This window comes from Pezoporus occidentalis, unplaced genomic scaffold (assembly GCF_034315485.1).
Source record: "Pezoporus occidentalis ecotype Australia unplaced genomic scaffold, CSIRO_AGI_Poc_V1 ctg88, whole genome shotgun sequence".
Lineage (NCBI taxonomy): Eukaryota > Metazoa > Chordata > Aves > Psittaciformes > Psittacidae > Pezoporus > Pezoporus occidentalis.
The window spans coordinates 1,211,873-1,272,749 of record NW_026916242.1 but is presented as its reverse complement, the minus strand read 5'-3'; the positions used below and the strand labels follow the sequence as shown (position 1 = coordinate 1,272,749).

The window sequence follows — 60,877 nt, the reverse complement described above, 5'->3', positions numbered from 1 at the left end:
CCATTGCATTCTTGTAGTAAGAGATTGTTATTTTTTTCTTTGGGTATAATATTAATATCTTTAAAGTTCACAAACTCTTCTTAACTAAAATTTGTAAAGGAATCTTTTTTATGTAATCGTTAAATAGAAAATACTTGAAACTATGTAAGAAAAGACCTTATCAGTGGTCACTGTTAATGAATAAATGTTTAGGAGTTAGTCTGGACATATAAAATGCTCTGCAAGGGTTATTGTTGTCATTAATACATTATTTTACCTTTTTAATTCAGATGAAGAAGAATGTAGGAACAATAAGAAAGCATTCAGTAATGAGCTTGGTGCTGAAGTTGAGCCAAATACTACTAAAAATCAAAATAATGATGATCAAATATCAAATGATGATGAAGAAAGCAGCAATGAACAAAGTGCAAATGAAAAGGGAAAACTTACTGCACCAATAGAACCGCTGGGAGAAGTAAATTTTCCTTTACTAAAATAACAAATCAACAGCATAACTAAGTGTTATGGACTCAGATAAGCTGGGGCACCAATTCTGCAGTGAATACTTCTTAATTCTTGTCAAGATTTGTCAGCAGTATTAATTACCCTTTCATTCCCAGACCTAGGTTTGTGTGTGAGTTTGGTTTACAGTGAAAAATACTTGTTGGTGAAAATTTTGCTTTTTGTCAGTTATTGCCATAATTTCTCAGCAGCAACTCCTGATGATAAATATGTTTATATACTTCGCCGTTTGCCAAGCAGTGCAGCTTTGGAGGCCTCAGACACATGGTTGTTTGGGTTAGAATCGTTCTTCTCTTTCCTGCCTGCTTGCCGTCAGTTAATTGCACAGCTGGCTTTAGAATTACATTCTTGGATCTCTGTTTCTGTTGTTGCCTCTAAGTGACCTCAGCTGATTTCTCCTGGCTCCCTGTTCATTAGATGGTCCTGTATGCACTGTTCTTCAGGATGGGGAAGGGAATTTTCGTTTCCACTCATTTAATTGTTTTTTGTAGAAAATGCAATAGAGAAGAAAGGTTGATAAGGGGAGGCAGGATGGCAAAACACAAAATACTGGGCACTTTGCTATAACAAGAACAGTGAATTTTGTATGATACTGTGAAAAATTAAAATTGCACAGCCACTATCTGACTGAATCTTGGGTGTTTCATTAGGGCAGTTTTCACCTCAAAATTATTCTTCCATGTGAAATTTTTGTATTCGATTGGTTTGGTTCACTTTATGGTACATGTGTGCATGTGGCATGTAGAATAATATTTAAGCATTTTCATGTCTTATTATTTTTGGGTTTCTTTCAGGTTTAACATGGTGTCTGAATTTTCTGTGTTTGTTGTTCTTATTTATGATGTAATGATGATATCAAGTAAGATCTTTATTATTTTATTACTCTTGAAAGTCATTTGTCTCCTTTCCACCTTAATTCTGGAATTAAAGTTTTACCTGAAATTATTAATACCATTTGCTGAGAATTTTTTTATTTTTTTTTCCTTTTTTTATTGCAGACACTCAAAATTATGATACTACATAAAGGACAGGTTATAACAGTAAGCTTGATATTCTTCAGATTATGAATATCCATTTCTGGTGTGTGTATATATAAAGCTTTTCATTGATATAATTGCACTTTCATGAATGATAAGTGGCAGACTTATTTCTGTTTTTTTTTTCTGTTTGTCATCATATACATGTTCATAATATGTTATGTTGTCAGCTTGCAGTTCTGACATAAGAGCCAAAAAATACTGATTCCACTTCTTGAAGAAAATATTTTGATGGGCAAGTCTAAGAATCTCAACTACAATATTTATTGTAGAGGCATTCTTGCCTTTCACAGATAAACACTGAGAATTATTGTACCAATAGGAACCTGCCTTTGTGTTTAAAGAGCCAGCAATTGAGAAAATACCTATATGTGGATTATTAACTTCTTAAATAGGCTGCCTTGGTCTATAAAATATCAGAGTAAACAGTCTCTAGTTGTTAATGTTCAGTTGCAAGTATTTATTCTACAGTGTATTAAGGAAGGAAGAAGACAGTCAGAAATCTTCTTGCAAATTTAGAAAACAGTCTTCTAAACTCAGAACAACTAGATTGGATCAAAGGAGCTTCCATCATTGGTCTCAATATAGTATCAACTACCCTAGTCCAAAGCATCAATAAAGACCTTAAGCTAATCTGGGTCACCCTGCACTTAAGTGGAAGAAGAATGCTCAAGAAAACTTTCAGCACTTGGGCAGGGAACTTTCAGCAGAGAATATGTAAAAATTAGTAAAGAAAGTTGGTTTTTAAACTACTCCAGATAGATGCACAAAAAGATGTCCGATGATGCTCTGGGTTGCTACCTGTGATCATGGCAATGTTACCTGTGCCAAAATGTAAGCCATGTTTATCATGAAATGGGTATGAGGCTGAAGGATGTTAACCTCAAGAAGTGCCTATGAATTCTGTAATATGAGAAGGAAAGAATTATAAAGATCAGTTTAACCTATCTTTGGATACTCCCAAGCTAGGTTTAGATGTACTTTGTCTCTTGTATATTAATTTTTAATAATCAAGACTTCCTAGTCCTGTATCAATTAGGCTGCAAAGATACCTAGGGCAGGAAGTAGAGAAAGGGGGACTCTTCCATTCTCTTGCTGCTGTGTGGCTACAGGAAACAGGAACAACAAAGAAGCTTAACAGTGGCTTAATCCATCTGAACATACTCCAATAAACGAGTGATTTTCTGGTGACCAGCTGTGCTAGTTTTACAGCTATGTTGAGCCAATTCCAAGTGCAAAGTGGTCACAGCACATTTCAGGATACCGGCTGACTTCATAGTTTTAACTGCAGTTTGCCACACACAGGGCTTTCTTCTTTTGCAAGAAAGCATTAATAAGTATTTAATGATTTAATTGAAAATAAGTGAAACTAATTGCCCCACTTGCTTCTTTTTAACTTTTTAATATAAAAGACTGTGCAGCAATGAATGATCTTGTGTATTTTTATGGCAGAAGTGCAGAAATTTACCAGTTGAGTTGGTGAAGATGATGAAGAAACAAGTGATGAAGAAACAAGTGAAAGCAGCTAAAGCAACATAAAAAGTAGGAGCTACACAAATAGCAATGATAAACGAAATGAAGTTCTGATGATTCTGAGAAAAATGAGTTTGGAGATTCTACACAATTTCAGTTGATGGTTTTGATTCTCCAACGGAAATGTTGAAGTATACTGTCTAATTATAATTTTTCTTACAAATTTCAATAGTCTTTACTAACATTAATATCAGGTCTTAGAAATTTTGTAGTCTTTGTAGTATTTTCAAATTTATACCTTCAAATGACCTTGTTCTGTAACTTGATGACAAGTGCGATCACGATGTATGCACAAGTAATTGATAAAGCATTTTCCCACTGGAGCAGTAAGTCACACGGAAACTGCAATATAGATTGTCAGTTGAGCAAAACATAGTATTGTAGGACCTACATTCCTTTGTACTACCTTAACAGGCAAAAGAATCTTCTAACATGATTATATGAAACGCCCTATTCTGCAAAATGATGATACAGTTTTGGGTGACCAAAATGTTGTCTTAAAGTTAAAACACTGCTTGCTGAAAATTGTTGTGATTTTTATAGCCTTGACATTAATGAAATAGCTGTTAAGAATATTTCAACAGAAAAGCCTTACGCGAAGCCTTTGTAAAAATGTATATCTTCAGTGAAAGTCTTGTCTAGATTTGGAGATGAACTATATAGCGCTTTTGGGTAAGTGCAGCTGTAAAATTGATCAGAAAATCTACAAAATTGATAAGATTGTGACTTGTACCAATTTAGCATTCATTTATTGTTAACATTTATAAAAGCTACAGACTGAGATGGCATGAACTACAGTAGTGATGGTAGCTGTTACTGTGATGTGAAACATTCATAAGCAACTGGTGATGTTTGAAGTCATACTCCTAGCAAGTTTGGTCTACATAAAGAGATTATAGGATTGAGACTGCTGAGTAAAGTTACTGCAGATATTCAGCTGTTTCTCTGGCCACAGCTAGGCTACAGAAAGAACAAAAGTTCGGTTTCTAGAAATGGATAAAAGGTAAGCAATCCAGCTGCTTTCCAGACAGAAGCAGAGCACCTCTCTTCTCACTTAAATTGAAAGGAATGAAAATGATCAGCCTCTTTGAGGTTTTGATTCCTGAATGACTAATATTCATTTTAGTGTCCACATCATTCAGCTCCTGCTACTTGGGGGTTTTAATTTGGAGATTTTTTTTTCCTAAGAGAAAGTGATTTGCTCCAGACCAAAATTAATTCATATTCATGCTTTTAAAAATGATGGGGAAAAATCATGGACTGGGAGTCATTCTTCCTACTTTATAAATATGCTGATTTTTCTGGACTGGCATTAAAACTTTAAAACTATTCAGATATGCTCTTGAGAGCAGAGTTCCCTTTTAGCAGAGTATATCAAGAATAGATCGGATATATAAACTCAAGATGGTTTGCATTTTGTGCTAATATCTTCTGCCATTATTAATGCAGACATCTATGTGGGATGTCTGCCACATGTATTACCTCAAATCAGTTGGTATCCACATGGTGAGGACTCAGTGAACCATGTTACGATGCTGAAAGAAATAGATAAGTTAAATGTTTTTAAAAGTTTCTATATAAATTGGCTGGCATGACTGTAAAAAGATATGCATCTAGCTCAACTGAGAGTGCAACTCTCTTGTTTTAAAATGATGAATAAGAATTTAAACCTGAAGTTATATGGGGATGGAGAATTGTACTGAGTGTAATCACATTCAGTAAAGTCAACTAATGAAAGCCAAACATAGCTAACAGGCTGTTCTGGGGTACACAGGAGTAAACATACTTTATGAAACACACAAGGACATTAAAGTTTAGTACTGCTGTTCAGTATAGAAATTCTAAGGCCTGTTATTAATGTTTAAGACTATATAGTAGCAGTTTCATGCTGTAATTTTAAGAGTGTATCTTCCTTTTACCTCAGTGTAAGAAAAAAATGTGTACCAATGATGTGTCTAGGTGTTATTGAATAAATGTTTTGCATGTTCTTTTTCATATGAAAAATAAATGCTCAAGGAATAATTATGCTATCTAAGTTTATAAGTCTTGCAAAAATAATCGGTTACTATTCTCATGCCTAGATAGATATGCCTATATAAGAAAACTAGTGGTTTCTTATTACCTTTAGCTGCTGTGGTATTTCTATTTGTATTATTTTTCTTTCAGTAATTAACGATGACAATCTCTTTGTGTAAATATGAGAGAGAAGGTGATTATTGAATACTTCTGACTCTTAAGAGGGCTTAGCTTTGCAGTGTCTGTTTCTTTGTTTAACCCCAGCAGCTTAAAGGACATGAAACCACATTTCTGAGGGGATTCAATTTGCTCGAAGAAACCTTCCTGTGTTGCAGACGTGCCTTTGCAGTTCTCCGGTACTGCATCTTTGTACAAGGTACAATGTCTCTATCTCGGTGGCATCTAAGGCCATTCTTGGAGTCGCTGTCATTACTGGCATATTCTTGTTCTTCATGTTTCTTGTAGAGAATTACTGCAAAGTGAAAGAGAAGTGTAATTGTGTAACATTCTGTTACTGAGGAACTGGACAGAAAAGTATAAGCAAAGACAAATGGGCTAATATGGAGGGTCTCCAAAGGGCTCCAAAGTTTTACTGAAATTAATTCAGAATTAGGAACCTGTAGGGAGGATCAACCTAGTGACTGATAATCATAGACACTATTTTGAGAAACTAAAACTGAACATGCAGAGCATAGTGAAAGGATTTTTACCTCTTTTGCTGGAAGCACTGAATGCTTTTGATGATGCTTTTCAGGGCTTCTCAGGCCTTTCTGGGAAGTAAACTTCAAAAAACCAACCAAAAAAAAACAACCAACTAAAACCCCAGATTGTCTTTACCCATGTTTTTAGGGAATTTAAGTATTTAATTAAATACCTTGGATCTAATTTCTTATGTCTAATGACACAAGTTATATTTATAACTGTAAAAAATGAAGCTAATTTTTACTCTGCTGAATGTGTTTGACCTCATTATTAAGCATTGTTTCTTGATCTCTTGGTTGAAGTTGGTCAAATAGTGACCACTTTGGTAGTCATCTTTCACTCACCTAGACTAAATGCTGTGTTTCTTGATGAAGAACCCAATCACTTGCAAACAAATACGGCAACTTTTTATATGTTAAAAACCAGTAACCAAAATGCAGTCACACCAGTCTTGCTTACTGCAGACTGCAGTCTGTTGCAGCATTTAATTATAATAGCCCACCTCTAGTACACAGTGGACACATTAATATCTGAAGGTATTTAGGGCTAATTTGTACCAATGTACAAGCCACATTCCAGGTCTAACATTTCATATACTAGAGAGTACTCTTTCACACCCTAGAAGAGATACATATTGGTCTTTTTGTGGTCTTCATATCCCTAAAGCCTTTGTACAGCATTTTCTTTGAACAAAGAGGCCAGAGGAAACTACTAACTAGTAACTAGTACACTACTAACTAGTAGACTACTAACTACTAAATATTAACTAGTAGACTAACTAACAGACCTCTCTAACTTTAAGCTTTTCCGTATGGCATGATAAGCATGAGCCTGGAAATCCTTCAGGTTCAGAATTTTTGCTGGCTCACCTTTTCTTCAGTGTAGTTTAGTTTAGACTTCTTTTTAAAGAGATTATTACTTTCTGAGAAGTTGTCTGGTAGAAGAACACTAAGGACTGAAGTCCCAGGTTGCTGGTCTCACTGCAGCTGGAGAGGAGTGCAAGTAGCCTTGTTACCTGTTCTGTAGAGAGCAGGAATGTCAGAAACCAGAGCACTAGCCACTGTACTCTCTTGAATCCCTTCCCAGGCATTTCCTTTAAACCCTTGTAAACATTAAATATCCCTTAAGATTGTGAAGAAAGAGGTTATGCTTGATTCATTGCTCGGAGCAGTGCTGATCTTCATCTGATGTGCATAGGCTTTAAAAAACTTTGTTGTAGCTGAACATGTATTGTTGAAAGATAGCATGGCTTAGTTGTGTCTTGTTCTAGTCCTGAGTTGCTAACACTACCCTAGATGACAGTGGCTCTGCATTTTCTGTGGTCTTCTTCTAGTGCAGCTATCAAAATGCCAGCAAAAGGAATCAAAAGCATTAGGTAAATATGGGCTTAGAGAGAATTTTTGGAGGGCCAAAGTAGAGGACAGGAATTTATTACAAAAATAGACCTGAATATGTGTCTATAACGTGACAACTCTAATCTGATTTTCTGCTTGGGAACTGAAGTCCTCAGATTGAATCACCTGTCTTCTTGATCTGGCTTTTCCTTAAAATTGCCCCTCAATGCTCTAAGAATATTCCATACATATTGAAGAGAGAGGTGTGTGTAATACCTGTTGGCTTTGCTTAAAGCTCGTGCACTCCTCTAGTACCTCAAAATAGGAATCTGTGAGAGTGCGAATGAAACCCACTCAGATTGAAGAATATGAACTACTCAGTCAAACAGAGGGAAAAGTTCTTCCCTGCCCACCTGCTTTATATGGTGGACAAACTCCGTATCTAACTTTTCAGAGTAGAGTGTGCCAATTGTCCAATTTTGTAGCTGTTCGTACTGTCCTGTTTGTGTTTCTGTGCCTATGTTTGCACCTTGTTATAAAATGTAGGTATTGGTTTTCTGCTTAAACAACTTTAATTTCAATCAGGTCCATTTAACTTTCATTTTCGAAAAAGTTTTTTTTTTTATTTTATTTCTGTAATATTGTAGGTTAAAAGACACCAGAGGGTGAGAGTTTCAAATATTGTGCTGCAGCTGGCCTACTATTTTCACGAGTACTGATAACTATTCAGAGTGAACAGACAAACTCATCAATGCAAAACATGACTTATCCACCACAGAGAAAAAGGGGAAAAGGAAAAAGAAACCCCCTAGTTCACAACTGTAATGATCCTGAAAACTTTTGAGACTAAGGAAAGCCCATACATGAGAATTAGTTATGAATTGACAAGTGTTTTTTTTAAGTAGCAGAAAAGCCCACGTTTCTTGTTTCCTGAGGATTATTTATGAAATATGCTTAATTTTAATAAATTGTGTATTAAATAACCCCCAAGTCCAAATTCACTCTGAGATTGGAGAGCCAAGCTGCCTTACCTCCTGAAACAGCATTACCGATATTACTAAGTGTGTTCTCGTTGTAAACTGATGCCCTCCTATGGGATAGAAAGATATAATTCAGTGAGACATGTAGCAATTATAGCTACACATCACTAGGGAACAATCCAGGCATTAGCTGTCTTGGCTTTACAGAGTTACTGGGGGAGGCAGGCAATAAATTTTATTTCAAACACAGGGTAAATGATTGCGATTCCCTAAAACTGGTAGAGAGCTGACTTACTGGGTGTACTGTCACTTTTGCTCTATTTTCATGTTACCATCACAGTTCCCTAACTTTAGCAATTTTGTCTGATCCATCCTGGGGTTTATTTTGTGATGGTTTGGAAGTAAGGGGGTTCTCTGCTTATTTCCATGTATGTCTGGGGGTATTGAGAGTTCGGATTTGCTGCTGCTGTTGTTTCAGGATGTGGGTTGTTCTTCGGGGTGTTTTTCAGATGAAGCAGATCAAAACAGGCAGCAGCACGTGCCAGCATGGATCAGGAAGGGGACATCCTGAAACAAGAAGCCACAAAGTATGTAAAACAATGTGCTTCACATTATACTTCTCTAAATGCCCTTCATCATGTTGGTGCTGAGTGTTCTAACTGGCAGCTCATCTTGAGCTGTCTTTGATGTTCAAGTGATGGACATGATCCTTAAATATGGGATAGGTGGGTACACCAGTGACTGACTGATCATAAAACCCAAAGTAAACATATCGTTCACCTTCAATACATTTTTATCAAGCACCATAAACCAGCAAAAGTTATCAACAGAATAGGAGTATAAGTCTGTAATCACCAAATTTCCATCTGTAGAATTTTCTGAGCAGGGACAAATAAGGAGAGCAATAGTTTTTTATTTTTTCTTGGCAAGTTCATTTGGATGGGTTACATATATACAGTGATTTATATCTGTGTTTTTAGCGCTGCAGGTGACATCCAGGAAGGTTGTGAAATACTTATTTTTTAACAGTTTTCCAATTTTTCCTTTGTCAAGAGTTAAGGAAAGTTACCATTTACATTATTCAGTTCTGTCAAAGGTACAGGTCAATGGGATGATTGTGTACCAGAAATGGTGGAAGAAGAAAGAGATATCTGATGCAATGAATACATTTTGTAAGAATGTACTGTATTACATATTATTATAACAGTGTGATTAAAAAAATGGTAATCGCATCCTACAAAGATAAAAATACAAGGCCACAGTTTTAGGAACATCCCAGGTGTTCAGTGTATGTACTCTTGTATATAGTTTTAAGGAAAGAGTATACATGATCCCAACTAGTTAAAATACACTCCAAACAAAATGGCAGTTAAAAGGCAACAGAAAGAGAACATTCATGGAGGGGAAGACCACGATCGTTGTAACAACCAAAAGGCCAGTTTACTGCTCTGCCTGTAGATAAATGCATATATAATATGTGTATAGTTCAGAACATGAAGAAACAAGAGACAGTGTGTCACAGCACCTTTCCCCTCTTTGCTTTTCTGTGGGCATGGGATTGCACTGTGAACTCCTTACAGTTAGGCAAGGGATGCTGCTGTCTCTTAAAAGACTGTATGCATCTCCTGACTCTTCAAACCACAGGCTTCAATACAACTAATAGACAATTTTCCTCTGCTCAGCAGCCATATTTTAATAAGCCACAGTTATAAACACTGTATAATCATAAACTGGTCTTTCCTGCTAAAGATATTTAATGCATCATTTTCATTCCTGTGCCCACCCAGGGTACTCAAGATTCATATTTTAGCATATCCGATTAGTGGATGGAGGTGAACTTTTGGCATATCTTTTGATACTCCATGGTCTGGCCTTTTTTAAAATGAATTCTAATTGACGCACTGGTTATAAGCTTCACTGACAGGTGTTATCTGTCTGAGCCCTGCTGCCTTACTGGTACTGGGGTTCAGTGGTTTTCCTGGTGTGTTTTACAATACATGGAAAGAGAAACCAGCAAAGAGGGGCTGAGCAGAGCTGGAGGAAAAGCTTTGAACAATCTCATGAAACTGGTACTTCTGAGTGGCCCTGCCTGGGCCTGTACATCTGGCAAAGGTGTTTCAAAGCTCTTAGTTGTCGTGTGGCAAGTACGGAATAAAGCCTCCAGAGCTGGAGTGGTTTGGGTTTAGGTTGGATTTTTAAGGAGGTCCGTTGCAAATGAGAGTTACCAGGCGTTTCCTTCCGTGGTAATGAGCGAGGGGAGACTCTGATCAGCAGAGACCCCAAGCTGCCGCCGCCGAGAGGGCTCTATGCAGGCCGGCTTTGATGAGCGTCTGCGCTTGAGAGACAGCACCATCTAGAGGGCACCTGGGCCGGCCGGCGGAGCCGGGACAGGCTCTCTGGGGCTCGGTTTCGGCATATTCCTGCCCGCCCGGTAGCGAGGGGGTTGCAAGCACACAGACACACACCACCCCGCCTGGGGCCGGCCTGGGCCGCTGCCCTCACCGCGCCTCCCGGGGCCGTGCCGGGCCGCCCGCGCCGGGGCGGGGTGGGGGGGCGGGCGCTGTCCTCGGTACTGAACGGAGCGGCGAGGCCCAGGTGCGGAGTGCGAGAGGTGCCACACCACCGCGGGCATCGCCGTGCCACAGCGACTCTTCGTTCTATCGTGCCGCTGAAAGCGCCCTGGTCTTCAGTGTCTGGTGTCTTCCCTAGTGGGCCTTCGCTTCTCTGAGTGTAAATGCTGATGTTAAATAATGTCTGTTTACTCGAGACACGCGCGCTTTTGGAAGAGCAGAAGGAAAGGAGTGAGCATACAGGCTGTGTGCCTGATAGATGGCTTAGGAGTTCTTTGCGTGATCTTTTGTTGACTCCTTGTGCTGCAACCCTGCCACGATTTCCTATAAATGTTTGTTTCCGTTTATAAAGAATATCAGCTACAGTTATTTCTCATGCTGTGAACTGAGCAAACATTTTGCTGAATTAGTTGAAACCACCTTTAAAACAATAGCCGGGAATAGATGGATAAAGGACATGTCAGCTGGTGCTGTGAATACCTTTAGAGCTGTTTAAAAGCTGGCTTTTGTGCTGTTGTTGTTTTCATTACATGCCCAGTTCCTAGACAGGTGTGCTCTGCAAAGCATTTGTCTTGGCTACTTAGTGCTGTCAGTTGGCTGGTCTCCTTTCCAAAAGGGGTTTTTCTTCGAGTCCTTCAAGAAGGACACATCCCTGCTGCTCATTGCACTGCCCAGCACCCCCAACATGGGATGAAACTCTCCTGCTCCATCAGGTTTTTTCTCCTCCTCCCATCTCACTGCAGATTCCTCCCAGCCCCTTGCATGCCATCTTTGTGAGAAGGGTTTGATCTAGTCATCTGCGTAGCTACCACAACATGCTGAAATGTAGCATCACTGTTGCCACTTCAATGTTGGCAAAGCATTTCCGGGGAGTGGGATGGAGAAACACAGATCTGGAGTTGTCGGGGGTACAAAACAAAACGTCTTAATGTTTCTCGGTTTCTCGTAGCAAGAGGGTGTCTTGTATAAAATGGTAAGCTAAGGGCCTCACCGAGGGCAGGCCTCGGAAACCCAGGTGTTCCCTGCAGCCGTGCCCGGGCCTATGCCACCCTCTGGCGGACACCGGGGCGAGGGCGCTGCTGTCAGCCGGCGGGGGGGGGACAAGCGGGGGTGAGCTGTCCGAGAGAACCGGCGGGGTGACCGGCAGGGCACATAGAGCCCTCGGCACCGGGGAGGGGGAGTTGCTAAGCTGCCGTTGTCACGGACCCCTCCTGGCTCATCTGTGGCTGAGGGGAGCCGCACGGGGCCGCAAGGACGGTCGGGGAGGTGGTTCGGCCCCTCTGCCGGTACGCTGAGGTGCGCGGTGCTCTGCCGCCTGTTAACAGCCGGTGACCCCGGGTCACGCGAACGCTAGCGAGGAAGAGCCCCCAGCGCCGGCCGCACAAGGGACTCGGCGGGGGACTTGCCGGCAGAAGCCCCTGCCCGGGGTGCCCGGGTGGCCTCCCCGCCGCCTCTGGGCAGCCCCACCGTCGCGGAGCGAAGCAGACGGGGTGCGGTGGGTCGTCCCTCCCCGCCCCAGCCGGTCCCCTGCCCTGGTGCGGAGCGGGGCGGAGGGGGTGGCGGCAGCTCTGTGACTCATGCCTGCGTCGCAGCAGATCAACCGGCGATTCACGCTTTTAAAAAAGCAAATCCGAGCACTTCTGGAAAAAAAGGTCATCTCGCATTAAATTCCGCGGCACGATTGGTATTCCGACGTCGTGTCTGGCTGAGTTTATAAGCAGCGGGTCGCTCTCAGGCTGGAGTCATCCTGCCTGCCTGGGCTCCCACAGTACCAGTGTCAGCTCGCGCCCTCGGTAAGTCTCCTCTAAACAGCATCCTATTTTTTCAGACCTTTGGGAACCTCTTTGAGAATCTGGAGCTTTTTTTCTTTTTCCTAAAATCGGTTTTGGTTGCTGTCATACCTACAGAGGGATAACGGGTATTTTAAGACAGCCAGAGCCTTAGACGTTGTGTTAACCTGTTACTTCACTTCCAGGCATTGTCTAGAGAATCTCTTCTGCTTTGTGGTTTTATTACAAAAGTGAAATACCTCTTTTCCATTGGAATCACTGATCCGTTGCGTTTACACGCGGGCGTAAATCCGCCCAGCAATGGAAATGAATCCCTAGCTACCGACTTGGAAAAAGCTAACAAAGGAAGCGTTCGTTCGTTACCGCAACCTTCATTTTCTGTACAAGGGGAATAAACCAAATCGCAGGTAGCTGCGAGGACAAAGAGGCGAGCGGGGCGCTGACCCGTCAAATTTCTATCAGTGACCCTGTATTGGTTATTGGAATGCGGTGTCGGCCAGGGAAGATCTGAACATCTGGCTAGGAGCGAGGACTGGTCCAGCACCCTCCTTCCCCAGACAGACATGCCTCCTCCTGCCATTTATGCCGCTGAAAGCAGCGCGAACGAGCGCTGTTTAGTGCTGAAGCTTGGGCTTGTCCCCGTTTGCTGAAACATGCGTGTGCAAATACACATTTGTGTGATGCCTGCTGTTGGACCTGGGCAAAACACGCATTTGTGGTGGCAGAGGTGTATCTGACAGTATTCCCTGAATGTTTAGCCAGGCGTGTGTCTGGGGCTCGGATGGTAACACACAGAAACGGGCTCCGTTTGGGACTGTAGGTCGTTTGGGCAGGTGATTTCGAAGCCCGCTTTGCACATTGGTCTCCGTCTGACGCGAGTCAGATAATTGCTTTGCTCGGCGGCTAGCGATATAATTGCGATAGACTTCATGCTCTGCTAAATCCGTCATTCAGGCTGGGGTGTGTGGGGGGAGCGCCTCGGCATCCAGAGGAGAGACGGGTTGGCTCTTGAGGCTGTCGAGGCATTTCTCCTTCCCGTCCCACCCCCGCCCGGGACCTGCGCGGCTGAGGCTGGGTTGCAGACCACCGCCCGCCTGCCCCCGGACGGGACTCCGGTGTGGTTCTGCGGGCGATCAGACTTCTAAACCTCCCTTTTCCTCCTTCCAGCAAATCCCATCCCTCGAAGGAATATCCGAGGAAACCTGGGCTCCGGGGACTGGTTCTTTACTGAAGGGATGGCTTCCTCCGCTCCCTCGTCCTCCAACGACGCTCCGGACCCCGCCCCGACTAACTTACGACCCACAAGTAGGTTTAAATATTTTCCTCGTTTAAAGTGTTTTGGAGGTTTCCTCCACCTAGGCTGGGAAAGACCAATTTCGAAACAAAACGATAAATCCGCGAAGCCCCTTTCTGTGCCCTTCAGCAAGGTGCGGAAAGTGTTCTACACAAAGAAACCATCTTCCTGGTGGGAGAGGGAGAGGTTGGTGTGGCGGATAACACGCTGGAAGGAAAAGCCCACCTCTACGGCCAGCTCTGCCTTTATCTTACAGACACATTTGAGAGATCTAAACTGTAAAATGAACCCCCCAGATGGCAAATCAGGATGTTGTAAGGGAGGTTGTGGAGAAAAGAATGAGTTAAAGGGCGAAGTGGCTTAAAGCGGCTGTTCCCCCCCTTATATTTTATAAATGCTAATGCTGCAGCTTCCTTTCAGCCTACGCTGAAGCCTGTAATCAAGCGAAATTTGGATGCTAATTGTAGCTTTTCAAAGCCTTTTGTTCCTAATTGCTTCGAATTCGCCTTGAGTTATTGAGGTGTGAGTGGGAAGCAGAGGCTGCTGCAGGTGGATAGAGAATCGGTTTATAGCCCCGCCAGGCAATTCAGACCGTCGCCTACTGAAAATAAAGAAAAAAAGAAGCTCGACGCTATAAAGCCTCGGAGACAAAGAGCGGGCAGCAGTATGAGAGGTTGTCAGGCACAGCAAAGCGGGGAATAGCTTTTACCCTGAAAGGGCTATGAGGCATGAGCATAGGGGCCGTTATGGTCATTATTCTGCAGCTGGAAGGAGCGAAGGAGGGGGCGAAAGGCAGCACAGGTCTTGTTCCGGGCGGGGTGTCGGGCACCGCTGCCGTCGGCTTGAGGTGTCACACACAGAAATCGAATTAAATGCAACGCGTCTAAACAGGAGATCGCAGCTGGGAGCAGCTCCCCACCCCACCCTGCCCTGCCCTGCCCTACCTACCCGCCCTGGCTCCCCGCCTCTGGGGGAGCAGCGCCCAGCCGAGAGGGCTCATCCGCCCGGCCTGCCCGTTCCTCCCCCCCACCCCCGCCGGGGACTCGGCAGCCGCCCGCCCCGGCTGCCCGGCCCCTGCCCAGCCCCTCTGTGTCGTCCCCTTTCACGCCCTGGCGCTCCCTCGGCTCCTGGACCCCGTCAGCGACACCACACACACGCCCCGGCAGCCCTCTCTGCTCCGCTGCGGCCACCGCCGACCCCACGGCTGCCCCTGCCAACCCCGCTGCTGCCCCAGGGCTGCAGGCGAGGGCCCGAAGAGGTTTGGTTGTGCCTTGTGCCGTGACCGACGCTCCTCCATCTCATCCCCGACCTTCGCCACCCACTTCTCCCAGTCTGGGCTGGGGCCGACCGGGACGTGACTGCCACACCGGCGCTGCCCCCTCCCAGGAGCCTCTCGGCGGCTTTTCCACGGCCATGCAGGGCCCACGGGAGAAGGGCTGCTGGCCCCGGGGCAGCCACACCGATGCCCGGGCCGGATCGCGGAGCATAGAGCTCTCCGGAGGAGGGGCCCGGCCGGGAGCATCCCTGGAGCTGCCGTCGACGGCTCGTCAGTCCGTCCGAGGTTTAGTCATGCAAGTCCGATCATGTAGTCAAATACTATTTTTCACCCAATTAATTCCTGAACTCTTTAGTGACCCCATTTCACGCCACTTTATTTTAAGCTGCCAGTTCCCTGGAGCCCCGCCAGTAAATTATTAGATGCTCAGGTCCCGGGTGCCTTTCCCTCTCGTTTCGGCGGGCCAGCCTGTCACCTCGCTGTCAGCTGAGCCTCAGCTGCCCCGCGTCCGGCACGCTCCGGCGCCGCCAAGCTTGGAAGCAGCCGTTCCTCACGGAGGGGCGGGGGCGGACGCCCCAGCGGAACGATTCTGTCTTCTCTTCCAGCTTACGACTCATGGTGCGGTGTGGCTCATGGGTGCACCAGGAAGATCGGGCTGAAGATATGCGGTAAGTCCGCCCGTGCCTCGCCGTACGGAACCCACCCCGCCGTGCTTCGCGCAGGGGCCCGCGGTCCTCCCTCCTCGGGTCGGGGCAGCGCCGGTGACCGGGCTCGAGCGCCCCCTGCCGGCCGCACGGAGGCCCGGGCCCCGCCGCTGGCACCGGCCGCCGTTCCCCTCTTTGGATTTGCTTTGGCCGAGGGCTTCCTTGTCCGCCACAGGAGGTTTGGCTGCGGACCCCGCCACCCCTCCTCTGTGTGTGTATGTGCAGGAGCCAGCCTGGGGCGGGGGAAGGGCAGGGCCCGTCGGGGAGGCTGGCGGCGAGGAACAAGCCGGGGGTTTGGCTGCCCCTCGCTGTCTGAAATTTTTCAGCCTTATCTGACTGGAAAATACGGATCTCCTGGGGGAAAAAGATTGAGAGCCTTATTAAAGAGCAATTCGTCAGCTTGCTGTGCTGGTAAGATAGCGCTGGCAGCCAGTCAGCGCGCAGACACTGAAATGCAGGAAGGAAAACAAATGCACAATCAGATCGCAACGTTATAGCAAGAGATTCATTTGCAGATAACAAGCTGTCTTCAGATTTCTCAGTAGCGCCTTCACTTTCAGAGACAGTCAAATCTTCAGTTTGTGACGGGCAGAATTGTTCCGCGTAGCCCTTGCCCCTTATGAATAGCGATTATTTCCCATTCTCTTTTGGGGGGTGGGAAATTAGTCCGTGGGAGAAACGGGCCTTTTTTCGAAGCCAAGATATATTTAAACCTCTTGCCCTACGTGCCTGAGTCGAAGCTCATTCGCTAAACATTTTGTTACCTGGAAGTTTGGACTGGAAAAGAACCAGGCTGGGAATGTTTAGCCCTGTGTCTATTAGCGATTTCATTGGTACCCGCAGGCGACATTAACGAGTAGTGGCTAAGTTCTATAAATAGCTCCTGATCCGGGTTTAATGGACCGTTTCACTACCAGCCTAGTCAGTGGCTGTAGCGATGGGCTTTTTCATCATCGTTTTAATTTAGCCCGGCAAGCAGAACTGATAAAGTAACGCACCGTTAGGCTTGTTCCGTGTTGCTAGACTACCAGGGTTATGGAGGGACAGAGCGGTTTCGCCCGGTGGACTCAAATACACTGCAAATGAAATATCCCACCATTTTGGATCTGAGTGTAGTAGAAGCAGTGTGATGGAGTTCAAAACAAGCAGGGCTGCTGTGGGTTTGGCTCTGGTTTCCCTTGCTGGCTGTTGTGGTTTTTTTTTCCCCCGCTGTTTTGCGCGAAGAGTACGCACATTAGTGATTGTGTATTGAGAATGATCACATTCGGTCGCGACCACTGGATTCGCTCGTCTGAGCCCTCCCACTTGAATCTGTAACACCTTCACAGAGAGGGAAGGTTGCCTTTGGTAAATAGATGAGACAAGCATTAAGGTTGCCAGGAACCCTAATTAAACATGCTAAACCAGTTGACGTTTGACTATTACAGATATCCCCTCGTCCTTATCTTTCATAAGGCATCATTCAGGACCTTAAATATGGCTCAGCCACAAAACTATAGTAAATCAGGCGCCTCGGAATTGTTCTTGCTGTGTGTATCACACAGAAATCGATTCATTTTAAACTAAATAAGGGTTGAGCTCAGCGACAAGGCAGGTCTTGAACAATGAGTCCGTTCTTCCACCTGTGTTGTATATTAGGGGGTTGACGTTTTCGGTAATTACATATCCAAGGTGTAAATTCTTCTCGAACTGACAGATTTGATTAGCTTTTTTACTTTCTGGTTGAAGGCCACTGTCTAGAAAGAACCCAGCCGCTGCCACACCCCCACGCTGCTCGTCTCTGCACATCCGCTTAAAAGGAAACATATTTTAAAGGGGTTTAATGAACTGTCACAGCACGCGAAGTACGGCCAGGTTTCCCCCTGTGCCTGGAGTTGCTCGCTACACCTTTCACTCCCACCCCAACAACTATTGCTGCTCTTTGGACCAATCCTGCTGGCATGTGTTCGGCGGCAGTGGAAATACTGGAAGTAGTAAAACTGCTCAGGTGCGTCTTCAGCTGCTCGGCCCGGGCAGCTGATGGTTCCCGGCTGAAGCGAGCAACGCAGGAAGAGGGATTTCAAAAGCAGCCATGTAGCTTAGAAACTCGGCTCCTCTGCGGAGTCAGTCGGATTTACGACGCTGAGGGCACCGGGGTCTCCTGCAGCTGCCACCGACGTGCACCGGCGCCGGGCGGGCCCATTCCTGCCGCGGAAGCTGGCTCGGCGCCCCCGCAGAGTTGCGAGGCTGAACTGAAGTCACGCCGGATTTGTGGTCACGCTGAAGACCGAGAAACCTCCTCACCAGCCTGTTTCAGTCGGCTTTTAAAAACTCGGCCTCTTAAAGCGGATCGCTAAGAATTCCTCTCTTTGGAGCTCCTGCGGGAGATGGAGGCTTCCGGGAAAGGCTGCGCTCCCCGCTGCTACAGGACAAGCAGCGCGGTTGCTGTTTCAGGAGCTGCTACTTGGTAGATCTCTCCTACACTGACCTTACTTTTCACGTGGGATACGGATGAAGGCGATTGCCGCGGCAGTCGGGGATCCCATCCCAAGAGGGCGGACTGCAGCGCTGCCCCACAGCCGGGCGCGGGTCTGCGCTGGGAAGCGGCCTCTATCTCAGGGGAAAAGCCAGGAACAGGAAGGTCCTCGCCGGGCTCCGCATGTACCGGAGCCTCCAGGTCCCTGAGGTACTGATGTGGCCGAGGGACCTGGGGGAGCACATATTATCCATGGTCGAGCAAGCCGGTGCCGGACGGCAGCAAGTTCCTCCTTCAGGGCTCTGGAGACGCCCCACTGTCGGGCGCGCACATCCGCGGTCTGATGGGTCCCGTGTGAAGCCGCTCCGAGCCCCAGCTGATCCCGCCGACGTCTGTACATAATAATGGGGCCGGGAGACCCCGAGGGAAGAACCGCCGCTAAGTCTTTTGGGCGAGGGATGAGCTCAGTGGCCCAGCGTGCTGCCACCGCTGCCTCCTTGGTGTGGCTCTGGTTAGGCCAGACCCTTCAGCGAAGCCCCGGCCTTTCTGAGGCCGAACCGGAGGCAGCTGCAGCAGTTCTCTGTTACCGAGGAGCTACACGCTCCTTTTCCACCGAAGCCTCCGAAGGATGCTTGTCTGCGCGCCGAGAAGGGCAGCGGTTGCGCGGCGGGGAGCTCTCCTGTGCTTGTGGTGGTCTCTTCTATAATTCTTCACGCTGAGCATCGCCTGCTGGAGCCTAAAAGACAAATGGAAAAAGCCAATTGAAGCCACAGGAGCTGGGGCAAGAGGATCCTGCCGGAATTCAGTCTAGACCGAACCTGCTTCCCTAGCACCCGGTCCTCCTAGCTGTTGGAGCTAGTGGTCACTTCAAGGGCCGTTAAAGCAGTAACAAACGTAATCGATCCTAGACACCTGCTCAACACGCAAGAAGAGAGTTTTTATTGTAAGTCGTATTCCTAAATGCATCGTAAAAAGAAACTAATCAGTAGATCAATACTTAAAGGCAAAATGTGGAACGTTCACTGAAAGATTGGGCTTGACAAACCTGCCTGTGAATTGCCCTCCCGGAGACGCATTTGGACTCCCTTTTGAGTAGGGACATGGGCCCAGCAGCTCAGTGTCCGGCTGCGGAGGTCCGCAGCCCCGGGTCGCTGTCGGGGCTCCGGAAGGTTGGAGCGTTTGGTTGGGAATCAGAGTGTGCTGGAGAGAAACAGCATCGCGGGAAGAGGGTGAACGGAGTTACGGCGTTGGTTTCCTTCCTCGTGAAGTTCTCTGGCAAATGTCCCCAGCGGCGACGAGCGTTGCTTTCAGTTGCTACTTGTTTTATAAGGAAAAAGGAGGCTGGCGCTGCCGTTCTGTCTCCTCCACACGTTCAGGCACGCTCGCTGCAGCCCGGGAAGTCAAAATCCGATGCCTTCGTTCATAAAGAAAAGCCCGACGCTATGCATTCTTTAATGGGCATGGGTTTAATGGGTCATATGCTGAAAACGAAATGTTCTCCCTGCCTTGTTAAAAGTGGTCTGGTCTCGTTACTCTCCACAAGCCTTGCGTGGCGCCCACCGCCCTATTTCTGGGGGTGAAGGGATTTATTTTTGCCGCTGCACATACAACAGCAGTTGTGATCGCCTCCTGGGCGCCAGGGCTGCGTCTCCGGTGAGAGTGGAGCTCCTGGCCCCTCGGGCGTGATCGGTCTTTGTACCACAGCATCTTTCCAGGTGGAAAATCCGTGTCTCCTGGGCACGTGCCGGTAGGTACGGATAGCGGGGAAGTGGTGTTGGTGAGTGCCGCACAGAGCTCTGGCGCTCTCAGGGCGGCTGCTCCGGAATGGCTGTTCCTTCTCCTGCCTTTTGTGCGTGAGTGCACGATGAGAACTGAAAGTGTCCCTGATTTTAATCATACATCATTGCCCCTGTTAGGTCCATAAACTTCGCCTGCAGGCTGAAATAGCATTGACTCATCCTGAACTCTCTTCCAGTGGCTGGTTACTGAAGTGGAATCTGTCTGATCGACTTAATAAGAATTTACCACTGCACTAAATGACGAAAATGGTTTTTTTTGCATGGCTGCGTTTTTGCAGTTGATGGCATTTTGAGCTCTCCCTCCTTGAGGCAAATAATCCCCATAAATACTCTTATTCCTGACCTCGTTAGTCAGATTCAGAGCCAACACCGCTTAGAAACGTTGTCTAGCGAGCTTTGGGTATTTCCAGACATGTTAGGAAGTGAGAAAACTCTGACCTGTGCACCTTGCAATAACAATGTAGGGTTCCTGCAAAGGACCAACAGCCTGGAAGACAAGAGCCGGATCGTCAGCTCTCTGAAGGAAAGGCAGTCCTCCAAGAGCCTTCTGGCGTGTGAGAAGGAATCCAGGTTCCGGCGCACCGAGACAGACTTCTCCAATTTGTATGCCAGAGGTAAACACTCCTCACAGTTTCTGCTTGCTCCAGCTCAGGCACGTCCCTTAGCAGTCTGTCCTCACCTCCCTTGGAAGCGTAGCCAGGTGCAGCCCGTGATTTAGCCTGGCTGTTTTTGAATGAGGCTCTGGGCGCCTGTTTGCTGACAGCCGCCCTGGAGATGTGTAAACGTTTCTTGAAATGCAGTTTCCCGTTATTGGAGCTGATCTCTCGCAGCTCAGCTCCAGCTGTTCCTCTGGGGTCATTCCAGATCTAGCCTCCGGGAGGAGAGTCGTTTAATATTGTGCTTCCTCCTCAGTAAAATAGCAGGGAAGCCGACTGTGATTGCTGGAACTGGACCAGGAGGGTGGGGAAGTGAAACGGATCCCTTCGCGGGTGGCGGGGGGAAGCGGTGCAGGAGAAGGGCAGTTGGGGTTTGGGTGCTTTTGCCCCCCTCACAGAGGTAGCATTGCAGGGCATACTCTTGCCAGGGTGCTTCGGAGGTGCACCGGCTCTTCCCGTAGGCAGCCTGGGCTCACCCTTCCCCACCGCGGACAGGGGCAGCACGCCGGGACAGCGGCGTGTTTCTTTTCACCGGGGAAGGAGCGGGGCAAAGCGCCCGCCCCGCTACAGCCCGCGTAGGGGCCGCGGCTGCCACCCAGGTCCTGGAAATCCTGCAGGGGGCAGAGGCAGTTTCATCTCCAGCTCTCGCTCCCAAAGCAGGCGCTGACAGCTGGTTTATCCCGTAGATTTGCTGCCCTCCAAGAATGGCGAGGAACAGACCATGCAGTTCCTGCTGGAGGTTGTGGACATCCTCCTCAACTACGTGAGGAAGACATTTGATAGATCCACCAAAGTGCTGGACTTCCACCACCCGCACCAGCTCCTGGAGGGCATGGAGGGCTTCAATTTAGAGCTGTCGGACAACCCGGAGTCCCTGGAGCAGATCCTGGTGGACTGCCGGGACACGCTGAAATACGGAGTGAGGACAGGTAGGTTTTCTCACGCTGGACAGCCTCTCCAGGGGCTTTTCTCTGGCCCACAGTAAAGGGAGCCCGCATTCTCTCCATGCCTTCGACTCTGCCTCCTTGGAGGCTCAGGCCCAGGGCTGTCTGCAGGCGCTTGAAAAGGTCTCTGCTCAGAAACTGAAGTTACTGATACTCCATCCATCCCCGGTGACCAGGGCTCAGTGCTGTTTGCAGAGCCCAGAAACAAGTTTTTAAGATGTAATCTCTTTCACTTGATGAAATGCGAGCTGTCTGTATCTCTGGGGAGCAATATCATTAGGTAAATGAGGGCATAAATGACACTGAATTTGCAGTTATGTTCACGAGACATTTAATGAAAAATAGACTGGAATGTTAGGAATCATCAATAAAAGGAACCCTGTGGATTTCAGCCCATTAGCCAGGAGCCCCCCAAGTCCAGGTGTTTCTGAATCAGATAGAAATGCCCCTTTATAATCTTTCGCTGGGTGAGCCGGGCTCTAGAGCAAAGTCTGTGCTCTTTCAGGTTCTTGGGCCTGAAATGTTTAATCATATATTAGCAAAAAGCTCGGCTGGCAAAAAGCCCTAACCAAGCATGTCGGGAATTGGAGCGGTAACGGAGTGGAGGCTGTGTCTGCCCTCCTCAGTCCTGCTCCAGCGCCTGAGGGCTGCTGAGCTCTGCCCGGCGAGCTGCCCTCTTCGGCGCTGCTCGGCTCGGCAAGTGCTGCTTGGGAGCTGTAGCGGTAGGCTTTTGTTTGCCCGCCTCTGGCCAGGCAGTTGTGGCTTATCCCGATATCTGTTCCCTGGAACTTTCTTGGGGCTGGCCGGACCCATCCCCCGGAGCTGAGGTACAGGTGTCCGGTCTCTCATAAGCTCTGTTCAAAGCAGCCCCTGGTGCAGCTTTAAAGGAGAGCTGCCCGGGCCGTGTGATGGCCCAGGACACACACCCTGGCTTCCCGGGCTCACGTTCTCTGTCCGGGCTAATCTCCCCCTGAAGCCAGCGGACCTGAGTCTGCTGCCCAGCCTCAAGAGACGGCAGGCTCGTTGACGGCTTTGGGGGTGTCAGCGAAATGTCAACTTCCCAAACTGCGTGTCATGGTGAGGGAGGGAAGTGGTATCTGTGGGACCAGCCCTGAACTGCTTGGCTCCCGGGATAAGAGCAGCCTGGCCGCTTCCCCCCGTCCTCCCCATGTCCCACAGTTTCCTTGGCAACATCCCGTTCAGGTTGCGCCGGGACGTGGCAGCGCCGGCAGGCTCACGCTTCCAAAAGTCCCTTCTGACATCGCTGGGAGCAGAATTGCATTTATTTCTTTATGTCAAATGATGCTGATGTTCCCCATGATGAGCCAGATGCGACGTGACAGGGTCCCTCCGGGCGTCGAGCGCTGACCCCGCGCTCGGACTGGGCTGTCCCCAGCATGTCATCTGCATGTCGTTTCCCAAGAGAGCTGAGGCGAGGGCTAAATCATGACAGTTTCCTCCTCCCCTCTAAGGCTCAGCAGGGGACCGGCTCCTCCGCACCCCTCCTGTACCAGGCAGCCTCTGTACCAGCTCTGAGACTTCCCATTTCTCCCTATTCAGATGCAAATGATCCCAGCCCCCGCAAACTGTCACTTCCAAATACACCCTCCGCTTGTCTCCCTCTGACAGCTCGATTTCCCGGTCGGGACGGGCGGCTCTGGAGTTGGGCTAGCCCTTGCACGGGTTCTGAAGGTGTTCACGGGCTCAGTCGGCTCCTGGGTGCTGTCTTTTAATTTAAACGCTAATGATTCCATACAGGAGCTCCTGCCCAAGTGGCTTTTCAAGTTCGGAACAAGACCGTTAACTGTCTCCCCGTAAGCAGGACTTGTTTTGAAAACCTCGCTACGAGTGTGTCACAACTGCAAAGCTATCGTTTGTGTCAGAATGGTTGGACGCTTTAACTCTGAAACCTGACATTTACCGGTGGAGTTGCTCTAAGTTGCTCTCAATTCTGTTTGCAGGTCATCCTCGCTTTTTCAATCAGCTCTCCACAGGGCTGGACATCATTGGCCTGGCCGGGGAGTGGCTGACATCGACTGCTAATACGAACATGTAAGCAGTATCTTCTTGTCAGCGTCTTTGAGCTGTGCTCGCTGGGGCTGCCAGCTAGCATGGTAGATGTGCATTGTCACAGACCTGTGTGATTTTCTTCTGTAAGTGACAGTTGCTGCGTCTTCAATAAAAGCATCTCCTATTTTTCTTAATGTGGCAGCAATGCAGTGAAAACTGTTCAATAAAGGTGAGCGGTTTCACATTTCTGATCAACAGAAATGCAAATATCCCAGAACACATGGTAAGTTAAATATAATGATTCTAATATAATCACATGAAATGATTTTTCTTCTATTGGACCAATCTTCTTTATTCTTTCCTGATTTCTTGTTAAAGCTTTGTCTCTAGACTAGAGTAATTCTGCAGCTTCTGGGTGTCTTCAAAAGGATTTAAAATGTACCATTGAAAATTGATTTGATGATAATGAAGGAACTAGTCTAAGATTTATTAAAATTGTATATAAATAGATAAATGGAAGTATTAAAAAGTTAAATTTTACATCTAGAACATAATAATGAGGCCTAGAACAACCTGGTCTAGTCAAAGGTATCCCTGCTCATGGCAGGGGTGTTTGGAACTAGATGATCTCTAAGAGCCCTTCCAAGCCAAACCATTATATGATTTTATGAGTCTCAGAAACTTTCCCTAATTTTTCTTGACCTCAAAATGAATGAAAGCTAGATGTAAATGTAATGTATTATGCTGATTTTTTGCAGAGTGTAATTAAAAAAAAAACCCACACCACCAAACACAAAAAAACCTAGCCAGTTTTTATTTATATATTTAATTATATTTGTACATGCTAAAAAATATGATCAGAGTCCAAATACTTGGTCAGGTAACAGATTGCTCTGTTTTAGTCCTGTATTGGATGTGTTTTAACTCTAAAGCTGTCTCTGTATTGTTTGTTGCTAATTGGCTGAACACAGGAAAAGTATCTGCAGATGGGGAGGACAATAATATTGTCACTGGCCCATCCATAAGTATAAGGTTCATTAAATATAGTTGATTACTAGCAGCTCTGTGTAGATGATAAGCTGTGCTTGTTTTGTGACAATAGCAATATAAAAAAAATACAGAAGGTCCTCCAGCCAAAACTAGCTTGCTCTTCATAATCCTCTTCTCAGTTAGTTCTCTGGTCACTAAAAATTGGTATGGGATATTCAGATTTAAAAGTTGATTGGGAAGAAACCCCGGCAATATATATTGTAATTGTAAAACAAGTTTTGCAAAGTGCTTTAAAGTGTGAAAACAAATCTGATTATATTTCTAAAAGAAAACTGATTATATATTGTCCCTCCATGACTAAAACATACTTCAGGGCATGTCACTTTTTGCAAGCCCCTTTTTTTTTGACTTAGTCATCCTAGCTTAGTTATCCTTTTGTAATCAATTGTACAAATCCAATAGTACATAATGGAACTCAGCTACATGGCAGACTGTGGTTGTATTATGAAATATTGACATCATTATTAAGAAAATTGAACGCACTTCTGAAGAGTAACTTCTCTTTTTAAAATGAGGTCACTTTTTCCGGTTTGGTTTAAAAAGTGAACTGATAAATAGCTAGTGTTGTAAAGCTGGTTTCTGATACATTTATACTTATCTTGCATGTATCTTAAAAATGCTTCTCTAGAGTATGAAAATCAAGTATCTGTTTGCTTGTATGAGGTATAGCCAATGCAATATAATCATAGAATCGTTGACTAGTTAGGGTTGGAAGGAACCTTAAGGTCATCTAGTTCCAACCACCCCTACCATGTGCTGGGACACCTCACACTAGACCTTGCCGCTCAAGGCTCTGTCCAACCTGGCCTTGAACACTGCCAGGGATGAAGCATTTATCACTTCTTTGGGCAACCTCTTCCAGTGCCTCACCACCCTAACAGTAAACAATTTTTCCTTATATCCAATCTAACTTCCCCTGTTTAAGTTTTAACCCGTTACCCCTTGTCCTACCACTACAGTCCCTTAATGAAAAGACCTTCCCCAGCATCCTTATAGGCCCCCTTCAGATACTGGAAGGCTGCTGAAGTCTCCACGCAGCCTCTTTTACCTCTTAATGCATCCTCTCTTTTTTTTTTCAGCAAACCAAGGTCAACACGATATGATTTTAAATAACACAGTAATTGCAAGTAAGATTAAAGCAAGATGTCGTAAAATATGATTCTAAGAACTGACAGAGAAGGTTATTAAAAATAGCCAAATCATCTCTGTGAGCTCTGGGAAACATATTATTTGTTTTGACCACTGTTCCAGCACAGAAAAGCAAGTTCTGACCTTTACCTAGAAACTGTTGTACCCTTTTTCATTTAACACAAGTAAGTAACATTAACACTGGATTATGGTAGGGAATATTATCCATTTGCCTTTTTTTCTTTCTACCCATAAGCATTACTTAAAACATTAATGAACAATTAAAAATATATGTTTTGAGTACTCAAAACACCTGTACTCTGTTTTTTAATTGCATTAGGGAATGTTACTTAAATGTCACTGTGAAGATAATACATTAAATAAAACATAATAAGCTTCCCCCATTGACTTGGAAATAATGTATCAATGTGCTATTTATAGCTCAATCACTAATCAGAAGCCCTTCAGGGTGGAAATTTCCTAAGTTGCTGTTATTCACCCAGCTCTAGGGATCTGTAGTCCAGGGCATTTGCTCACCATGCAGCAGTCAGCTGAGTTAGAAAGCAATATTATGTGGAAGTTCTCTATGCCCACTGTTAGCTGAGCTGAGAACATTATGTTGGTGTTTTCAGTATAAAGCATTTGTGCTTATTAAGATGTAACATAAGAAAATGATGTAAAATACTTTATGTTTATTCGCAGAATGCTTTTTGCATACTGACAAACAGGAGAACAGGTAGCTAGTATGATTTGGCCAGGTAAAATTGTTTGGCCTTTACATTAGAGCAGAATTAAGATAGCAGTGCCCGCTACCAGAAGATCTGTTCATTTATTCTTTTAGTAAAGAGCTGAAACTCACAACTGTTTTAGTTAACTCATAATAATACCTGAAAAGGTTGTAACAGTACAAAAAATCTAGTCCTCATTTTTTGTCAGAATAGGTTCTAAAGTCAGACAGTTTCTTCCAAGCCAAGCACATTTTCTGTGTTTAACTGATTCTTTCAAAATCATTTAAGTTTAAAGCAAATATGTCAAATTGAACTTTAGCAAGATGTGATTTTAAAAATCATAGTGGCAATCTAATATAGCTGCATTGGCCTTATTTATAATCATCTGCAGTCTTCTTTTGTTTCTTTTTCAGTGTTTGGAGACTCAGAAAATAATTGCATAATAAAACAAATAATGCTATTTCACTTGGTTGTGGGTATATTCAAAATTCCCTGTGAATTCTTCATATTTTATATACAAAAAACTTATTTAATATTACATGTTTTTTTTGTACAAGCCTTGAAGTCTTCTGGGAAGTAAGTAAAAATCAGTATGCAAGGTCTCAGGGCAAAAATCAAAATGTGTTTAAACTGGTGGAAAAATATCCCCTTGACTTAAATATGTCTTGTATTAGGCTGCAGTGATCCAGACACCACCGAATTCCTGTTGAATTCACCTGGTCATTCTGCCTAAATTAAGACTGGAATCTGTCCCAGTCTTGGGACCATTGTTTGCAGACACCAACTAGTTTATTGGCAGCCCTAAATTCCAGACCAGTTGTTCAGCTGCCTGTGTCAGACAGTTCTAATGGTAATACAAGTAAATAAGAGACATTTTGGCTTCTGAAAATAGCAGTTGCAACAATTAAATTGCAAATGCAGTTTAAACTTAAAGGAATATTTTAAGAATAGTGGAGGATTTTCTCTGATGGACTAAGGACATGTAAGGGTTGAATTAAAAATTAATATTCTAACTAACCAGTGTAGCTGTAAATAAAATACAAGCTTTTCAGACACATGTTCCCTTCTTCATATCACTTCTTCTTGAAGTTTGTCAGACCTATCTGTAAAATATCATTTTAACATTGGAGAGACAACACGTGTGTTTTGGGCAAAATTGTTCAAGTGGAGGACATCAATCAGATCCAGAGTGTCAGGGTGTCATGTTCTTACAGATTCCTTTGGAAATCACAGGTTGCTTGCTGAGTTTCTCCCTGCTTCCTTTCCTCCCCTCCCCTCCTTTTTTACTTTTTTTTTCCCTTGGTATACACAGCAAGCAGAGTTTGTTTACAACAGCAGCAATTTATCCATGTACCTTGAGGACCAAAAATGGTTGTATGGTTGTCACTTTCCATCCATGCATCTCTCTGTGACATCAGGGCATACCAGACCACGCAATGGTTTTGCCCTCATTAAGTGGATACAATAGTTGACTGCTGACTTGTTTTTAGTAATTGGTAATTAGAAAATCATCATTTATAATTACTCTCGACAGTTATCGATCACATGGTATTGTAGAAATAAGTTGTCCTTGGAGATAGTCAACAGAATAAATCCACATAATTAATTGTATTTAGACTTTGAAGCCCTAGTTCAATACTTCTAATTACAGTTGTGTTTAGCTCAGCAAAGTTCACTGTTTTCATAAGAATTTGGCAGTATATTATTCCACAAGTGTGGAATTGGCACTTTGAGAAACAAATGTTTTACAGTACAATCTTGTACAACAATCAGCAGCGCTATGATGGTGATTGCTATACCAGAACATCAATTTATAAGAAAACTTATAGGAATCTGAAGAATTTTCAAAAAGAATCATAGACTAGGAATTTATTGTGGTTTTTAGAATCTCTATTTAATTCTGTTTGGTTGGGTTTTTTTTTCTTTATCTGTGCAGGTTCACCTATGAAATTGCCCCTGTTTTTGTCCTCATGGAACAAATAACACTTCGAAAGATGAGAGAGATTATTGGATGGTCAAACAAAGATGGCGATGGAATATTCTCACCTGGTGAGTTTTTGTTCTCTGTTTTGGTCATTCAACTAAAACTTCAGAAGTTAAAATAAGCATAAGCAGTTTCTGAATGCTCATGATATCTGTAACACAAAAGAATGTGTCATATGTTTAGACGTAGGAATACTTTGTTTAAACATCCCACAGGAAAGTTGGGGAAAAAAACATCTTTGAGTATGGCTATGTAACATGGCTGGTCAACATTTTAACACTTGACTACAAGCTCTGGTATATAGTTAAGCATTTAAACACCCTTTATTTTGGACTGATTTTCTGGAGGTGCTGAGCAACCATGATTCCTGCTGGTCAATAGCTCTTGGGAATCATGTGCTGACTTCTTTGGTTAGTGAGGATTTGAGCTTACAGTCAGAAAAATATTCTGACTGCCTGTGACATGGTATCTGGGACATCATCTGACTGAATTCACAAGTGTGATTCTAATATGAAGAACCAAGATAAAGTGTCTTACCATGAAGGTGGTACAAAGGCAGTCAGCAGCAACAGAAAAGCCTGGTAAACCATGTGGAAGTCCTGGGCCCATGTGTAGACAGTGTGGGTGCCCATCACAGCTTCAGATTTCTGGATATGGTGTAGGAGGGACACCATCCTATTTCAGAGGAAGAAGGACAGTTCCACATCCTTTTGGAACAGCCCACATAAAATCCAGGAATGCACACTTGCTTGGTCTTCAGTCCCATCTGCTAAAAACGTACAGATGTTTCTCAGTGTTTTTGTGGATGAAGAAATATTAGAGGAAGAAATTATCCTAGACTTTCTGGATGAGATTCATCTTACCAAATCTTGAGGTCTGTATTGTGGAACTGAGCTAATTTTCCTGGGCAATTTTTAGCAGTGAAGCAAATGAAATAGATGCTTTCCCTCAGTTCAGATTCTTCAAAAGTCATTGTCAAATTCAGATTAGCTGAATCATAGCCTGAAAAGCATCAAAGCGTCGCTTTCCCTTAACCAACTGTAAGGAAAGCTTGGCTGTAGAAATACAATTTTGAGGCATCTACTTTATATTTACAGTGAGATAGCATAAATCCATCCAGTATGCAACATTTCTTCATTCTCAGACAATTTGATAAGTTCCTGTTATTCCTGCTAGCAAGTTGTCATGCAAAAGCAGCACAACGAAAGCTAAACTTTCTAGGAATGTGTTGCAAAATGTTAGTAGTAAAAAGAGATCATGAATAGGAAATTCTGACTCTCAGTGTGACTTTCTAGAGACAGATGACCATGCATTTCATAGATTTATTTTTTCATAGTTCACTACCAATTTCACTGCATAATGCAAATGAGACTTGTATGTCTTTGGTCTAATACGCATTTTTTCTCATTATCACTACTTTATTATTCATTCACGTATTTACTCACAGGAGGCGCAATCTCCAACATGTACAGTATAATGGCCGCACGCTACAAGTATTTCCCTGAAGTTAAAACCAAAGGCATGGCTGCAGTCCCTAAACTCGTTCTCTTTACCTCAGAACACGTGAGTTTCATACACTGCTAATTCTTAATTTATTGCTGTATGTTGTGAAGATACTTCATCATTAAACAACCACTCTATTAAATGTGTGTATGTTTTGCTGCAGAGTCACTACTCAATAAAGAAAGCCGGAGCTGCACTTGGATTTGGAACGGACAATGTGATTTTGATAAAATGCAATGAAAGGTAGGATGAATGCTAAGGTTTTGATACATTAAATGTGTTCATCTGTTAAATTTGTTGTAGTGGGCTTAAGAACTGATTCAGTACAGTATGCCAAGTCGCTAATGGCCTGTTGAGAAAACACTATAAAATTATTTCAACTGTAGCTAGTATTTCTATATGCAGTCTTTAATTCTCTTTATCTTTCTCTTTCTGTAATCATTACAGAGGCAAAATAATACCAGCTGATTTGGAAGCAAAAATTTTGGAAGCAAAACAAAAGGTCTGTGGCTTTAAAATCCAGTGCTTACATGCTTGGCTTAGTAAAAGTACTTCTTCCTTTGAAGGTTCAAGGTTAACATTAAAAGCGAAAATTATAATGATATAAATATTATAGTAATATTTTTAGCTGCTTAATTATACATCACATATTGATTAGGGAACTATCTGTATGTCTTGCTAAGGTTTCCATTTGCTGTTTAAAACCAACATATTTTAAACTCTTGAGCCACATCTGTATTTCTGACTTCTAGAAATAACTTTGTATGGAAACATATTAAAAAAAGTATGAAAACTAACAAAACTAAACATGAAACTAAACCTACTTTTACCCAAACTTTAAAGTTTAGCCAAAATCATGAAAGACTCTATTGAAGTCCTAAAAATGCCCATAGATTTCAAGTATGAGGTTGCAGGGTTAGTAAAATATAGCCAGTAAGTTTATTTTTATTGAGACATTATTGTTAATTCCTTAATTGATGCAATGTAAAATCCTTTAATTTTGTGTAAACCCACCAAAGTTAGAGCAGTCAAGGTTACTATTATTTTATTTCTTAACTTCTTTACATTTGGGCACTCTATGAAATTGCAGTTCACGTTTATTTAATCTAATTCAAAATTGTCTCACATGGATCAGATAGTTCCGCATTTATTGCTTTTGGTTTGGACTGCTTTGTTTTGATTTGTTCTGTTTATTAGATAAAGGCTAAAGGAATAATTTCAAGCCTTCAAATCACAACTTGCATATCACAATTAATTTTCCTTTTTATGACTGTAAAATCTCAACTTTTCTTGACTGTTCCTGGTCTTCTACTGAAATGTTTGAATCTTTTTACTGAAGGAAATTAGACAAAATAATATTCTTTACCTTCTGACTGGTTAATTTTGTGATGTTACAGTACAATAAACCCAGAGATTTTTTCTACCACATATACAACTTGTTAGTTTCTACTGTTGCTTATATTTAACTTTCACATGGGAAGAAAAGCACTTTTAGGCTGGAAAATGGGATACAAGTGTTTCACATTTTTTCCTGAAAGAGGCTGAATTTTGTATTTAATGTTTTCATTTTTATTGTAGGGATACGTTCCCCTTTTTGTAAATGCAACTGCAGGCACAACAGTATATGGAGCCTTTGATCCAATACAAGAGATTGCAGATATATGTGAAAAATATAACCTCTGGCTCCACGTAGATGTAAGTAACTAAATGAAGTGCTATTCAGGCAAAAGAGGATTTTTATTTACATATGTTTTGTCCTGAATTAAAGTTTATTTTTATTTATTACTAGATCCTGGGTAAATTAAAATATGGCAGGGGGGTTGGAACTAGATGATTTTAAGGTCCTTTCCAACCCTAACTATTCTGTGATTCTATGATTCTGTGTTAGGCTTTTCCAAAACAATAAGTCTTCTCTTGTTTCTCTCTCTTCCAGGCTGCCTGGGGAGGTGGACTCTTAATGTCCCGAAAGCATCGTCATAAATTAAATGGAATAGAAAGGTACTACATGATGCTTATTTGTAATACTATTATTAAAGTACTTTCATAAGATAAATGTCACCTCACAAATTCATCAAAAGATGAATTTGCTGCATTAAGTTTAAACACCAAATTAGACAAAAGCAAGACAGACGGGGAAGGTTCACACTAGGAAGACTGAAACAATGCTACAGAAGAAAACAGTGATGTACAGAGGAGTGAAAGGTAAGTTTTCAGCAGATTTGAAGGAGGACAAGGATATCGCTTGGCAAAAAGGAAGGGAGGTTGTTCTATGAATAGCTTTGAAAGGGCCATAAGTCTAGGATTAGACGAAGGAGAATTTGAGGAAAAAGTGTGAGAGCTAGACAGTGTCTGAAATGTAGGGAAGGTGTTTGAGTGTGAATACATGTGATAGGAACACATGACATGGTGGGAATTGGTAGAGATTCTCCCCTGAAAGATGTTTGCAGTTGTTTCCAGAAAATAACATCTATGTTCTGTTTGAAAATGTAAATGAAAGTTTATATATATGTATATATATGCTTGCTTTTGTATTGCTTGTATATATACACACACACAAAATCATACATGTGTGTACAACAAAGAGAGTAACACATGATAGAGGCTGAACTAGCAGCAATTTTTAGGCAAATTACAGTACCTATGAGGCTGGAAAGGACTATGATAGCACCGAACTGGTACAGTTCTACTGTGCCAGTCAGAGGACTGAGGGAACTTACAGGGAGGCCACGAAGTCACAGATACTCACTGTGTTGCAGGGCACAGGGCCGTATGAATTGGTGCCAGGTAGGGATTCCACAAAACAAGCAGGAAGCTCTTGTAGAGGCCAGAGTGAAATCTGCAGAAAAGAGTGCATGTTTGCCCCCAGGCAAGTAACCCAGGTTACCAAGATGCCCACTGAGACCAGAAGTCAGCCTAAATAATTAATTGAACCAAATTTAAAAAGGCAAAGCATTTGTATTGGAAGTGAAAGCAGAGTGTGAGTGTGACCCTCCTCCCTTGCCCCAGGCCTTACAATTCAGGCTTAGAAGTCCCATGTGTAGTCTTTGGCACAGTTGTTCCCATATCCAATGATGACAAGGCTGTAGACTGTAGAAGTGTTTATAACCCCATGGGTGTGTTTCTCTAGATTTCCTCTGAAACCACTCTATCGTAAAAGACTGCCTGTCTGAATAACAATCAGACAAGCAATGAAGAACCAGAAGCATAAGATCTTTCCTATCATTGCAGGTGCCAGCTTCCAGGGAAGCAAAAAAAAAAGATTTGAAACAAGCTCTGCTCATGTACTCTCACAGTAACACCAAACTGTTTCCTCAAGTCAACTGTACTGAACGTGGGCATGTGTAAAGGTGTAAAATGAAAACAGTGAGCATTGCTTTTCCTTAGGGAAAACAAACTTTCCTAGTGATGGTCATCTCATGTAGTAAGTGAAAAACAAGCACAAGGTGAACAATAATGTACACAAGGAATGGTAGGAAAACCATGCAGACCCTTCTGTTGCAGGGGCAGCATTGTGGCAGGCGTACTCTGAATCATACAAACCTCTGCCAGTTCAATTTGTTAGTCACTCGTGTTATGGCAACATGTCTAATATGAGGTCAGCATGGCAATTTCCTTAAGGTACACAGCTTTGGTGGCAGCAGTTAGGCACACCTCTTTTGACCTGAGGTCAATTCAGGGGTGCTGATTAAGACCATCATCTTAAGCAAATACAAAAAGCAGCAGGCCATGAAGTGTGGTATTATTTCCTTCCTAGGCAGCTGTATAGATCTTCAAACATGGAAAGGGACCCACCTGTACTGCATAATTGCCTGTCACAGGGCTCAGCTGGGTCTACTGCCTACACTCAGGCCAGACTTGGTCTGCCCAGAGACGCGGGTGTCTGTACAAGCAGACTGCCACAGTGCAGAGTGGGGATGGTCTGTGGTAGATAGCCTCTGGCTGGCTGCGCAGAGCAGAGAATGACCTTTTCGTGTTAAAATAAACCTAATGCTCCTTGCCAAAACGACTTGAATTGTCTTTGTTTGGAACCCTGAAAGTGAAATAAATGCACAAAACTGAAAACATAGTGCTCTCAAAAGGAAATGAGCTTTTACATAAATTCCTGTTTCTTCACTACTATATTTGACCTATTAGTTAAGTTTCCAAAGCGATAATTGCTTCCTAAGTCTGAGCTATGTATCTGCTGCATTGCCCTGCCTAAGCAGGAGATTTTAGAGGGGTGGTGAACTCACCACGTATAGCACACACTGTGCTGTTCTTTTGGCTGAGGGGTGCTGCAGCCTATCCTAGTGCAGATAGAGGTTGGAATCATAGCTGGAATGTATGGAATTAGTGGTCCTTGAACAGGAGTGGAGGAGTCATTGTGTTGCTCAAAAGAGAGAAACTGTAGTTGTGTCTGTGTCTTCTGAGAGCAGGGTGTAGAAGAGGCAGAAGTATCTTTGAATTTTCTTTCAACCACATTGTAAGAACACATGCATAGTCTATGAAATATGATTATACACTTTCCTTTTCTGGAACACACAGTGAATCAAAAGGGCATTTGGTAATTAATTACTTAGGCTGAAGAAGTCAATGAATGTGCAATGTTGGCACATTTATTTTAGCATCATCATTAAACTGTCTAGGACATTATGTTAAAAATACAGAATCTCATCTGTTTGGTTAGTAAATTAAGTGATCTTATGCATCTACTGTGTTTAGAAAGATTTAAGCTTTACATACCGAATGGTAGGATCGTGATGTAAAGTTTTACAGCCTCTTAACAGACCATGGGCTTGACAAGCTAGTACAGAAAAGGCCTCTTGTGGCTTTAACTGGGAAAGTGAATAGGCATGAGAAGTGTCTTTTCCTTTGCTTTCTACTTTTCCAGCAGCTGTTCAGTAAAGAGCTGTGTTCTCCAAAAATTCAAATTATTTCCTTAATTTTCTGACACGACCCTCCCCCACTCAGTACCTTAAATTGTTATAACCTGTCAAACTGGTTTTGTTAATTTTATTAGTGCTATTTCTAGAAGTGGAGTCTTCAGGGAATGAAGTCTAATCAGTCTGACACTAATTAACTGGTATTAGTAATAATATAAACTAATCAGAAGTCTGACATTTCAGCAGTAATGCATGAAAAGATCCTTTCCTGGACAGTACAGCTGGGAAGTGAGACACCTGAGACAGTAACAATCTCCATAGTGAAACCATCATGGTCAAAACTCCATATATTTCCAGCTGAAAGCAGAAAACAAAGATTGCTTCAGGTTCAGTTTCTGTTTTCCAGACCTATCTGAATGTGAAATTTTTTTGCAGAGCCAACTCAGTTACTTGGAATCCACACAAGATGATGGGAGTGTTGTTACAATGTTCTGCCATTCTTGTCCGGGAGAAGGTCTGCCTTATATTTAATAATTAAGCAGTTAAAAATAAAATTAAAAAGTAAATATCAAGCCCTACTTTTTAAGAGGGTTGTGAAAAATCCATTGAATTTCAAAACTTATTTTGGAAGGAGTAATTGTGTGGATTTGCATTGTTTAGGAATTTTTTTTTTCAGTTTTGATTTGGTGGGTGTTTTTTTTGGGGGGGTGTTTTTTTTTTAAGCTCTATTAGATCTTTAGTTGTTGATTTATTTTGCATATTCTAATAGCAACACTAGAGCGGTGCTACTATACTTCATCTGATCATCTGCTCTGTTGTTTCTATGATATACTGAGCATAGACCCTTGGTCTTAGTAATTAGTCACAGTCTAAACTGCTTGAATAAAAAACAATTGTTTTTCTCTTAGTTTTTTGAGAGTTTCTCAATTCAAGTCTTAATTCTTTTAAGCAATATGTATTTTCCTTAGATGATAAAAAAAATTCATGTCATCTGTAGATAAGACTAATTCTAGTGTCTACTAATTTCTGTCATGTCAATTGCTACTAGAAGAGGCTAGACAAAGTGGTCCCTGTGCATAGGGATGAAGCAGTTGTGAGTTCCAGCCCTAGGTCTGCCATTGCTCTTCAGGATGACCCATCTCTAAACTGAAGGCGTTTATTTGCCTTTATAAAACACTTTGACATCTATTGGAGATAAACACTAGCCGTTATTTAGTGCCATGCATGCTTATTGTGCTCAATGTTGCAGGATTTTGGCAAAATATTTTATTCTCTGTATGAGAACTTTGATAGGTGTTTTTATATTTATTAGATAAACCAGTGTCTTTGAGCTTCCAAGAATGACTAACAGAGTATAGAGGAGATGCAAACCATTTTAGAACTGTCCCATGTTTAAGACTTCTGTGTAACATAGAGGAATTTGTTCCTTTGTGTTTCCTTCAGAGATGTTTACCAATAATCCATAGGTTTCTATTGGTCTGTGGACCATGCTTATTTGTAAGCAAAAAATGTCTGGTTTAGGTCATTTGTATTTATATTTATCACTAATTTTGAGTGTCGTAAAGCTGGGCAATATATAAAGTTGAAGCCTTCACTTTCTTTTTTTTTTTTAAATAATTTTCTGTACCTGTCTGCTGCACAAGAGACCATAGCTTTATTCCAGTGTGCAATTTAACTCATCAAAAATTGAAGTCTTAAAAACACATAGCCTTACAAAGTGAAGTGGACAAAGCATCAAAAGCTAAGAATCCGTATTAATCTGAGAATGTTTTTCCAGGTGTGGGTGTGTGGGTATGTAAAACCAGATGACTACTCAGGGACAATTCTTCTGTATATATTCAAAATGCAGTTATCATATATCATTAATGATTACACTTTCTTATGCACATACACCATCTAAGTCATTTGTTTTAAGTACATGTTTTTCATTATAGGGTATACTTCAAGGCTGCAATCAAATGTGTGCAGGCTATCTCTTCCAGCCGGACAAACAGTATGATGTATCCTATGACACTGGAGACAAGGCAATACAGTGTGGTCGACATGTGGACATTTTCAAATTTTGGTTGATGTGGAAGGCAAAGGTAAATAATAAAAGTTTGGTTCAAAAATCTGAAAAGTATTTAATTTATAAGTCTCATGTAACTGAACTCTTTTTTTCTAAGATAAATGCCTTTGTAATTACGATCTCTAAATACACATTTATATGAGTAGTAAGTCAAAAAAGAGCCATTTAAATTGTGGAACAATGTTAGCCACCGATAAATTCAGCTGGAAATTAGGAGGAAAGTTTAAGACACTACATGAGTCCTATAGTAAAACCAGTGAACCAAAATGGTCGTTTGTTGTGATTCTATACACTCTTATCTGAATTTTCTGACAGATTGCTTGTAGTAGCAGCAGAGTAGACTTGATGATTTACAAGGGTCCTTTGAGCATCACCTTTCAATGCCTAGATTTTATAAGCAACTTTGAAGACAAAGCTTGTTTCTTAAGAAGCTTCGCCCAACTGATGATTTAACAGTTGATTCCCTGGTACTACTGTGGTGTGGCTGGATGGCTGAATTTAAGCGTGGACTTGTATACAGGTTTATGTGTTCACAAGATGAATGTCCAGGTAGTCAAGAAAACACATTTAATATTTATTTCTTTATCTGCAGTCATCTTACTACTATTACTCTTGCTCCTCTGCTGACAAAATGGGAATTCAGTTGGGTAACCTGCCTGCAGATTAATCTTTTTTATAAAACTGAGATTAAATGTAATGTCAAAACGCACAATCATAAAGCAGTTTTCACTTTGGGTGAGATTTAGACAGCAATAGTAAAGAACTTGCGATGATAAAAGATATTTTCATGAGGATTAGTTTACTGTTGAAGACTGAAGAAAGTTACAGAATTTACAGTTACTTCTAAGCAGATTGTAGACACGTCATACTTTATTTAAAAAGTACTTCAGAAAAAGAAACATAACATGTCTGCACAAAACACTTGTAACAATTATTTTAGTTATCAGCATAGGTTTGATTACCAGGCTAAGTACATTTCAGCTCAGGCTCAGTTCTTCCTCCAAAATAAATCATTTTGGTACCGTAATCCAGTAATGTGAAACTGCTTATGACACACTAGAATTGGACTGTGACTAACAACTTTGAAGTGTGTTGCTTATTTACCAAGTACTGACTACAGACACATTCAAAGCACGGACTGAATGTTTTTCTGATTCCCAGCTGAACACATTTTGTTAAAACTAACATGCAGACTCTACCTCTGCTGTTACATTCACCTGTTAAACTGACATCACTAAAAAAATAGAACACTAAAAAAATAGAACACTTCACAATAAATTAAAAAAATACAGTGGAAAACATAATGGATATGAGTCATATTTAAAATTCATAAGTAAGATAGTCGTGGGTGTGATTATATAAAAATAATATATAGTTGATCTGTATATCTGGAATTTAAATTTATCTGGAAATTAGTTACTTTTGATTCCTGTTTGGTCTTGAGACAAATTAAGATTCCTTGGACCTGAGTTCTCTGATGTATTAGATAAAACCTGTTTCTAGCAGATTGCATGATTATATTAAAAGAATGTTAAGAAAATACAATATTAGAAGCTATGGACATTTTTCCTTCAGCATTAGCCATCGTGAGTGATCATACTCTTGTCCTCATAGTAGAAATGTACAGCCTAGGTCCAGAGGTATTCTTGTGACTTTACCTTCTGTCGTTTTATTCAGTATAAAGAACTTACCCCACATATGCAGTAATTGAGGAGTGTACTTGTCTTTCTTATTTCTTCATTCATGTACAAAAAAAAACCCAAAACAACAAAACCCACAAGTTATTTTTTGTTTTTTGTTTTTTTCCTATTTTATTTATTCTCAACATTCATCTACTTTTCCTAAGATTATGATCTTTCAAAACAAAAACCAAATCAGATATGACAAAAGACCAGTGGGTAGGCAAATGACTTTCAGCAAACATATTGCAGGCTTGTGATTGCTGACTGTTTTAAATGCAAATTTCTTACACTGTTCAAAGGAAATAAATGATTTTCCAACTCTTACCCTTTCAACTGAGTTGCCATTCCATGTTCCTAGTCTTCCAGCAAGAGCTGAATAACTTAATATTCATAATATTTTTTGAAACTGGGGAAACCGAGAGCTGGAAATAATCTATCAAGAATATCAAACCCCCTTGTTATTATCATATTAAATCCTCTTAAAACAAGACCAAAACCAAACAGTGATTACAGTTAGGCCCCATTTAGCCACTTTTGTAGTGTTGATTAACTTTATTTTTTAATTACAAGAAACAATACCGCTAAATATTTTTTTGACAGCAAACACTTTAGAGTGAAGCCTATCTGAAAAGGTAAACGCATTGGAGTAGGAAAAATGATCACATAGCTAATACTTTCTTTTTAAACAGGGTACTGTAGGATTTGAAAATCAGATCAACAAATGCCTGGAGCTGGCAGAATATCTCTACACTAAAATCAAAAACAGAGAAGAATTTGAGATGGTTTTTGAAGGGGAGGTAAGTTTTCTTTAACCTGTGCATAGGAAACAAATCTATATGGAACTTTGAAAACAGCCTTCACACTTTTCACATTTCTTCAAGCCGATTATACAAAACTGCTTTTATTTTCCGAAGAACTACGTGACTATTGACACCTGGGCAGTTTTTTTGCTGAATGCATGTGGGTTTGTACTGTAAATGTCAGATTTATCTCATGCTTTTCTGCAGAAAACATCTCAGTTTAGGCCATGAAGACTACCTTAATACAATCTTCTCACGCTGAGATTCCCTATTATAACATACATAACTGTGAATGAGCTGTACTGCTGTATGTTCTGTTGGTAGTGCCACAGCACTTGATGGATAGAATAACAAATATACTTTGTCTCCATTTACTAAGGAAAGGAAAATTGTGTTACCCTTGCTGTGATCCTGGAAGCCAGTTCCTCATAAAACTGCAGGAAGGTAGAAAGCATTTGCGCTTCATTAGTACCCTAAAATATTATAAGTGGAACAATGTATAGGGAATCCAAGACAGCAGATGAAACCAGCATCACTATAATCCATTTGGTTTTGTTTTAACATGCAGAACTGGGAAAGATAATGGTATATTTTGTCTTTCACACTGTGCTAATGTATGCTACTGACTAACCTTTAGTGCGTGATTGAGGTGCATTATTTTGGTTATTGACGTATGTATTCGGTTCTTTTTGCAGCCAGAGCATACAAATGTATGTTTTTGGTATATTCCACCAAGTCTCAGGGGCATGCCAGACTGTGATGAGAGAAGAGAAAAATTACACAGGGTATGTGGTTTTTGTTAAATGCAAAAATGTAGCCTATTTCAACCCAGAGTATTCTGCTCATTAAAAATAACGTATCTGTGTGTTGACAACTGTTCCAGATTCTGGGACGTCAGTTTTCCAATTGCTAGTCATGACCTTGATGTTTATTCACCTTTGTCTCCTATTTATACTGAGCCTGAAGTCATATTTCTTCTATAGAACTTGATACAGAGCATAGCCAGTTAGTTTTATTATCACTTCTGCGCTCCCAAGTGTTACAGATCTTTAAAAAGCAGGCAAAAAGGCATCCCAGCCCTGTTCGAATAGGACAGCATATCAGCAAGAGAAAGGGAAGGGTAATTATTTGAAAATGCTGGGACAGGTAAAGGACATGGAAACCAGTCAGTCTTTCTCAGGTCTTTATTTGTATTATAAATGTGCTTGGTTAGTCATGCATTAATGCATTCCAATGAAAATTAATACCCTTTGGAAAATTTTGGGATAAATTTATTTGCAGTAATGATTAGAGGGAAGTGAAGACATCATAGAGGCAGAACCAGGAAAAATACTTAGGTCTAGAGGGAAGTGAAATACATTAATTTTGTAGTGGCATTTTAGACAGACAAAAATGGAATGAAATGCACTCAGGAGGCAAAAGAATGAATTTGGTTGTTAAAGTGAGTTGCAATTTGTTTTATGTTTGGGAAGGGAGAAGAATAGGTAAACTTAGGAGGTGTTGTAGAGGATTTTATGTCTACATCACAGTGGGGAAAGACCACAGAAGAGTATAAAAAATCCTGGGTCAACCCAATGAAGTGTTAAATAAAGAAATTACCAAAAAAGAGAGAAAAGAGGAAGATAGGTAAGAAGGATGAAATGTTTGACATGACCCTATTCAACGTTAGAAGACATTATAAAGCATCCTACAAAACGGTAAAAAAGCCAGACATTTGCCCTTGGCTGACAGTGAGCAGGAGAAAGAAGGTCTGGATGGAAAAACTGGGCTCACTCAATACCAAATTTTAAGACTGTCAGAATATTATTCCTTGAAAATTAAAGTGAGAAAGTGAGACTGTGGTAAATGCACAGTACTGCAAAACTGCTGGGAGGTTTCCATATCTTATGCTAACAGAAAATATTCTTTATAACTTCAGATCTTACTGAAAAATTTCCACCTTTGTTGTGTCCCCCTCCTCTAAGAAAATAACTTTGATAACATGTAATATTCTCATGGAAAACATCATTACCCTCACAAAGGAGGTCCTGGAGTAGATTTTCATAAAAAGAACACATTTCTTCATGACAAAATCTTCAGTACAAAGAAATGACATGTACATTTAATATATAAAATTATTACATAGTGAATGCTCTAGGATGTTGTTAGTCTATTAATCAAAAAGATGGATGTTATCATTGTCAATTTTGCTTTAAATATCCAATCCTACATATTTAGGTTTTCAAGTTTTTTTCTGTTACATATCTGTCTATGGGAACTAGTGTCTTTATGATCGGTCCATGTATTTTTTCCAAACTAAGCAATGATGTGATATAAAAAGAAAGAATTTTTTTTTAAAAATTACTCTTCTCTCTCTTTCTCTCTTAAATCATAAAGGTGGCACCAAAAATCAAAGCACTGATGATGGAGTCAGGTACTACGATGGTTGGATATCAGCCTCAGGGTGATAAAGTCAACTTCTTCCGAATGGTCATCTCAAACCCAGCAGCAACTAAGTCTGACATTGACTTCCTCATTGAGGAAATAGAGAGATTGGGGCAGGAGCTGTAGTACATTGATTGAATTGTTTATTTCTCTAATTCACTGTTTTCCAGTGCTGGATAATTTTTAAACCCAGTTCTGTAGAACATGTTTTAAGGAAATTCTCTTTCTGTGAGTTCCAATCTCCTAAGGCATCCTTAAATAAAACAACTGTAGGATACTGAAACATATATGTGTTGGTAGATCATATTACTGAGGGAAAATGTATTATCTTGAAGTTGAAGTACAATTGACTCTTATGTTGGTCTTGTTTATTGTAGCCAGCAGGAAACTAATGAGTCCTAAAATAGCAAATTAAGAGCTCTGCACAGTATATATGTACAGTATAAATAAATATATATATAATTATATATATATACATACATATATATAAAGTGGGTATAAACTTAGATCTAAGCCACAGCATGTTTTCCACTTTAAGAGAATTAACTTTTCCTTCAACAACTAATGATGTGGATAATGTGCTACAGACTTTTCTGCCAGCTAAAATTAGACATATAGAAATGTTTCAAAAATGTAGATTCTTAGGAGCTAAAGAAAATGTATAACAGTATTAAATCTTGTTGTTGGTGCTTCTCTTAAATACGAAACAGCAATCTCTAACAGCACCTTTGAGTATAATAGTTGTATTTCCCCTTTAGTGTCACATCAGGGGATAATAGTAGCAGAGTCATTGTAACAGTTATATTATTGCTGTATTTTTAGAGGTTAATTTGTGTAGATTGTGTATATTATTGTTAAATGACTTTGTGTAAAAGGATTTAAATGTAATAGTTTTGCAACAAGATAACTGTTGAATTGTAGGTATATGAAATATTTGCTTATTTATATGCAGAGATTTACCATGCTGAAGAGTTGTCTTGTATTTTCTTCCATTTGTAATGTATCCTATTTATATATTATTGAAGTTCTAAATAATGTTTATGGTATTTTAGTGTCTTTGTGAGCCAAAGAAAAAAAGACAAAAAATTAGTTGATACTTTAATTTAAATCCTAGTGCCCTTAAAGTAATAACTTATGGATAATTTTTCTGAATATAAGGAATTCTAACACTGTGTATAGACTGTCAGATGATGAAATCCTTTTAATCTATTAGAATTTTCAGTTTTATTTCTTGTGATGTCAGACTGTTTGTTCAGTGTTCTGAATGCTTTTCTAGTGAATAATTGTTACTAACCAAGGCCCCTGTTTTTTATTTGAATTTCAGGACTAATCTCTAAAGGCCATTTTAACTAAATTCTGTGGGAGTTTTAAGCAGCGTCATTCTTTTAGTGAAATGGAATTCACTATGTGTTTGGAGCTTATAAAATAAATAAACCCAAAAGTAATCTCGGAATCTTTAAATATAGCTGGCTTGTCACAACAATTTCAACTGGCTAGACTTTTCAAAGTATAGGAACCAGATTCATCTTGCAGCTTATTCAGTTTTAATCATTAGATAATCAATACTACCAAATGGAAAACTCTATACTGGAAACAGAGTAGTGGAACAAAACGAAGATTCAATAATCCGCTGTCTACTGAGTTACTGTCATGGTGATTAATGGAATATGCTAATTTCAGATCTTTTCATACAGGATTCTATGGCTATCTCCTATATAAATCAGTAATAACTTGCTCCCCCTCCACCAAATCAGTAATAACGTTAAATTATTTTTGAAAGAGCCAATGAAATGCAGTAATGCTATGCAGTTTTTACAGCCTCTCTCACTCCCTTCAGTCCTGTTGAATGGCAGCTAGAGTGAGGAGAGTTTTCCATCCTGCAGGTCCCACTGGTTGTCTTCTGAGGATGCTGTCTCACTTCTTTGGCTGCTTCAGAGCAGGGAGAAGGAAGAAGCTGTCATGGTGACTACCATACCATACAGAACAGCCTTCCCAGTTTTTCACAGGGTGTATTGCTTATCCCTCTTCCATAACTTTCTACTTTCTGAGTACAGAGAGAAGTTTGTGTTAAAGAGGAAGTACGTTACATTCTGATTTACAGGCTTCTGCCTGATTTCTGGTCTCTGTCAGTTTTACTTTACTCAAAGGGCAGCTACAGAAGATTGAAAGATTTCTCTTTCTTCTTCATGAGAAACCATATGAAATAGTATAATCAATGCAAAGATACATAACTGCTGACCTAGCTTCACTAGGGGATTTTACATCCGCCACACAAGCAGCATCATGTTCCTTGTGATTTTTGCAACCAGTTCTTAGGTGGGAATTTCTGACTTCCTCCACATCTATCGTCAAGATATTTCAGCAACTGTATTACTAAAGATTCCAACTTACCCTTAGTCTTCTAACCTGAATATTTTAACATCATGGACCTTGTATCCAGCTCATCATTTCAATATTCTAACAGTATTTTATTGTATTTGAAATATTATATCTCCTTAAAGCATGTATCTCCTTATAAACTAAGTGAAGAGAATAATCCTTATGTAACTGATCTGAACTAGGAAATACCATAATATGGCTTATTAGCATTCATACAGCAATCCTTAGACAGTCCTGAGATGTAGTCAGAAATAGATACAGGTCTCTTCAGCACGTATATGATGTTTTGCTTGCTAAATTTTCCACTTCTTCATTTAATAGAGTATCTTGTGTTTTGGAGGTCAAAAGCATCAGAGGTTCTACCTATTTCCATTGTTGGTTTGCAATTAGATGGGAATAATGGAGCTCCTCCTTCCTGTTTCAGAAATGAGACAGTTAACACAGAGGTGTTTTCTCTGAAGACATGGGAGTTAGATTTATTTTCCTGCCCTCTGCATTTTATCTTGCCTTTCTGCAGTGTTGTGTCTTGACACAGATGACACACAAAATTAGATTTTTGCAAAGCTTTTCATTCTAATAACAGGCTCTGGAGTGTTTCCCTATTACACATACCATGTTCCACAGGCACAGGGTTCCTATTAATTTCTGACTTGGTTAGCTGATTTTAACAGAGCAGTTATGGTCATCATTGATGATAAAACTCATCTGTGTTTTCTTCTCAGTAGGCAGTTTTCATCTGGTATGTAACATCTCATATGTTACAGCTTCTCAGACAAAGCTTACCTGGAATTTGCCTGCTTTTTAATCCATACACTGTGAGAGATCAGTAAGTATGCATGCACAGTGGTGTTGACTAATTCAAAGCATTGTAATTCCAGGTGAGTGACTTTATTTCTGAGGTTTAAAATATACTCTAAGGTAGCAATTTTGCTTTTAAAGTCACATGAACAATCACTGTAATTTTGTGGGGGTGAGTTCACATCAAACAAACAGTAGGCAAGATCTTAGGTGAACACGTAGCTGCAGTGCTCAACTGATGTAATTTATTTGGAAAAGACTGACCACTGGATAAAAATCAACAGCAGCTGTTGGTGTTGAATGAGAAAAATTCTGATTGTATAATTAAAAGTACATTTTAGAGAAGATAGATGATACCATTCATGGCAGATAGACGGAACCAGAGGCCTTGGGAATAACGCAGGATTTTAAATCCATCTTGACTTAGTTCATAAACTGTTTTTTGAATGGTGAAAAATATGAAGAGATTTTTTAAATGGAATCTCTGTTTTGTGGTTTAAGAAATGTTGAAGTTATAAAGATATGCAATGCAGTTTTAATTTTTCAATAAAAGTTGATCTTAAAACTGTCTAATTTGTCTCATATAATTTTTGCTAGCTCCTTTGTTTCCCTAAGAATATGAGACAAAAGCCATACAATGTTATCACTCACATTAAAAACAGTAAGGTGAATACTAAGGCTGTTGGTTAGTTTTAATTGTGAATTGAATGTAAGCTTGTACCAACACAGGCTGAGGAAGAATGACATGCTCTGAACCTTGATTGGTTTGAATAGGGTTGTCCAGACATTAGTACTGTCTAGAAATACTAAAAAATAGAGAATCTAAACATCTTTCTGTGTGGTGTTTTGTGTGGTTTCTGAAATCATCATCGAGTTTTTACAGAGGACCAGAGAAAGTAAACAGGAACTTTGGAGTGGGTAAAAAGTATAAGATCAAGCCCTTGTGGTAAAAGCTCTGCTATCAATTCTCTGGATATATTTATAAAACTTATTTCTTGTAATGCAGGTCTTACTCCCAGGAAGACTTGAATATATGCTCACTTTGCATACTTTTGATCTCAGTGTTTGTTTATTAAGCACATTTAAGCCTGCACACAATTAGAAGTAGGATATTTTTATGCAAAGAATCTACTTTACTGAAAACCATCTTTTCTGTATGTAAAAAACTGCTGGACAGAAACAGGCATAAAGGTATATTGAACAGAGTTGTTTCAGCACTTCTGTGACATAGAACTGTCGTTTATTTTAACAGCATCTAATAAATTGAATTTTGACTGCTTTTAGGGTAGGATGAGCATCCTTCAAATAGGGTGAGTTTTCTTTGCAAGTAAAAGAATTTTATGCAGCAAACCGAGCATGAGGAAAACACATACTGCAAAGAAACTTACGAAGTCCATTAGTGTAGCATGAAAATGCCATAATGTAAGGCACTAAAAATTATGGGTGATGATTGCATCATGCATGAGCATTAATGAGTGTTCAACTTCATGCAGACTGCTCAATGTTAGGACCACAGTGAGACTGTGGTCCTAACAGTCACTGTACGGCTCACAGTGGTCAACAGAATTAGATGTGCCTGAATTTCTTCTTTAGCGTTCTATAATATGCAAATTGTAAACGTTATGTTTGGGGTGATGACACATAAATCAGGAATACCACTCACTCAAGAACTGCAACTAAGCTGAAGAGGAAATGAGAAGACACAAGCACTGACTGAAAGTAAAGTTTAAAAGGAAGGATGGCTGCACAGTGTGGAAGGATCAGACTTCTGGACAAAGCAGGATAAAATTAGGGGTAGAATAAAAGAGAAGATGCATACAGAACTTTTAAGTTGACCTGATAAAGAAAGAAAAAAGTAAATCTGTTTCTCTGTTTTTAGGTAATCTGCTCAGCATCTGAATATAATTATTTCAGGCTGGATAAGTATATTTATTGTGTGCATTTGTGAATGTCTTTATATTTCTTGATATAAAACACAAGGACACATGCATGTACATAAATGAAGTCTTGCATCATGTGGACTGTTTTGTGTAGGACTTTTCAGGGCATCTGGAAGATTCTTGAAGTATAACATTATCAAGTATATCGTTAAGGAAATAGTAAATAGGCTTCCCTTTGAAAGTATGTGTGTGTGTTGTGTGTGTACATGAAGGGTTCAATCTCTACCATGAAAACTTCTTAAATTATATACCTTTTAACAGGATACCAGTCTAGTTCATCTGAGAACAGTTAGTTTGAGGCAGGAGTGACTGTGTGAAAACTTTTGGCCTTGTTTTATGTGAAAGGTGTTGTGCCATGACAATAGAAATATGTGAGACCATAGCAGGTGATAAGAAATGGAAAAAAACTTAAGTTTAACATTTCAAGAAACCAAAAAAACTGTCACCACAAGCAAAGTCAACAAATGTAAATACAATTTCTCTAACTTAGATTTACAGAAGCCTATCATCCCTGACCACAATGCAAGCTGATTTGAAGCCATATCTGCTTGGTGCAACATCAGCAAGAGTTTGGATGATGCTGGTGTGGAGAGCAAGCATACTGGCCTTCAAAAAAACCCAAACAAACTTGAATGCTAACTTTAAACTGAACAGGTAAAAATGTCTCTGAAAAGCCAATTGAGAAAGCTACGTTTTTCACTCAGTGTCATGTTGGTCACTGCTTTTTTTGTCTTCTGAAGATTGCATGTATTATAAATTACATTAATGTAATAACACATGTATTGCCTTATTCATTTAAAACAACACAATATATTGCCTTATTAATTAGGACTTTCTATGGGCTCCAAAAAAGGTCATTAATCTCAATTAAGCTTCTTCCTTTACATTTGGGAAGGATGCCTGCAAGGTAAGACTGACATTTGTGGTTGTGGACATAGGGCCAGACTGGCCACTAGATTGTACAGGATGAACTCTTTATTTACATCACTTTTAACTTCTTATGGTTCCTTGTTGCATTGTCAGTCTCTTTCAGCTAGTTCACTCCCCTGCCACATGCACAGCATTGGCAATTACTAAACAGAGTAGAATGACTTTTGATTATCTCAAGGAGTACAGCTTCCCTGCGCAGTGGGGTGAGATCTCTGTATGCTGGGTTTGACAATGCTGCACCAAAGAACCATAATTGTTTTGATTACAGAAGGCTTTCCTATTTGTGGAAAAAAAAGCCTTTCACTAATTCATTGTAACTATGGCTTCTAATAACTCACGTTTTTAATTTGCTGGTAGGTATGGAGCTGCAGTAATTTGGTACATTCACTTACCTAGGTCACACTTTTTAAAAGCGTATTACTTGTACCTGATTATGTTATGTTTCAGGGTTATTATTTCTTTATACTGTTTTTGCATCGTCGTGGCTCTTCAATTATTCTACATGTTTTTCAAGAAGAGTGGGGTTTTTTTTCACACTACTGAAGAACCAAGGTTAGTTTCCCTGCTGTAAATACTTCGTATCAGTGAGTAGTTTTTACTGTTTTTACTCAGTCCTTGTGAAACATAATTATTCTGCAGGTATAAATTAATGACCAGCTCTTTCTTGTAGTATAATGAAATGCATATTCTCTTGTTTTCCGAAGGATATGAGGCCTATCTTTTTGCAAGATACGAAAAGTCACAGATTACTAATTTGTGACCTGGCTCTCTAGCAGTGAGAATTGTAATTGCCGTCAGACAGCTCTCTCTGCTTTCTTAAGTGAGTACGTACAGACTGATTGCAGCATTAGAGCTAGCATTGCAGTTGAAAGAAAACCCAACTAGATTTCTTCCTATTCAATACAGCAACATTACATTAAAAAGAGCTCCTAGGCCAGTAATTGCCACAATTTGCCTTCCCCAAAAGCCTAATTTTAGTTGTGTAAGGCTTTTTTTCTCCTAGAAATTCTGTGACTAATGTAAATAATTATGCTTAGCTATTGTTGAACAACTTCAGAACTCGTGCTGATTTTCTATATATAATGCTGCTATAATTGTACAATTACTGCCATACTGGAAGCAGTCCAGAAGTGGAATGGAGTTTCTCAGGGGACTTTGAAGACTCCTTCATTTACTCTGCAGCTCAGTCCAGAGCTGTTTCCATTAAGCTGGCAAAGTGGTCAAAAGAAGAAACTAAAACCACTGGTTTACACTATAGAGACTTGGATACTCAGAAAAAAATAATTTATAACAGGGATGCCTGTTCCCTTCTCATCTTTTACCAAAACCAATTAATTAAAAGAGCTTCAACAAATACATGGCGTTTACTTCTCTGCTCAGCTACCAAACCAGTATTTTACATCTGTCTTCGAATGGAAGAGTAGGTTGAGAGATTGTCTTGACACAAGGGAGCAAAACTAATTTAGACACCCTGACTTTGGTGGGGTTCTCAGATACAAATGAAAGGGGGAAGGTATAAAATGGTTGGTGGTGGTACACAGGGCTAATTTCAAAACAGTGAAATTGCCCAGCAGGCCAAAGGAAATGTGCAACACTCTTCAGGCTGAATAATTTATCAGAGTCATTGTCCTGGGTTCAGCAGTAGCAGTCATTTTTCTCCTCCTTGGTAGCTGGTGCAGTGCAGTGTTTTGACTTTCATCTTGGGAACAGAGCTGATAGTGATGTTTAGGTTTGGCCAAGGACTTTGTGAGCCTCATGCTCTGCCAGGGAGGAGGGGAAGCCAGGAGGAAGTAGAGACAGGACACCTGACCCAAACTGACCAAAGAGATATTCCATACCACAGCACGTCATGCCGAGGATGTGACTGGGAGTTAGCCGGAAGGGCTGGGAGACTGCAGGGTTGGAGGAGGTATCGGTCGGAGCTCTGGGGGGGCGAGTTATCGGTTGGCTGGTGGTGAGATGATGTATTCTCTTCCCTTGTTATTTCCTTTATCATTATTATCATTGGTGGTAGCAGTAGTGATTTGTGTTATACCTTAGTTACTAAACTGTTCTTATCTCAACCCGTGGGAGTTGCATTCTTTTTGATTCTCCTCTCCGTCCCTCCGAGAGCAGGGGGAGGGCAAGGAAAGGGGGGGGAAGTGAGCGAACGAGTTATCTGACTGGGTTTAAACCACGACAGTCATAAAATAGAATCATAGAATCATAGAATAGTTAGGGTTGGAAAGGACCTTAAGATCATCTAGTTCCAACCCCCTGCCATGGGCAGGGACACCTTATGCTAAATCATATCAGCCAAGGCCTCATCCAACCTGGCCTTGAACACTGCCAGGGATGGAGCATTCACAACCTCCCTGGGCAACCCATTCCAGTGCCTCACCACCCTAACAGGAAAGAATTTCTTCCTTATATCCAATCTAAACTTCCCCTGTTTACGTTTTAACCCGTTACCCCTTGTCCTGCTACTACAGTCTCTAATGAAGAGCCCCTCTCCAGCATCCCTATAGGCCCCCTTCAGATGCTGGAAGGCTGCTATGAGGTCTCCAAGCAGCTTTCTCTTCTCCAGGCTAAACAGCCCCAACTTCCTCAGCCTGTCTTCATCCGGGAGGTGCTCCAGTCCCCTGATCATCCTCATGGCCCTTCTCTGGACTTGTTCCAACAGCTCCATGTTCTTTTTATGTTGAGGACACCAGAACTGCACACAATACTCCAGGTGAGGTCTCACAAGAGCAGAGTAAAGGGGCAGGATCACCTCCTTCAACCTGCTGGTCACGCTCCTTTTGATGCAGCCCAGGACACGGTTGGCTTTCTGGGCTGCAAGCGCACACTGAAGCCGGCTCATGTTCACTTTCTCATCGACCAACACCCCCAAGTCCTTCTCTGCAGGGCTGCTCTGAATCTCTTCTCTGCCCAACCTGTAGCTGTGCCTGGGATTGCTCCGACCCAGGTGTAGGACCTTGCACTTGGCATGGTTAAACTTCATGAGGTTGGCATCAGCCCACCTCACAAGCGTGTCAAGGTCCCTCTGGATGGCATTCCTTCCTTCCAGGATATCAACCGAACCACACAGCTTGGCGTCATCGGCAAACTTGCTGAGGGCGCACTCAATCTCACTGTCCATGTCAGCGACAAAGATGTTGAACAAGACCGGTCCCAACACCGATCCCTGAGGGACACCACTCGTTACTGGTCTCCAGCTGGACATTGAGCCATTGACCACAACTCTTTGCATGCAGCCATCCAGCCAGTTCTTTATCCACCGAGTGGTCCATCCATCAAATTGATGTCTCTCCAGTTTAGAGACAAGGATGTCGTGTGGGACAGTGTTGAACGCTTTACACAAGTCCAGGTAGATGACATCAACTGCTCTACCCCTGTCCATCAGTTCTGTAGCCCCATCATAGAAGGCCACCAAATTGGTCAGGCAGGATTTCCCCTTAGTGAAGCCATGCTGGCTGTCACCAAGCACCTTGTTTTTCATGTGCCTTAGCATGCCTTCCAGGAGAATCTGCTCCAAGATTTTGCCAGGCACATGGAGGTGAGACTGAGTGGTCTGTAATTCCCTGGGTCATCCATTTTCCCCTTCTTGAAAATGGGGGTTCTATTTCCCTTTTTCCAGTCATTGGGAACTCCACCTGACTGCCATGATTTCTCAAATATGATGGCCAGTAGCTTAGCAACTTCATTCACCAGCTCCTTCAGGACCCGCGGATGGATTTCATCAGGACCCATGGACTTGTGCACATTCAGATTTTTAAGATGGTCTCGAACCAGTTCCTCTCCTACAGTGGGAGCAAGGTCTTCATTCTCACAGTCCCCGTGTCTGCCTTCCAAGACTTGGGTGGTGCAGTCAGAGCCTTTGGCTCTGAAGAAACACTTTGATAACAGAATCAACCCTAAGTGCCACTCATTGCATATAGTTTGAAATAGATACCAGCTTACATTATGTTGTTTTGTAGGAATACATAGGACATTGAATTGTATGTGGGTATCTACTTATCCTTTACTGCTTATTTATAGATTTTTAAATGCATGAGATTTTTCCAGCAGTAATATTTTTCGTTACACTAATAGGCACTAGAAGCACTTTTTGCCTTCTACATCACTCAGCAAAGTGTGCAAAGGGGTACTGTGTAGAGAGGTAAAGCTTTCTTCTATCCACTTTGTTTACTTACATTAGCTACCTTAAATCAGGTTACTTTTCTAATAGTGTGGATGTCTATCAGGTTATGTGTTGGTTTCTTAAGCTAAATAACACAAGATTCATTACTGAAATAATTTGAAATGGTAAAGGGTAAAGCAAACCAGTTGAAAATACACTGTAGAGAAGAAAACTGTTGCAATGACTTGTAGAAGCAAATAATGTGTGCATTATTTAATAATGTAGCATTATTTATTATAATAGCTAGATTATTCTATCTCTACTTGCTTTGAGTCTGATGTGGTCTCTGAAATGCAGATTCCACAATCTGGGCAGCTTTCCAGTTACAACAAGGAATACGAAGGACTTAGAAAAATGGAAGCCTGTTTCCCTGTTACACTATAAATTCAGCCTTTTATGCCTAATTGTGGACAGGAGGTGGGATCTGGTAGGTTCTTGTCCACCAAAACCAAGTCACACTCACACTTTTACTTCTTTTTATTTTCTTTTTTTTTTAAATAAATAAATCAATTACTGTTTGAAAAGCTTTTATGTAGCATGCCATGCAGAATCTTGTCATGGAGGACTGTGTTTACATACACATAAAGATCTCTGTGTAAGACCCCATATCTTGATCAGTTATGCTATAAGGAGCAAAGAAAACAATATAAAATAATAGATCCAAACCGTATACATATAAAACCATATAAAATGTTAGATTTTAGCCATCATTTACTTTACATTGTTATACATGACGCACTATAAATAACTTTCAAACTACCTTATAAATTGAAGATCTTTATTATGTAATTCATAGTTATCCATGCTTTATAAGCCACATTGTAATTGCAGCTAGTATGAGTCTGCATTATTTGTAGGTCTCTGGACTCAGTAACATTTTAGAAGATGCAGCTGTTGAATTGCTTTTAGCTGGTTCAGTAATTGTTGCAATTGTTTTGCAGTTGACTGTAATTCCTGGGATTTTATCAGGATTGGTACTTAAAAAACCCAACAAGAAAACAGGAAACTATCAACAAATTGCATTCCTAACGTATGCAGTTACATTGGAATCTGTTGATGGCTCTCTAACAGATTAAGACCTAACAGTGTAAATAAGGAGGTAGTTTAGAATCTAAAATAAAGACTTCACCCTGATGTAATTCTATTGAATTTTAGTGAAAATACAAAAGGAAAATAAGGGCAAAACTTAATGGACTAAAGCCAGGTATACTGCTCTGGTTCTACAAGGAATGTGGCTATACGAGAAGAAATACACAAGTTTGGAGAAGAATGAGGCCAGGATGACCACAGGAGATACTCTGCATCCCTTCTGTCAGCCTGCACCTGGGTTTCCAACTACGACTTCAGGTTCGTATTTCATGGCTGAACATTCAATCATTTTAACCTGCCAAACTTTGCTGCTGTGGTACAGTTGCACATAATGGTGTAATAATGGTTGGCACTGTGTTTCCTCTGTGAATGAACTGGTTATCTTGTGCAAGCTGCCTACTCAAATGGGGCCTCCCCCCTGCAAAAGCATGTCCAGATTGCTTTTGAATGTCTCTAAGGATGAAGAATGAGAATTAATCTGATCTCTGGTGCCCCTTATTTTTCTTTTGTATAGAGAAGCCTTAGCACATACCTGGAAGTGGGAGTACGTTATTCCACCTGGAGCTGTGAGGGAGACCTGGTTAGTAAAGTTTTAAATAGAAAACTACAAAACAAACCCCAAAACAACAACAAACCCAAACAAGCAGAGATGCAGTAGAAAGGGAGGAGCCAAAATGAGGTATTTCCATCCCCCTACCAGATATTCGAAAAGTCAGATTTCAAGGTTGAGTTCTATTAATGATTTGTATTTATTTGACCTGAACAATATTATTAATATGAAAAACAATATAAAATGTGTTGGAAATATCTCATCAGTGATAAATAATTATATTGTGTATTTTGATGGGTGTTAACCCTTAGAAAACTCCTGCATTGAGTCAGGGGGTTCCCTAAGAACAGAGAAAATATTAAAGAGGTGGGGAGATGGGGTCCTCTGTGGCAGATAGGGAATATTTCATGAATGACTGGTGTTGACTAAGGCACTCGTTTAAATTTGTGCTGCTGTATTCAAAGCTGTTGGGCTTTGATCTGGTTCAATAGTTTTGCTAACGCTTTGCACTAAACACTTTGCAATTCATAACTTTTTAATGGGACTAGAAACTAATTTGTACTTTTTTTAACTGTGGGATTTTTTGAACTGTTACCCCTATTACAGCAATTATTTTAAAAGCTCTCTGACAGCACTGCTTCTCATTATAATGGTTAGGTCCATGAATTGTGTATGAAAATATCCCAACAAACAACTGTAACAAATCAGAACCACTTTTGCCGGGTGTCTGTATAACTTCGCATTCTGGCTGCATTTTGCACTGATCAGATTTTGAAACTGCTGCTTTCAAGTTGTCATTTTCCCAGCTACGCCTCTATATGAGGGACATTTTAAAACCTGAGCACAAGGGAGTAGCCAGTTTTACCAGGGAGGGTGCAAGGAAAAAAACAAGGTAAAACTGAAATGAGATAGAAAACCCCTACAAATCTTACATTGTGTATTTTAACAGCCAAAAAAATGGCTTATGTAAAACGGACATTTGTAGTAGAAATAGTCCCACTGCCTTTGATATTTTAATATGAAATAATACAACTCTAAAATCGCGTGCAGCCCCCAGTCAGTACATTCTTGTGTTTCCCACTGGGCTTTCTGTAGTCATTGAAGAGAAGCAGTAGTTCGAGAGAAGGCAATTGGAAAGAAGACGAGGGGAAGAAAACTGTGACCACAGGCATATGAGGGAGGACAGAGCTCTCATGGAGACCTAGATCTGAAAATTACTCCCAGCTGGGCCTGTGACTCCTTCAGCTCCTGCTGGGTCTGGGCCTTAGCCTGCAATCTGTGACTCTTGCAGCACTCTTTGTACCTTTTGTAAGGAGTTCTGTGGCTTCCATTGAAACCAGTGGGTAAGCTGGCTGCAGCAATTTCCTCTGTGATTCTGTTTGGTAGACTTCAATGGTGACTGCATTTTTGACTCTTCATGCTTACATAAGTAGGAAAAATCCCAAATAATCGCCTGTACTCAATTTTCTTCACCCATTTAACTCTTTCTATCATTGATGTTGCTTTGCACATTTTTCTTAGCAGCTTTTCAGCCCAAGTCCTTGTTCTAGCACTGCCTGGGCAGCATCCAAGTTTGTGATGGGATTTTATGACCACGTGGAACAACCCATACTTCACTGGGTCTGACACCGTATGAAGCCAAGACATACACTTGGTAGGTGGTGTTTGTCTTCCTGAAAAAGAAGATAAAATATCCTCCAGAAACATTTTTGAAAGTCCTTAATGCTTTGTTTATCAGTTCTCACATATGGCAAAATGCTATCCGTACAAATAGGAAGGAAGAGGCCCTTTAATGGTTAAGATTTGATCATTGTTATGAATAACCACACACCCTTCACAGTGTGTAGTAACCTAAAAGCTAGTCCCTTCATTCAGAGAGGTACTCTGGTCCTTGCAGGACTCAAGCCCCTCGGCTCTAATAGTGATCTGCACAGAGCAGCAAGAGGAGAGCCAGTGACAGCAGGAATTAAGAGGCAGCTTCAGAAAGTGGCTGGGTCTTTCCAGCTGGTACACTACACTAAATCACCAGTCCTGTTGATTACGCTAATACCTGCAAATCTCATCTCAAAATAAATAAACCATATTCCAGCACATCCCAGTGGGATGCACTTGGGTCCACCAGCTCCTATGTTGCAAACTTTGTGCTTGCTGATGAAAGCATTCTGGCAGGTGGCATTAGTGAGGACCAGTGAATCATCTTGTCAGCAGCAAGGAAAAGCATTATTGTTCTGTGTCATTTGGCTTTCAGTGTGGTGATCTCGGATGGCAAACTGCTCATTTGAATCTTAAACTCAATACACGGGTGGCATCCTCTGCTGCTGCCTTCAGGATTCTGCAGAAAGTAGAGAGAGCTCCATCTGCCTGCGCTGAAGTGGAAAACCATGTGAAATAGACGCTTATTCGGGGACGGTGCATCCTGTCATGACCTGTACTTTAATTTAGTTTAACTTATCTAGGTAGCTGTGGAAGTAACCTCTGACGCATCTTCTCTTTCTAAAACTCACTGGTTCTGCTAATTCACCCAGGAAGTCCTTGGCAGCATTTCCTCTTTGGAAGTGGTTCCCAGAGCACTCAGCCAGCCAGCGAAGGAAGGATTAACCTCCACTGCAGACTTTAGCTGCTCTCATTAGTACATGTGAAAGGGCACAGTGTTATTTCTGGGGGAGAAAGGTAGGGTACTGCATTGCGATAACATTGCTTTATGGCCAGGCTCATAGGATCTGAGTATATCCCAAGCTTTCTCCTTAACCAAATTTGTTCTGTTCAACGACAGCTCACTAACAGAAAGGTCCTCTGGCTTTAGCAAACCCTACCTACAGCATAATGCTCAAGTAACGTTCCTACTAGGATTTCAAGGTGGTTATTTGAGGATTCTCAGAGTAGAGGATTGATTGCCATTCCCTGCGCTTAGGTTAGGTTATGTTACATGTTACCAAGTTTTTTTTGAATGCATTCAAAGAAATCTAATCTCAAAATAAATAAAGCATGTTCACAAGGTCCCAGCAGAGGTATCCTGCTGTCTCAGTGGTGTAATAACAGCAAAAGCTTAGCTCCTATTTTTGCTCCTTGTTGTGGAAGATGGGACTCCTCCTGCACGAGGCTTGAAGGAAAAGAAGTTATCAGCTATTAAGGCAGAAGAAAATAAATCACAGAAAGATTTCTCAGGGTAAGAAAAGATAAAGAAGGGGGAGTTGAACGTTGATTGGTTTTGGGTTTGGCTTTTGGTTTTGTTTTTGTTCTTTTACCTGAAGGGGAGATTAGAAATAGCTTATGAAATGCACAGTTGTGGAAGCTTTCATAGAACATGTCAGGGTTGAAAACAATTCAAAATATAACAAAGAGTAAAAAGATTCTTTCCTGAGGCTAAAGCAGATGATAGCTTTCTCTGAGCTAGCAGTGTACTGTTTCAAGCATGACTGGAAAGAGGCTAATGGTGTTTAGTTTGTAGCTGTCTAGAAGATGGAGGAATGTGCCCTTCTGTAACTAATGAATGCATGTAGGAGAGCTGTCAGAGAGCTGGAGCTCCGTGAGCAAGGAAAAGGGGTGTTGTGAACAACACATATAGCTTATAGGGTTGGATCAGCCCTGTGTCATAGCCTGAGTGTAGTATTTATTCTGTTTATCTCAACTTTTCCATGATAATCTTTGTTTTGTGCCTTCTTTCTGTAAAGAGGAACCTTCCAGGACCTTTGTATTTCTCCTTCTCTTTTCCTATTAACCTGTCACAGGCAAGACAAAGTGGTAGAAGCCCAGTAATAGCACATCCGTAGCATATGGCGTTTTGTAGACTGGCTGGTTTCAGAAGGTCACTGTTCTGTTTAAGGATACAGAAGAAAATGGCAGGGCTTCTGCAAGAAGCAACTCTCTGGTACCTGTACCTTGGTACATAAGCAGTTCCTGTTTCTTACGGCTTTTAGAACTGCTCCTGCATTCTGACAGCCAAATCTATGAAGGCCAAAGCTGTAAAATGAAATACTGGTAATGAAACCACTATAGGGATTTCTTTTATCCCCGATACTCAAGAACTGTATTTGGCATTTGTGCCTGGTCAAGTCTGTCAAGCCAAGTGCAATTTATTTTCTTAATATTCAGCACGTTTGCAATAACTCTGTAAGGCCTATAGAAAGGGTCTGGACTTTCTGCCAAGAAGGGCCATCTTTTCAACCTTTGTGGCAGGTAAAATAAATGGAGCACTATTCAGGATGGGACACTAAAGGATTTAATATATGAACCATTTTACAATACAGGTCTTTTTATCATAAGCCTTTATCCAGTACTGCTTTCATCCAGGAGAGCCTTGATCAACAGCCATTCTAAATATCCCTCAGCTGATCCTGGCAGTTTGATAATACAGTCAAGGTGTAAATTTTCCTTTCTGTCTTACTGCTGTTTTATCTTAAAGCTTAAAATCTGTGTTGGAAACTCAGAACTAGGACTTTTTTGTTTTGTTTATGTATACCAATGTCTGTCACTTGTGTTTCATCCTGAACTCTAGATAAAGAGCTCTAGAAAAACTCTAGGTGAAGCAAAGTGTAGCTGACTTCTCAATTTAAGGTAAATGAATTTAAAGCACTATGTAGTACATATCACTGCACAAGATACTGGACACCCAAGACACACTGTAGATTCTGTGAACAAAAACATTTATCTTATTTAATTTATTAAGAAAACAGGATTTCCCATGTCCTTGATAAATAAAAAGGATTGCAGCAGCAAATCCTTGACCATCACCCAAGTCCCTTACTGTAAGCAATTTTTGAAACTCCAGATTTTAGGCTAACCACTCAGGTCAAAAAAGACTGACAATGTATGTAAGTATCAAGTAATGAAGTGGTTGGAAATTACTTAATTTGTTCTCCATTATGAGCTCTTCTTCTGCAGCATCCCTAGCTACAGTATTCCCAAAGCCAGCTGCTATCTACAGCTGAACAGTAGCAGGCCTATTAAGCCTCTTAAATACTTGCATTCTAATTGCTAAATTGGGTGGCCAGAACCTTAGTCTGCGCAATTGCTTCTATAATTAAGATTCTATCAGTGTTCCTATTATGAACCCTGTTTTCAGCCCAAGATAATTTAAAGAGGCTTCTCTTTTTTTTAATCTTTTTTTATGTGAACAGTGAAGCAACCCCCTGGTCTGTGATTTCATGTGCTTTGTGGTTTTTCCTGGTTAATAATCAAGCAAATCTTTGAAACATTTTGACATTTGTCATTAACTGTGCCCACTCTGAGCCACTCACCAATGCACCTTTTATTGTGAATACATGCATTTAAAGGTTATTCTTCTCTGTTATGCCTGCTCTTAGTCATACACTATATAAAAATGCTTAACACTGTCCTTCAGGACAGAAAGCAGGGTCTGATGGCTATACAAAATGGGACAAGCCAGAGTAAGGATTGTGAGTTTAAAGTAATAACTTCTGGCGGCAGAGTAGTGAGGACATTGATTTCACTAAGCCTATTGCAGTATTCAGGCACACATTTTCAAAGCTTTGTAGGAGCAGAAGGTGTCTATTTTGGAGTTTTGTCTACAGTCTTAGTGGCTCAGGAGAAACCGCTGTGGCCATAGGAAGCAAGTAAAGATTGTAAAAAAAGCCACTCTTGTCAGAACCCTATGGCTGCAATACCCTTAACTGTCAAAGCTGTGCCCCTTACAGGTCCATGTGAGAGCTACTTACCAGTGTCTAACGCAAACAAACACAACTGCTGGGTCTTCAGCAGCTTTAGAAAGACAGGCAGAGTTAACCTGTATTACAACCAAGTCAGTCACTTCTGTGAGTTAAAGTAATGAAAGCTAAAAGTTAATTTCCCGTGTCCTATTAATAGCAGCTCCACAAATTAGTTTTGTGAAGTTTCTGGTTTCTGAAGCAAAAGCCTTGATTCCGGTCTCAACTCACATGGGGAAGACAGCTGTCGATTACCTTCACAATCCCTCTATCTCTGATCTGTTGGAGGTGCCTGCAGTCCTCTGTGCAAATTACAGCAGCCAGAGGAGCTGTTCCTGATAATAACCAGAGCATGACGACACTGACTACATCTCTAATATGTGCCAATGCCAGGAGCTCTGGGGGAAAAGCAGCAAACAATTCTGCCAGCTGTCTGCCATGTGAGCATTCCCCTTACAGAGATGCACTGTGCAAGGTCTGATCCTGCTGATATCATGGCCCTTCCCTCCCACTGACATAAGGAAGCTGCTGCGAGTCGCAACATTATCGAATTAGAGACTTCAGCTGAAGGCTTATTAGCTCCAGCCTTTTCTCTGCTGGATACAAGTCACTCCTCATTATCTCACTGAAACTGCTTCCCCTCCCTTGTGCATTAGTGTAAATAATAGGGTATAATGCAATGAAAATGGGTGGATTTTTATAGTCGCAAAAAAATGGCAAGTGGTGAAGACCAAGCTTTCTGACTTTGGCGTGGTCTTTTTGTGCTGTGAGGAGCACAAGAGGAGAACCAGCCCCGCAGCGTTCTTGCTGGGAAGACTATGATTGAGAGCAACCTGTCCATCTAGTGCCTCCTCCCTTGCATTTCATTCTCTTTTCAGCTGCATAACAATTAATGACCATAAAAACAGCTTTACAAAAGCCCCCCATTACTCCTGTATTTAATTAACTTTTCGAGCATCAGACCGTAGTATTTAATCACGGCCTGCCAAGTTTTGGGGGGTTATTTGGTCTGAGGCTCACTAATGCTTGGCTTCCATTCAAAAGTGTTTCAGTATTAACTTCTCTTTATATTCAGGCTTGGTCTGGTCTTTTCACAGCTGTTACCAGCAGCAGCTCAAGGACAGGCTCAGTCTCACACCTATCAAGTTTGCACACATGCTGACAATTGCTACCTTGCTTTTATTTATTAGATAACCTCAGTTCCTAAACACCTACTGCTCCTAAACTGAACCTGTGGGAATGCGAGTACTGCTGCAGCCTAACAAATGGGTGTAAGGCCTCTCTGTGTCAGAAGGCCTTTACCAGCCCTTGTAAAGCTAAAGGATTTGTCCTTTATGTCTTCTACTAATGTGAAGGTCTAAGTATTGAGGGTGCACAGCCAGGTGGATGCCTTCCAAGTAGCCATAGTTTGTTCCCTGTATGCTTGCAAAGGAGATAAAATCTCACTGGGCATTGCTAACATATGACTTGTTCTTAGACATACATCAAACTCTTTATGGCTGTTTCCAACCCCAGTCCTGCTCTCCTCGGACAGGA

At 41.5% G+C, this 60,877-nt stretch overlaps 1 protein-coding gene across 2 annotated transcripts; it reads left to right on the top strand.

The window, feature by feature from the left end:
- The first annotated feature begins 11,909 nt into the window (after positions 1-11,909).
- GAD1 (glutamate decarboxylase 1) lies at positions 11,910-45,580 on the top strand. 2 transcript variants are annotated; one of them, XM_062604786.1, is made up of 17 exons: positions 11,910-12,466; positions 13,631-13,768; positions 15,639-15,701; positions 20,456-20,605; positions 21,334-21,576; positions 23,553-23,643; positions 28,444-28,556; positions 29,939-30,054; positions 30,158-30,237; positions 30,442-30,496; positions 31,573-31,689; positions 31,928-31,992; positions 35,292-35,370; positions 36,791-36,940; positions 39,296-39,403; positions 40,102-40,191; positions 41,783-45,580. In XM_062604786.1, exons 2-17 carry the CDS (start codon positions 13,699-13,701, stop codon positions 41,954-41,956), a joined length of 1,764 nt encoding a protein of 587 aa, XP_062460770.1. In that variant the 5' UTR covers positions 11,910-12,466; positions 13,631-13,698; the 3' UTR covers positions 41,957-45,580. The 2 variants fall into 2 exon arrangements, with proteins under 2 accessions (XP_062460770.1, XP_062460771.1); XM_062604787.1 differs by lacking the exon at positions 11,910-12,466 and adding an exon at positions 13,320-13,341.
- The last annotated feature ends 15,297 nt before the right edge of the window (positions 45,581-60,877 follow it).

What these genes read in the sequence shown, in the direction of transcription:
- GAD1 (XM_062604786.1), top strand. Translation starts at nt 13,699, where the DNA reads ATGGCTTCCTCCGCTCCCTCGTCCTCCAACGACGCTCCGGACCCCGCC. An exon ending in CGATGGAATATTCTCACCTG is followed by an intron (nt 28,557 to 29,938) that starts GTGAGTTTTTGT and finishes ATTTACTCACAG; the next exon opens with GAGGCGCAATCTCCAACATG. An exon ending in TTGATAAAATGCAATGAAAG is followed by an intron (nt 30,238 to 30,441) that starts GTAGGATGAATG and finishes TAATCATTACAG; the next exon opens with AGGCAAAATAATACCAGCTG.